The sequence below is a fragment of the Cryptomeria japonica genome, chromosome 10 (genome assembly GCF_030272615.1).
Source record: "Cryptomeria japonica chromosome 10, Sugi_1.0, whole genome shotgun sequence".
NCBI lineage: Eukaryota > Viridiplantae > Streptophyta > Pinopsida > Cupressales > Cupressaceae > Cryptomeria > Cryptomeria japonica.
Window position 1 is genome coordinate 413212689 of NC_081414.1, and position 72089 is coordinate 413284777.

The following is a 72089-nucleotide window of genomic DNA, read 5'->3' on the forward strand; positions in this document are numbered from 1 at the left end:
GAGCAAGTTAAAGATTTGGTGGACCGTGCATATCTCTATATTCTGGTGAATCCATAGGGGAGAACATAATGGACACTAATGCAGAGCTGGCTAGGGAGCTAGAAGAGCAGAAGGAGAAGAATAGACTCCTTGAAGAAGCTATGAGTGAAATAAGGGACAAGTTGCAAGAAGTGGTGGATCAGAGGACACATGGACCTTGGGGTGAGGACACCAAGGATAAAGGCAAGAAAACCATTGACATAGATGACATTATACCTGAACCAGACCCCTTGATCAATGAAGAACCCTTTGTAAAGGCCATTAAGGCTTTGAATACCAAAGATTTTAAAGGATTGCCACATTTCAGTGGAAGCATGGACATTGAAACTGTCATGGAATGGATTGAGGGTATGGAGAACCACTTTGAGTGTGAAGGAGTGACAGAAGCTCAAAATGTTAAGGTTGCCAAATCAAGACTACGAGGAGCAGCCTTGATGATAGGGAGGTAGGGCAAGGGGGTTGCCCAATAGGCTTGAATGATCACTAAGTGATAGGTCCTTGCTACTTTCAAGGTGTAGTCACCAAAATTAGAGTGCAAAAGGTTTATAGACAACCTAGCAACTCTCCTTGATCCACCTCCCTAAGTCAAACACTTCTTGGTTTCTAAAAGGCTTCAAATTCATAGTTTTTGGCTTTGTGGTCTAACTCCTTACTCTCTCAGTTGGAATCCATTTCCTCTATCTTGATCTATTCTCTGACAACACAAGGTCTCCAGTTGTTTATTTACAAGTTTGTGTCAAGTTTTACCCCCAATGGGTGTCTTTGGTCTTTTACGTTTTGGGGTGTAGAAGTCCTTCACAAGTGCTACAAACTAAGTTTTGGAGTCTATCTCACCCAAAGTGTTAAAGGCATGCAAGATTAACTTGTTTCAACTTGATTTTATGGGTTTTAGGCTTTACAACCTCCCTTTGTGTACCCGATTTGACAAAAATCCAAGTTTTAGGCCTAAAATGGGCTACAAAGAATTAGCCCTCCTTTTGGGGTTTTATGCTCACCCTGCTCCAATGATGGACTTCCTGACAAAAAGGACTTCATATTCAGATACCCTTTTGATATTTCTTGAGGATTCTCTAAGTTTTAGGGCTCATTAGGCCTTCTCCATGACTGTCCCAAAAATGGGTGCAAAAGGAAGGGTTTGCAAGGGTTTTGATGGCAAAAATTGACTTACAAGTTAGAGACCTTCAATTTGAACCATAAAAAATTGGTTCTACAATGTCACATGCTAATTATGCCACAATAAAGCAATTTACACCTTCATAGGTTAGAGAACAATGGTTTTACAAAAAGTTGCTCATAAGGAGTGTGCAACATTAACAACTTTTGCATGAGAACCAATTACAATTTAAAGCATGTAAACATGACTATCGTTAGTGAAAAGAAAGGAATCATATTATCCCTACACAAAAGGCATTAGGCAATTACAAAACAATGAAACATTCACTGTCAACTAACTGTCACTGCACTTTTCCCTTTTCACTATTTTTTTCACTTTAGACCTGCACTTTTCACTATCAAAACTCTTTTCCAAAGGTTTGATTTGCTCTCTTTAACAATTATCTATCTTTAGTTGCTTGTTTACCTGCATACCTTCCATTTTGAAGAGGAAGATTACATATTCAACTTCAATAAAAATGCAAAAATCAGTCATAGTTGACTATGACAGCCAGCTGGGCATTACAACTTTGCCTCAAGGATCATTAATTGATCTTGGAAATCTTAAAACCCATAGACAAGGTCAAAGACCACTCCTTGTTCTTGTTTGCAAGCAAATAGAAGGAGGTACAAGGCTTTACAAACCCCAATATATGGTGGAGAGTAAGCAAGAGAATGAAAATCAACTCCAAAACAGTGACTCACTGTTTTTTACATCATTTTCACAAACTAAAAATGCAATCATCCTCATTATGGCTTAGAAAGCCTCTTTACCTTTACATTCAACCTTAAGGATCAAAACAGGTCTGATTATCTTAAGATACACTTGCTATAGAAGAGCAAAGCATCAAACTTCCTCAAAGACCCTAGCTAAATGGCACACTTTCCTAGGGCTCCATGGCCACAAAACTTCTTGCACCTGCATTCTTGAAATCAAAACATGTATTTACATATCTTAAAAGTTGACCAAATGGTTCTTGGGAAGCCATGAACATTTAGGGCTTCAAGAAGCCAAGTTGGTCAAGCATCCTTGCCAATTTCCTAGACAAGGTAGGGAAACTGTCAAAAGTAAATAATTTTGCACAAAACTCAAAACTTAATGAAATTCAATGCCACCAAAGGGAAAAGCTTCAATAAACATAAGAGTACTATTAAATGCAAAAATAGTATGGCCACGTATAACAGGTGTACGGACTGTTGCTCACATGGAGTCAAAACATAGGGAAAACAAGGTAAAAAGTAGTGCAAACTTGCAAAATGCTTGATATCTCTGAATGATCAACCCTTAAAATGGTTCAAACAAGAGAATAAATACCTCTACATGTCAATTATCCTCCTGTATGGATAGGTACATGTCCAAGAGCACTCAAATTTGACACTTTCATGTCTAAAATGACAACTTTTAATGCCTAGATGATGCAAGGTTGACCTCAAAGATTACAAATCATGTAAAAATTCTATTCACACCTAAAAACCAAACACCAAGCATGTATAAGAACTTTTCACAACAAAAACACACTGAAAACTCACTTTTGACAACATTTTGCCAGGCAACTCTAAACTGGCAACTTTGAGCAAAAAGATGAAAACAGGAAACATGATCACACAATGAGTTCAAAACTCATCCAAACAACTTAGAACAACAGAAAAACATCTTAGACAAACTTTCCAACTTAAAACTAATAAAAATCAAACTTGCTCTCAAACCTATAATGAAAATGAGACCTAGGTGCTCCTGCACCATACTCCCCCGGTGACAAAGAAGTCATGTGACTCCTTTGGGCAGAAAAGAGAGAGGAATACCAACCTTGTGGAAGTCACTTTCAGGTATCCAAGTGGCTTTAGAGGTTGGTTGATCTTTCCACTTGATCAAATGTTCAAAGTAGTCATGCTTTCTAGTCTTCTTGATGATTCTAGAATCGAGTACCTGTTCAGGAATGGGAGAAGAAGAAGAGGGGAGAGATAGATCAAAAAGGGAATGTGAAATATCTAAAGCTCTCTGAGTCTCTTCTGGAGGCTGCCCCTTGAAAGGTACCAAATCTGCAACATTAAAGATAGGAGACAAGGAAATATCAGCAGGTAAATCAATCTTATAAGCATTAGGACCATACTTAGCCAAAATCCTGCAAGGCCCTATCCTTCTCATCTGTAACTTGGTGGGAACTCCCTTTTGCAATCTAGACTTGTTAAGATGCACCATCACAGAATCTCCAACTGAGAATTGGACATCCCTTTTTGAAGCATCCACCCTTACCTTGACTCTTGATGTGGTGTCCTGCAAAGACTGCTTAACCTATTCATGGATCTCTTTCAAAGATTGTGCCATATCCTCTGCTGTCCCACTAACATGTTGCAAGTTAGTCACATCATGTAACTCAAAAACACCTTTTGGATGCATACCATAAACAATCTGAAATGGACTCTTACCAGTGGATCTGTTTACACTGTCATTATAGGCAAATTTTGCCTGTGGGATGAGCTAATCCCAACTTTGTCCATACTCCTTAGTGAGACATCTGAGTAGATTACCCAATGTTCTATTCACCACTTCTATTTGGCCATCTATCTATTGATGGTAAGCTGAGCCAAAAGACAAGTTAGTACCCAATTTCTTCCACAAAGTCTTCCAAAAATGACCCAAAAACTTAACATCTCTATCTGACACAATGCTAGATGGCAAACCATGTATTCTGACAACTTCTTTAAAGAAAAGGAAAGCAATATGACTAGCATCATTAGTAGTTTTTCAAGGTATAAAGTGAGCCATTTTGCTAAATCTGTCAACAACCACAAAAATACTGTCATACCCTGCTTTTGTCTTTGGTAAACCTACAACAAAATCCATGCTAATGCACTCCCATGGCCTAGAAGGAATGGGAAGTGGCTGATATAAACCAGCATTAGTGCTATTACCTTTGGCCTTCTGAAATATCATACACTGCTCAACATACCTTCTGACATCTCTTTGCATCTTTGGCCAGCAATAGAAGCGTTGAACCAACTCTAAGGTCTTATTGAGACCAAAATGGCCACTCAAACACCCATTGTGTTTCTCTTGGATAAGGTTTTCTCTCATGGAACCTTTTGGAACACACAACTATCCTCCCCTGAATAACAAACCATTCTGCAATGTATAGTCAGCATACTCACTATGGAAATGATTCTCAAAAGCAAGACAAACTCTATAAGTAGTAGCAAAATCATCATCATTAGGATACAAATCTTGAAAGCAATCAATACCAATACTCTTAACTTGGATCTCCTGAATAGTCAACAATCTCCTACTTAAAGCATCAACTACTTTGCTACATTGGCCTTTCTTGTGCTTAAGAGTAAAGGTATATGCTTGTAGGTATTCTACCCATTTCACATGCCTATGGTTGAGTTTATCTTGAGAATTCAAGAAACTGACTGCTGGGTTGTCTGTATACACAACAAAATCTTTAGGAAGCAAGTAATGCCTCCACTTCTTGAGTGCCTGCACCAATGCATATAACTCTAAACCATAAGATAAATACTTTTTCTTTGCATCATTCAATTTTTCACTAAAGAAAGCAACTGGTCTATTATCCTGACTCAAAAATGCACCTATTGCAAGATGACTGGCATCACATTCTATAGTAAAGAGTTTATCAAAACTAGGAAGGATTAACACTGGCTGTGTAGCAACTCTAGTTTTGAGTAACTCAAACCCCTTATTGGCTGCTTCTATCCATTGAAACTTAACCTTATGACCACCCTTTATTGTATCTAACATGGGTGCACAAATTTCACTGAACCCTCTGATAAACTTTCTATAAAACTAGGCTAGACCATGAAAACTTCTAACTGCATTGGCTGATTGTGGGGTTGGCCAACTTGTCATGGCTGCAACTTTAGATTGATCCATCTTAAGATCTCCACTGGACACAACAAAACCAAGTTAGACTAGCTCTTGTTTCATAAAATCACATTTCCCAAGATTTATGGTTAACTGCTTATCAGATAATCTTTGCAAAACAATAGCTAAGTGTTTCAAATGCTCCTCTTTAGTCTTACTAAAAATGAGAATGTCATCTAAGTAGACTACCACAAACTTACCAAGAAAATCTTGCAATACTTCACTCATTAGCCTCATAAAGGTACTGGGAGAATTAGAGAGTCCAAAAGGCATAACCAACCATTCATAAAGACCCTCATTTGTTTTGAAAGCAGTTTTCCACTCATCACCCTCTTTTATTCTTATCTGATGGTAACCACTCTTTAAGTCTATTTTTGTGAAATACCTTGCACCCCCTAAACAATCAATCAAATATTCTATCCTGGGAATAGCGAATTTGTACCTTATTGTGACTTTGTTGATGTCTCTAGAGTCTATGCATAGTCTCCATGTGCCCCCTTTCTTAGGTGCTAACACAGTGGGTATGGCACAAGGACTTATACTCTTTCTTATTAATCCCTGATCCAACAGCTCTTGAATTTTCCTAGCTACCTCTTTGTTCTGTTCAAGAGTCATCTTATAAGCTGCTTTGTTTGGCAAAGAAGCTCCTGGTATAAAGTCAATCTGATGACTAATGGCTCTAGGAGGAGGTAATGTTGTTGGTTGTCCATCACTAATGATGTCCTTAAGGTTATCAAGAATTTTCTTCACTTCTTGTGGGATCTCAACTTGTTTTTCTTTCTTCTCCTCCTTGGGTTTCACTACAAGTGCATAACCAATCCCATCTCCCTCTTTCATGGTTTGGATGAACTCTTTTTCATTGACTAATAACACTTTAGGTGCCTGTGGTTTGCTATTCTCTGTCTCTTCACTAAGGGACTAAATTTTGTAGACAATGCCATTCTTTTGAAAGGAATATGTGTTTTTTTCACCATCATGGTGTGCCCTTATGTCAAATTGCCAAGGTCTACCCAATATTAGATGGCAAGTATCCATAGGAAGGATGTCACATAGTATCCTGTCCTTGTATTCACCTATGTTGAAGTCTACCCATGCTTGTTCATTAACTAGGACATGTTGCCCCTTGTTCAACTAGGTTACGTTATAGGGTTCACTATGCCTCATTCTAGGTAGGTTCAATTTGCTAACTACCTCCTCTAAGATAATGTTATTTGTGGAACCTGAATCTATAACCACCTTACATACCTTGCCCAAGATTTTGCACTTTATCCTGAACAATGCTCTTCTCTGAGACACTTCACACTTGTGAGGTTCTTGCATCAATAATCTCCTTATCATTAGAATCTCACCATCTTCAGATGCTAGGTGCATTGCTGGAGTTCTTGTACTACTTCCTTTCTCCTGAACATAGTTCACTCTCTTTTCACCTCCATGGGAAGAGCTAGGCTTTTCTGGACACCTATAAGCAGGATGACCCAATTTCTGACAATTATAGCATTTCATTGTGGAGAAGTAAGACCCTCTACCTGGGCCACTAGATCTACCCCTTCTTGGGTTGCCTGATCCCCTACCCCTATAGTTGGGCTTGCTCTGAGAATCCCCGCTTTGCTCAATAAGCTTAGATTCTCCCTAAGACCTTTGATCTAGGTGTGTCTTCCCCCAAAACTGCCTCGATGGCCTCTACCTCTATTATGCTACTCTTACTTCTTCCTACTCCTTTCCTCTACCTTGAGTGCAAGTTGATAGCACTTCTGGACTGCTGTAGGACACAACAAACTTAACTCTTCCTGTATGTTCCATCTCAAACCATTGAGATACCTAGCAACCTTGACATTTTCATCCTCTTGGAACTTTGACCTAAGGCATAGCTTCTGAAACTCCTCAGTGTAACAATTGACATCTAACTCCTTTTGTCTAAGGTTTTGCCTTTTCCTATGAAGCTATATTTCATAGTCCTCTGGAATGTAAGTCTCTCTAATCTTGGACAACATTCCCTTCCAAGTTGCTATGGGCTTTTTGCCCTCTTTCTCACGTTCATCCTGAATGAACTTCCACCATTTTAAGGCAGCTCCTCTCAACCTGGATTTAGCCACCTTCACTTTCTGGGCCTCTGTCATACCATCACACTCAAAATGGTTCTCAAGCCCCTCAATCCACTCCATGACCACTTCTGGGTCCATTTTACCACTGAATAGTGGGACTCCTTCTAGTGTTCTCCCACTCATAGACTTTAAGGCTTTCAAAAAGGGTTCATTCTCTATCACAGGGTCTGGTAGAGGGATTTCATCCTCTATAGCTAATAGCTTACCCCTTTCTTCTGTTCCTTCTATCTTATTGCTAAATTCATCTGCCTTCACTTCTACTTCACCCAACTTTTTCTCTAGGAGGTCTAGCTTCACTCTGAGTAACCTATTTTCTTCTTCCTGGTCTTCTATTTTCTTTGCTAGCTCTGCATTTGTCACCATGGTTGCCAAATTGCTACTTCTTCCCAAGTGTAACTGAGCTCTGATACCACTATGATAGGGAGGTAGAGAAAGGGGGTTGCCCAATAGGCTTGAATGATCACTAAGTGATAGGTCCTTGCTACTTTCAAGGTGTAGTCACCAAAATCAGAGTGCAAAAGGTTTATAGACAACCTAGCAACTCTCCTTGAGCCACCTCCCTAAGTCAAACACTTCTTGGTTTCTCAAAGGCTTCAACTTCATAGTTTTTGGCTTTGTGGTCTAACTCATTACTCTCTCAGTTGGAATTCATTTCCTCTGTCTTGATCTGTTCTCTAACAGCACAAGGTCTCCATTTGTTGATTTACAAGTTTGTGTCAAGTTTTACCCCCAATGGGTGTCTTTGGTCTTCTACGTTTTGGGGTGTAGAAGTCTTTCACAAGTGCTACAAACTAAGTTTTGGAGTCTATCTCACCCAAAGTGTTAAAGGCATGCAAGATTAACTTGTTTCAACTTGATTTGATGGGTTTTAGGCTTTACAACCTCCCTTTGTGTACCCGATTTGACAAAAATCCAAGTTTTAGGCCTAAAACGGGCTACATGGAATTAGCCCTCCTTTTGGGGTTTTATGCTCACCCTACTCCAACAATGGACTTCCAGAAAAAAATGAATTCATATTTGGATACCCTTTTGATAGTTCTTGAGGATTCTCTAAGTTTTAGGGCTCATTAGGCTTTCTCCATGACTGTCCCAAAACTGGGTGCAAAAGGAAGGGTTTGCAAGGGTTTTGATGGCAAAAATTGACTTACAACTTAGAGACCTTCAATGTGAACCATAAAAACCTGGTTCTACCATGTCACATGCTAATTAGGCCACAATAAAGCAATTTACACCTTCATAGGTTAGAGAACAATAGTTTTACAAAAAGTTGCTCATAAGGAGTGTGCAACATTAACAACTTTTCATTCTTGCTTTCTACAAACACAACTTTTGCATGAGAACCAATTACAATTTAAAGCATGTAAACATGACTATCATTAGTGACAATAAAGGAATCATATTATCCCTACACAAAAGGCATTAGGCAATTACAAAACAATGAAACATTCACTGTCAACTAACTGTCACTGCACTTTTCCCTTTTCACTATTTTTTTCACTTTAGACCTGCACTTTTCACTATCAAAACTCTATTCCAAAGGTCTGATTTGTGCTCTTTAACAATGCTCTATCTTTAGTTACTTTTTGACCTTCATACCTGCCATTTTGAAGAGGAAGATTACATATACAACTTCAATAAAAATGCAAAAATCAGTCATAGTTGATTGTGACAGCCAGTTGGGCATTATAACTTTGCCTCAAGGATCATTAATTGATCTTGGAAATCTTAAAACCCATAGACAAGGTCAAAGACCACTCCTTGTTCTTGTTTGCAAGCAAATAGAAGGAGGTACAAGGCTTTACAAACCCCAATATATGGTGGAGAGTAAGCAAGAGAATGAAAATCAACTCCAAAACAGTGACTCACTGTTTTTTACATCATTTTCACAAACTGAAAATGCAATCATCCTCATTATGGCTTAGAAAGATTCTTTACCTTTACATTCAACCTTAAGGATCAAAACAGGTCTGATTATCTGAAGAATGCATTTGCTATAGAAGAGCAAAGCATCAAACTTCCTCAAAGACCCTAGCCAAATGGCACACTTGCCGAGGGATCCATGGCCACAAAACTTCTTGCACCTACATTCTTGAAATCAAAACATGTATTTACATATCTTACAAGTTGACCAACTGGTTCTTGGGAAGCCATGAACATTTAGGGCTTCAAGAAGCCAAGTTGGTCAAGCATCCTTGCCAATTTCCTAGACAAGGCAGTGAAACTGTCAAAACTAAATAATTTTCCCTCAAAACTCAAAACTTAATTAAATTCAATGCCACCAAAGGGAAAAGATTCAAGAAACATAAGAGTACTGGAAAATGCAAAAATAGTATGGCCACGTACAACAGGTGTACGGACTGCTACTCACATGGAGTCAAAACATAGGGAAAACAAGGTAAAAAGTAGTGCAAACTTGCAAAATGCTTGATATATCCGAATGATCAACCCTTACAATGGTTCAAACAAGAGAATAAATACCTCTACATATCAGTTATCCTCTTGTATGGATAGGTACATGTCCAAGAGCACTCAAATTTGACACTTTCATGTCTAAAATGACAACTTTTAATGCCTAGATGATGCAAGGTTGACCTCAAAGATTACAAATCACCTAAAAACACTATTCACACCTAAAAACCAAACACCAAACATGTCTAATAACTTTTTACAACAAATCCACACTGAAAACTCACTTTTGACAACATTTTGCCATGCAACTCCAAACTGGCAACTTTGAGCAAAAAGATGAAAACAGGAAACATGATCACACAATGAGTTCAAAACTCATCCAAACAACTTAGAACAACAAAAAAACATCTTAGACAAACTTTCCAACTTAAAACTAATAAAAATCAAACTTTCTCTCAAACCTGTAATGAAAATTAGGCCTAGGTGCTCTTGCACCACTTGACATGGTGGAAGTACTTGCAAGAAGAGTGAGTTAATATGGGGAAGCTACCTATTGCAAATTGGAAGGCCATGGTGAGTAAGATCAAGGAGAACTATTTACCAGAGGATTATGAAGTCCAACTTCATAAGAAGAGACAAAGATTGAAGCAAAAAGACCTTGATGTGACCTCCTACACAGAGGAGTTTCAAAAGCTTTGTCTTAGATCCAAAGTCCAAGAAGAGGAATCCATCAAGGTGGCTAAGTATCTAAGTGGCCTAAAGTGGAACATTTAAGAGGAAATAAGCCTATGGACTCCTACCACTATCCAAAAATGTCATCGGCTCACTGCTAAGGTGGAAGAGAGGAACAAAAGGAAAGGATACTCTAATAACAGGGGTAGAGGTAGAGGTAGAGATCAAATGAATCACCAAGGTGGTTACCAAAGCAAGGAAAATGAGAAAAGGAACTAAGGAGAATCCAAGTTGACTGAACATAGCAGTGAAACTAATCTCAAAGGTGGCCATTCTAGAGGAAGAGGTGCACAAGGGGGTCCAAGTAGGGGTAGAGGTACCGGTAGGGGTAACTCCTACTTTGCAACCATGAAATGCTACAACTGTGGTCAATTGGGACAACTGACCTATAGATGTCCTGACAAGCCTACCTCATCAAATAGTGGAAAGAGGGTTGCTTATGCTCATGAAGAGACATCAAGCAGCAAGACACTTGAGGTGAACCATATTGAATTAGAGATTGGAGAAAATCTGATGTTCAATAGAGTCTTGATAAGACAGCCGGTTAAGGATGAACCTAAGCATAGGAGAGCATTGTTTAGGGTGAGATGCAAGATCCTTGGTAAAGTTTTCAAGGTGATAGTTGATTCAGGGTCAACTAATAACATAATATCAGATGAGGCAGCCAAGAAGTTGAAACTCACAAGGATACCCCACACTAGCCCTTACAAGGTGACATGGTTGAACCAAGAGCAAAGTGTGCTTGTCAATGAACAAACATGGGTAGAGTTCTCTATTGGAGGATACAAGGATAAGATCCTTTGTGATGTGTTACCCATGGATTCCTATCACCTACTGCTAGGTAGACCCTAGCAATTTGATAGGAAGGTGATCTATGATGGAGAGGAGAACTCCATTTCCTTCAAGAAGGATAGCAAAACTTTTAAGATTCAGTCTCTGACAGAGAATGATGAGGGAACCTCAAGAACACCTAGTGTCTTGTTGGCTACTGGTAAATAGTTCTTACACTTGCTACATGAGGAGGAGATAGTGAGGTGTGCCATCTTTGTGAAGCCAAAGGAGGAGGAAGACAAGTTGCAGGCAGAGGTACCCAAGGAGGTGAAGTAAATGTTGGAAGAGTATAAGGACATAGTGAGTGATGGAGCACTTGCAACACTTCCACCAAGAAGGTCTATAAGCCATCAAATAGACTTTGTTCTTGGTGCATCCCTACCTAATAAAGCTGCATATAAGCTCACACCTGACCAAAACAAGGAGGTGGCAAGGCAAGTGTAGGAGTTGGAACAAGGACTGATCAAGAAGAGCATCAGCCCATGTGCAGTCCCGGTACTGCTAGCATCAAAGAAGGGAGGTAAGTGGAGACTTTGCACTGATTCAAGGGAAATCAATAGGATCATCATAAGGTATAGATTTCCTATTCCTAGAATAGAGGATTTGATGGAATGTTTAGGAGGTGCCATGTATTTTACCAAGTTGGACCTTAAAAGTGGTTATCATCAGATTAGAATTAAGGAGGGGGATGAGGGGAAGACCGCTTTTAAGACCACAGAAGGGTTGTATGAATGGCTTGTGATGCCATTTGGAATTACTAATGCCCCAAGTACCTTCATGAGGTTGATGAATGAGGTGTTAAAGGACTTCACAGGTAGGTTTGTGGTGGTATACTTAGATGACATACTCATCTATAGTAGAACCAAAGAGGAGCACCTAGAACATCTAAGGTTAGTCCTAGAGAGGTTGCATGAAGAGAAGTTGGTAATCGACTTAGAGAAGTGTGACTTTTTGAAGCAAGAGTTTGTCTACTTGGGATTTTTGGTGTCTAAGGGAACCTTGAAGATGGATCCAAGCAAAGTGGAGGCAATCTTGAATTGGCCTACCCCTAGAACAGGGACTGAAGTTAGGAGTTTCCATGGTTTAGCTCAATTCTATAGCAAGTTTGTGAGGAATTTTAGTGGCAAATGTGCACCAGTACTTGGCACCATAAAAGGAGGCCTAAAAACCAAATTCAAGTGGACTAAACAAGCTAATAAAGCATTCCAATTATTGAAGCAAGAAGTAGCCACAAAACCTATCCTACTCTTACCTACTTTTGACAAGCTATTTACATTGGAATGTTATGCAAGTGGCATTGCAGTAGGGGGTGTTTTGAGTCAAGAAGGAAGGCCTGTGGCATTCTTTAGTGAGAAGCTTAATGAGGCCAAGAAGAAGTACTCATCCTATGACCTAGAGTTGTATGCACTAGTTCGGTCTCTCAAAAAGTGGAGGCATTACCTACTCCCAAAGGAATTTGTGGTGTTCACAGATAACCAGGCTTTGAGTTACATTAACACTCAAGAGAATCTTAGCAATAGACATTTGAAATGGATGGAATACCTCCAATCCTCCACCTTCACCATCAAGCATAAAAAGGGGCAGCTCAACAAGGTGGCAGATGCTTTAAGCAGGAAGTTGGTGACTGTTCAAGAGTTACAATTGCAGAGCATAGGAATAGAAGGTTTCAAGGACCTCTATGAAGTAGATGAAGACTTCTCATCAGCCTACAAGGTTTGCAAGGAGTTTGAGAATCATTTTCATGGTGAGTATGCAGATTACACTCTCCAAAATGGTCTCTTGTTTAAAGGTAATCAGTTATGTGTGCCTAGAGGATCCATGAGAGAAAACCTCATCCAAGAAAAACACAATGGTAGTCTTAGTGGACACTTTGGAGTCAATAAAACTTTGGATCTAGTACAGAGGTACTATTATTGGCCCAAGTTGCCAAGAGATGTGAGAAAGTATGTGGAGCAATATGGTGTGTGTCAAAGGGCAAAAGGAGGATCAAGTAATGTAGGCCTGTATCAACCATTACCGGTCCCAAATAGGCCTTGGGAATGTGTGAGCATGGACTTTGTAGTAGGACTCCCAAGACAAAGACAGGTATGGATAGCATCTATGTGGTAGTAGATAGGTTTTCTAAGATGATCCATTTCATTCCATGAAAAACCACTCATGATTTTTAGCTATGTTGCACATCTCTTCTTTAAGGAGATTATAAGGATTCATGGACTCCCATTAAGTATTGTTTCAGATAGGGACAACAAGTTCATGGGCCATTTTTGGAAAACCTTATGGAAAAGATTAGGGACCAATTTATCATTTAGCTCAGCTTACCATCCACAAACTGATGGTCAAACTGAAGTCAATAATAGGGTGTTAGGGAACTTGTTGAGGTGTTTAACCAAGGAGTATGGGCAGACATGGGATCTAGTCATTCCACAAGCTGAGTATGCCTATAATGACAGTGTAAATAGGACCACTGGAAGGAGTCCTTTTGAGGTTGTATATGGTAGACATCTAAGGGGAGTGTGTGAACCTAGGGAACTTGGTTCCATGGAGATGAAGAGTGGCCAAGCAAAGGACTTCACTCAAGCCATCAAGGAAGTCCAAGAATAGGTCAAGAAAGCCATCCTAGAGTCTACTCAAAAACTGAAAGCAAAAGTGGATGAAAGAAGGAGAGAGGTTCAGTTCAAAGTGGGTGACTATGTGATGGTCCATCTGAGCAAAGCTAGGATGCAAAGTGGCAAGCCTACTAAACTGCAAATGAACAGGGTAGGACCTTGAAGAATTCTGTCCAAATATGGTGAGAACGCCTATAAGGTTGATCTTCCTTCAGATTTGGCTATATCACCAGTCTTCAATGTTGCTGACCTAATACCATACAAGGGTGAAATAGCAGGACAAATTGAGAATCAAGCCAAGGTACTACAAGACTTGGATGTGAATTCTTTACCTCAAATGAAGCAGCCCATAGAAGAGGAGATCTTGGAGTCAAGGGTGAAAAAGTCTACTAGACACCAGGTCTATATGGAACACTTGGTGAAGTGGGCAGGTCAACCTGAGTCTGAAGCCACTTGGGTTGAAGAGGGCAAGTTCAAGAAACTTGGTATTGACCTAGCTCTCATTTCTCCCTCAATTCCTTAACTTTTGTGCAGAGGGGGAGTATGGTGCAGGAGCACCCTTCTAAGGTCTTCCTCTTTTTGGTTTTTGTTGGTGTTTTTCTTCTTTAAGAAGCCATTGTAAATGTAATAAGAGCCATGAGCTCATTAGTCTTAAATTAGATCCTAATTTAGGTCCTAGGTTCTCATTTCTTGTGGAGGAGAGGTTATGTGTTCCATTGATGAGTTTGGGGTCCTTTTAGCATGGTGGTTCCCATAGGATAACCCAATGTAGGCCTAGGAGTTAAGAAAAACAACTTTGGAAAAGTTGCTCAAAAGTTGCAAAAAGTTGCATGACAACTTTTCAAAGTTGTCAAGCAACTTTTCCACCTAATAGGTCAAAAACCTTAGCTTAGCATGGACAACCCTAATTTTGGCACACAAACTGAGGAAAGGATACTATATATGGTTTCAAACCCTAAAATGATGGGTTGGATGTCAGATTGTACAGGCAAGAGAAAAGACCTTGACTGTGACTGGGTTTTTATTGCCAGTCGGCACAAAAGAAGCATTAACAAGTTGATAATGGATTGTTTTATGAACTAAATGGTGTTGTGAATCTTTCATTGTATTCTTACTTTAATTTTGAGCACTTAGGGTAGGTTCTTGTGCAGGTTTTTGTGTGTTTGTAATTATTTTTGTGAAGTACTCTGTCACTGTCCAGTTTTGGACTATTTTGTGAAATGGAATGATAACTCCTATCCCCATTGTGGAATCACCATGAAACCATGGGGAATAGGATTACATACCCTATACATTACTTCAAAGCAAGTAGGGCTCTTGAAGATGCAGGGAAGTCTTTCAAAGACCCACTCCTAGGCGAGACTAGACTGTGCCCGGCTAGGAAGGGTTGAAGTTGCAGAGGTCCATGAGAGCAAGGTAGGACAAGGAGGGAGGCACCCTTTGGAGGAGGTGTAGAGGGATGTGTGAAGCCCCATTAGTGAGAAGGAGGAGCTTCCACCAATCTAGATAAGGTGGAAAAGTCAATAAACCATCACTGTGACCCAGACAGGCCTTAAAACCCTTGTAAAAACCCTCAAAAACCCCAAAAATTCACCTAGGGCAGTGTACGGACACTTGGAGGCCCAAAACTAGAAAAATATTTGAGCCCTTGCCAAATGATTAGCAGTCCTTTTGGGAAGTTTCATAATTATGTGCATTGTTTGCAAGAGGGAGCCCTAAAAGTCCGGATTGGAGGCCTAATTGGGCACATTCCTTGTAGCCCTATTTTGTAGGAAAAAAAGAAAAATAGTGAGACCGGTAAGGAGTTGGAAGGTTAAAACCTCTTGGGGGCACATGAAGGGATGGATAACCATGTCAAAGACCTATCCTAACCTTTCTAGGACCTAAGAAGGTGAAGAAGGAGCTAAACCCTTATTAGCCTATGTGAGGGTTTTTGGTGCTTGAGAGTAGATGTGACTTAGGGAGGAAAATCACAGATTGTTGGTGGGTGGATTGGGTGAGGTCAGGGGATTCCACAAGAAAGGGAAGTCCTAGAGACCCTAGGGTGTGGTAGAAACACCTGGTGATTCAAGGAGAGGATCAAGGAGCATAGACTTGGCTAGTCTATCCAATAACCATTCCCATCACAGGCCAACCACGATGATACCTCCATCCTGACACTTACAGCAACTGAACTTAATCCACCTAATGAATCCTTACCACTTGTCTTTCCTGACCTCATAGACTGGGATGAACTTGAAACTCATGGTATACCAATTTTCCCAAATGACGAATCCATTATCCATTACTTGTGTATCGTTAACCCGAAAATAGACTCTATTAGTGAACAAAGTAAGGACATCTGCAATCAGGGGAGTGCCAAGTCTCTCAGTCGCAAAAATGAACAACATAAAAGATCTACTACCGAAAACCAGTCAATGACAACAATATTTGACAAAAAAGTAAAAATAAAGGACACATTTGATGGTGAAAACCTTTTTAATGCACCTAAAGATGGGAGACTTGACACTCTTCCTAAGAATTATCACGAGTGATCACCCATATTGATTGAGCCCACTCAATCAATCAACATTGGTACTACAGAAGCAACCAAAAATATACACCTTGCAAAATCTTTGACAGAGGAAGAAAGATCAAAGTTTATCAAATTTTTTAAAGAAAAGCAAATCAACTTTGCTTGGTCATATACATATATGCCCAGGATTGATCCACAATTAATCATGCATCACTTATCCATTACTCTAGGAGCTAAGCTAGTCAAGCAAAAACTGCAAAAGATGAATCCACATGTGGCACTCATGGTTAAAGCTGAGCTGAAGAAACTATTAGATGTCGGATTCAATTGACCTATCGACTATGTTGAATGGATTTCCAACTTTGTACCAGTATCAAAACCAGATGGCAGTATCAGAATATGCACTGATTTTAGAGATGTCAACAAAGCCTGTCCCAAGGATCACTTTCCTTTACCCAGTATCAACATAATTGTAGACCTCATAGTAGGCCATGCAATGCTATCACTAAAGGACGGTTTTTCAGGCTATAATCAAATCAAGATAGCCCCAGAGGATCAAGATAGAACAACATTTACCTGTCCTTGGGGAACATACTATTGGAATGTCATGCCTTTTGGCTTAAAAAATACAGGAGCAACTTATCAACGAGCAATGACAATGATCTTTCATGACATGATGCATACCTTCATGGAGGACTATGTGGATGATTTACTAGCTAAATCATTCACTAGGGCAGAACATTTAAGCATCTTAGAAAAGATTTTTGACAAATTGGAAAAGTTCCAAGTCAGGCTCAACCCTAAGAAGTGTGTCTTTGGGGTTACATCAGGCAAGTTACTAGGCTACATAGTTTCAACTAAGGGTATTGAAGTGGATCCAACAAAGGTACAAGCCATTATGGAGATGCCACCACCAAAGAATATCAACAAGATCATATCTCTACAAGGATGACTCCAATCAATTAGGTGATTCACTGCTCAACTAGCAGATAAAAGTCTACCATTCAATCATTTGCTACATAAAAAATATAACTAGTTCAGATGGGAAGCCAAATGTGCATAATCATTTATCAAGTCAAGAAGTATCTAATGAATCCACTAGTTCTAGTACCACCAATAGCAGGGAAGCCACTCATTCTCTACATTTCAACAACAGATATATCACTGGGGGCATTATTAGCACAAGAGGATCAATAAGGCAAGGAACGAGCTATATACTACATCAGCAGGACATTGAATGGATATGAACTCAACTATACATTTATTGAGAAGGCTTATCTAACAGTGGTATTTTCCTCTCAAAAGTTTCGACACTACATGCTCACACATACAATCAAGCTCATAGCAAAAATTGATCCTCTCAAATATTTACTTAGCAAAGCAGCTCTTACAGGCAGATTGGCTAAATGGGTCATGATTCTTAGTGAATTTGATATCCACTACACAAAGCAACGAGCTATCAAAGGACAATCAATTGTAGATTAACTAGCTGAAGCACCACTACCTGGAAAAGAACCTAGGGAAATTGAATTTCTAGATAGAGACGTTCTTGCTATTTCCACCAAACAAAGGACCTTATACTTTGATGGATCCTATACTCAACATGGCTCAGGTGCTAGCATTTTGTTCATCACTCCTAAAGGGCACACCATACCAAGATCATATAGGATTATGTTTCCATGCATAAATAATGTTGTTGAATATGAGGCATTGGTTATAGGCATCAAAATGGTCATGGAATGGAGAATCACAAAATTAAAAGTCTACGGAGATTCACAACTAGTCATCAATCAAATCAACAATGACTACCAGATGAAGGATGACAAGCTGCTACCATACAAGTGAATGGTGGATGATTTTAAACAATATTTTGTACACATCACCTTCGAGAAAATACCAAGGTAGGACAACAAAGCAACCGATGCAATGACTACTATCACTTCACTATTGCAAATTCCAGAGCAACAGAATCATTATGAGTTTCTAGTAGAGCAACTGCTCTCCCCAGCCTATGACCATTCTGATTCCCATGTTATCTATGCCTTGACCGGTTCTAACTCTCCATTATATGGACCGATATATGACTATATTAAGAGAAATATCTTACCCATTGACCTATCACGAAACCAAAAATGCAACTTTATCCAGCAAGCCGCTCGTATACTCTCACTGCTGATACTTTGTACCGTCGAGGTCTAGATGGTACTCTTCTTCGTTGCCTTGATCGTTATGAATCTGACTCTGCTTTACAAGAGCTTCATGAAGGTATCTGTGGCACACATTCAAGTGGTGCTACTCTTGCTAAAAAGCTTCTATGAATGGGATATTACTGGCCCATAATGGAAAAAGACTCTTATCATTTTGTGAAGAAGTGTCCTAAATGCCAAATCCATGGCAATCTTATACATGCACCAGCATAGGAACTGCAGCCATTCACAACATCTTGGCCCTTTTGCCAGTGGGGACTAGACTTAGTTGGCAAAATTCATCCTTCATCTTCAAATGGACACAAGTTCATTATAACTACAACAAAATACTTTACCAAGTGGATTGAAGCGGCCCCCATGATCACAGTAACTGGGAAACAAATAGCCTCTTTCATCCTTAATTATTTGATTTGTAGATATGGCATTCCAAGTTCCATCATCACAGATAATGGACAACCTTTCAAGAACCAAGATGTGCAAGAACTATGTGAAAAATTCAAAATCCAACATCATTTCTCTACACCTTACTACCCATAGGGGAATGGTCAGGCAGAAGCATCCAACAAAACAATATTGAAAATCCTAAAGAAAACAGTGAATGATGTAGGCAAAGATTGGCATGTACAACTCAATCCAACACTTTGGGCATATAGAACTAGCATCTGCACACCTATGAGAGCTACACCATATTCATTAGTATATGGATCAGAAGCAATTTTACCAATGGAGGTACAAATTCCATCTCTCAGAGTCTCTTTGAAAGGCCTAATTCTAGATGAAGAGTATCGAGTCAACTGACTGCAGGAGCTAGAACTTCTAGATGAAAGATGCCAATGTGCCTACACTCATCTCAAAGCATATCAGCAACACATGTGCAGAAGCTACAATGACAAGGTCATTCCCAGAATTTTTAAAATTGGTGACCTAGTACTCAAGGAAAATCCTAGAAATCAGCAAAATCAGGAAAAGAAGGGGAAATTTGAACCTAACTGGTTAGGTCCCCATGTCATCATATCAGCCTATGGATCAGGTGCTTATTAGATAACAACTTCAAAAGGAGATGTGCTCGATGAACAAACTAACAACATCCATCTAAAGAAATACTACACTTGAGCAATCTAATGCACGGAAAAGTAAAAAAAAATTAAAAATAACAAAAATCAAGAAAAAGCAAAGAGGTGCAATAAAAGTAACTGGTGAAAACCTAGCAATAGGCGCTATTGTGAGAGGACAACTCCTCTATCTATCTTTTACTACCATATCGTTATATCCACAGTTAAGCACTATCGGCCATTGCCCAACATTTTTATCACAAAAACCATCCAGGACATACTTAGGATAGTCACTATCCTGGTTATCCGCATGTCCTTTCACTGCATCTCACCATGGCTTGGTAATCACTGTACATATCCACATTAAGAGGAACACTCAGCTAGGGGCAGCATTGATCAGAACTTGCAGCAAATTCAAGACATCAAAATTTGTAGCAAACTCAGAACATCATATCCAACAAACAAACTCAACAATCACAAAACCACACATTGATCACTTAACGGGATTCACAAAATATGATGGATGATTTTCTGAAGTATCAAATGTTTGCATCTTGCATAAAGTTTTGACTATTTTTGCACTTGAACTTTTTGAATTATTGAATCCTCTACATTTTCTCAACAATGCTTCAAGCTAGAGAAAGTCGTGGGGACTCCAATATTTTTTAGTTTTCTGTCTGTAAGGTGATCATTTGTACTATGCAAATACTTGTCTCGAGACATGATTCCAAGCATATCAGTGAAGACATGATCCCACATTGCGCATACAAATGGTTAAATCTTGTCTGTTTATACGCAATTTGTACTCAGGTCGTCCTGGTTCAATTATACCTTGACGCTTGTGCTATCTTGTAAAATAAAAAATTATGTAAATTTTTCTCAGGTCATTATGGTTCAATTATACCATTATGCTTGTATAAATTTTCAATAGATCCCAAACAAATCAATGCTCAATGATGATACCTACAAAGAAAGCAAAAACATGTGACTATACAGGGATGACCAATGCAGAATGAGGATGCTCAAAAAAATTAGTTGCATATCATTTTAATCTTGCATTAGTATCAACAACATATCATATCATACATCTCATTTTCAAGATACATCTCATAGCATATCATATCATACATCTAATTTTCAAGATACATCTTACAACATATCATATCATACATCTCATTTTCAAGATACATCTCACAACATATCATATCATACATCTCATTTTGAAGATACATCTCACAGCATATCATATCATACATCTCATTTTCAAGATACATCTCACATCATATCATATCATACATCTCATTTTCAAAATACATCTCACAACATATTGTATCATACATCTCATTTTCAAGATACATCTCACAACATATCATACATCTCATTTTCAAGATACATCTCATAAACATCATGCATTAACACATCATATTCATCACATATCAAATCACATACATCTAAGCATCGTATCATCATCATAAAAGCATCAAAATCATATAGAAAGCATCAACCATCACACATCACATGAGGATCGAGGAAAATGGTGTCATATATATCTAAAAAATGATCAATGTACAAAATATGTCATGTCTGGGCCAATACAACAAAATGATCAAAATACAATGGAGACAATGTCTCTCAGGTATGACTATCTCCTGAAGGGGATGGTCTCACTATAGATGTCCCAACACCTGGATCTCTAGGTGGATCCTATCTGGGAGGCCCTATCACGCCTTTCCTCTCTGTCCTCGACCAAGTCTCTCGAGATCGATTGGATCTCGACGCTGTGAAACTCAACACTCGACGCTCCCTGGGCACCACATCCTCATAATGCCTCCTGTAGTACTCCGCCTCCTTGGCTCTCAAAGCTAGCTCTCTCAAGGTGTCTCTCATTGGGCCACCTATTTTCGCTCTCTGCAAACTCTCTGCAAGCTCCTCTGCTCGACCCCGATGCTCTATCTCTGTATCTCGCTCTATGGTAAGCTGAGTAATCTAACACTAATGCACCAACAACTATGTCTGCAAATGCTGCACTGACAACTGCAAAGATCTAATATGCACATCCTCCCGATGTGTCATAATCCACATCTACAGGGGTACCCCCATCCCTCTACTTGTCCTTGGTGTTGGTGGAGGTAAAACATCTGACCTCCTCCTCTGGGCCGGTCGTCTAAAATCATCATGCCCTCCCACGCCGCTATCACCTCTCCAACCCTCTCCTCGCCCCCAGCTCCAATAGCCAAACCTCCTCTCCCTCTATCCACCACAGCCCGCCGCACTACTCTCTCAACCTGTATCCCTCTGTCACCACCATCTCCACCCCTATCTTGTCTCCTCCCCCAATCTAATCTCCCCCTATCCCCTTGCCGACCTCAACCACCTCCTCCACCATCTCCACCATCGCCTCTTCCACCATCACCAGCTCCCTCATCCACCTCCTCACCAGCCTCTCCCTGTATCCCTAGCCTCTTGGGTTGATCATCCTCATCATCATCAAAAGCAGGAATCATCTCTGCTGGATCTAATATCCTGGCCATTGCATGCGCTGCAAAGAGTGTTGTAAACTCATCAATCATCCCTACATCCACTATCTTAGGGGCATAGTCCCATATATGGCTGGCTAAGTGAAAGAACTCCTCAACTGCTGCTACTCTATCAATAGTGGGTCCCCACTCTGGAACATCCTGTCTGTGTTGAGCATATAAACATGCTCCCTATGGTATCCCCTGCTGTCGACCATACTGCCGCAACACCCGGCTATGCAGAAATCTCTTAATAACAAAGGGCATCCGCCCTATCAGATATCTGGACATGTATACATAGGGCATTTCCATCCCATCCTCTACCCATACCTCACAACCTATATATGGTCTCCAGATGACCATATCAATATCATCCAAAACTCTCCTCTAGTGCACTAGTTTGCCCAGCTTGCGCTGGACAACTATCCCTTGATATCCATATGCATAAGCACACCCAACAAGCCTATCTCTGTCTACCAGTGGCCTGGCTACAGGAATATGCTGCCATGCCCATACCTGTAGCAGTGTCACTCCAGCGGATAGATTGCTATAACCCAAGTACACCACCTGATACAGATCCCTGTATAAGTGGGCCAACATAGCCAACCCCCATGCAAATCGGCGACCCTGTGTCACCATGTCCTCTAGGACCAACTCCCATCCTACTGCCAGTCCCTTCGACCTACGGTCGGGACATAAGAAACCACCTATGAAACCTGCCAGCACTGATGGTAGAGGAGCATAATCCAAATCTATGAACTACTACCAAGGGATCTCATATCCACAAACTGTATCATCCTGAAGAGTCCGACAAAGTGCCTCTGTCACACCCTCCTCTGTCTTCTCATAAGGTAACAATGCACCTACTACAGGAATCCATAGAATCTGGTAGCAATCCTTAGGCGTCAGTATGATCTCACCTGTCACCAAATGAAAGTTGTTCGTATCACTATGCCACCTCTCGGCCAACACTATCAACAAACCCCAGTTAATGATAACATGAGGCATGCCTAACAAAGAGGATAGGCCACACCTCTCAATGATATCCCTGTCAGCCTGTGTCAATTGTGGTATCAATGACCACGGTCTCAGAAATTGCTCTCACGACTAAACCACTCCAATGCGCTCCTGTCACAAAGCAAAACAAGTCCAATATCAGTTTCCTCATCAAAACAATTCATATCAAAATAAAATTCATATCAACTTGAAACTTTGAAAATCTAATCAAGTTCCACATCATATCAATCCATTTTCATATCAAATCATATCAGCTTGTAACACAACTCAAGTTCCACAATCAAATCAACTTGTAACACAACTCAAGTTTCACAATCATATCAGCTTGTAACACAACCCAAGTTTCACAATCAAATCAACTTGTAACGTAGCTCAAGTTTCACAATCAAATCAGCTTGTAAAACAACTCAAGTGCCACAACCATAGCAGCTTGTAAAACAACTCAAGTTCAACATATATATCAACTTGAAACAATTCATATCAAATCAAGTTCATATCCACCATCCATATCAAATCAACATTAGATCAAAATCAACTTGACACATTCCAAATCAAATCAAGTTATATCGGAACTCCTATTGGACAACTTATCAAAACAATGACATCAGACATGCAGACTGACAATTCGCACCCATCCCGGCAAAACTGGCATCAACCTACCAATTTTTCTTCAACCAAAAATCACACTTTTCCCAAACTATTTTTGCCAGGTGCTAAAAAATCCTATCTACGCGCTAGCCTGCACCTATGCGCTACCCTGTCCTATCAAAGCATTACCCAATTTACCCTATGCGCTAGCCTACACCTACGCGCTATCCCTTTTCTCCAACATGCCACCTAATGTAACCTAAGTGTCGAAACCCCCATGCGCTATCCTACTTGGTTCCTGTGCGGTAACCCTACTCCGCTGTGCTAGGTCACACCTATGCGCTACCTATGCCTACCCATGCGACTCCCTAAGAACCTTGTGCACTAGGTCTAACCTATGAGCTACCCATTCTCTCCTATGCGCTACCCTGTGCACCCTCTGCTCTAACTTGCATTGATGCACTACCCTAACCTATGCAGACGCTACCCTAGATCCTAAAGCACTATGCACTGCAAAACTTATCGTATGCGCTATGGGTTTTACCCGAAGCGCTAAATCATTAAATCCACGTGGCAAATTAGAAAACATGCCTAAAAATCATAAAATAAAAATCCAAAAGGGGTCAAAAGGGCTGACTTACCAATGGTCCATACACGATGGGCCTTCTATACCTCCGAACACACTCAAATCAATGCGAAGAATAGGGAACCGTCATGTTGACTTTTCTCCAAGTGTCACTTTCTCCAAGGTCAACAAGCACAAATGAGACAAAAAGAAATCACTTTTTCCCTTTTATAGGGTAAATCAAAATTAGGGTTACGTGGAGGAACGCATAAATTGCTCATGGTGTCTCATACAATCCTACCAAACATCATTATTGGGAGATGAATCAAATAACTGCATTCAACATAGCCAAAAATTTAAAATGCAATCAAATTTTCAAATTTTTGATTCATCTCCCGAGGGGGCATTATCAACATCTTTTATCAAATCTGGGGAACGACACAAATATCTTGACATGACATCACACTGATCATAACCAAATCATGACGACACATCATTTTCTTTGAATCAACATGTGCACACACGTCACTTCAAAGAGGGACAAAATGTAGACGTATAAAAATCACCATATTCCTAAATGAATATTCAATGTTCATTTTTTTCTCATTCCTCTATTTAGTTAAATCTAATTTAATTAAATCACCCACATTCTTCTATTTAATTAAATAAATTATTCAATTTATTTAATTGATTAATTCATTTTATTTAATTAAATCCCCTCTCCCTACTTTTTAATTAAATTTACTTTTAATTAATAGTTTACCCCAATTGAATAAATCTAATTTATTTAATTTCCCAACTTGCAACCAAACATAAAGCAATTTATTTTAATTAATCCTATTATTCCTCATCCACTTGTATTTTCCTACATCTCCTACTTGCATCCTAACCCTCTTCCTAATTTCTTCTAGAATCCACCTAATCCTAATCAATTAACCCAAACCCATTCATTATCCCCTTTCCCTAAATTTGAGGAGGTCACTTCTTAAATTTGGAGTCAAGTCTTCTAAAGGCATTAAAGCCTTTATCCATTCAACAAGCTAACTTGTTGAATACCCCCAAATTTGGAAGGACTCTTACAAATTTGTCTCCAAAGTCTTCAAACCATTAATGGTTAACTAACCCTTAGTGGCATGGTTAGAGACTTTTTGACTAACTTAACCCTCATCTAACCCAGAGGTCTCATCAAGCATTTATTGCTTTGACCATGGTTATCCCTTTAACCTTTGCACAAGAGTTTACCCTTTGGGTAAAAGCTTTATCCATTGGATAACCCTAACCTAACCTTAACCCTTACCTTCTAAGGTAACCATGAGGTCTTCTCAAGCATTTAATGCTTCTTTCATCTCCTCTCAAGCAGTCTTATGTTGACAATTGTCACCATTTCATTGGTGAAAATTGTAAACATGGATTGATAACTTTCAATCCTGACCCTTGATTAACTCCTTAAATCTTGACCATCCATTGCCCTATTTTCACTATAAATAGAGCTCTCATTCCTCAATTTTAAGGATCCATGCAAGCTTTTAGTATCTCATTTATGCTCAAATTTATCAATACATCTAGCTTCTCTTTGCAATAGGAATTAATCTAAATAAGCATTTTAGACTATTTCCTTTATCATTAGCTTAAATCATTAACTAGTATATCATGTTATGATAGTATTGCTACTAACCTTGTCATCTTATAATCTAGTTTACTTCATTTGTAAAATCATGCATAGATAGGATGCATTTCATGCTAAAATAAATCTAAAGCATCCCTCATTCTTGCATTCATCATCCCTAAGTCACTTTGCTCAATGATCTAAGAGCAAAGGCATTGGCTTGAGGGACCTTGTGAGATAAAGAACCATGCAACCTACCTTGGGAAGTTGAGTCATTCTTCATGACTCCATAACTTGCACCAAGAAGTCCCGTGGGTGTGTGGACAAGTCTCTTTGAACATATTTTTCACATTTTAAGTTTCATTGACCCACTTTTCCTACACATAGATATATATCTTCATTCTATCACTCCATATCCGGTAGTTTCCCTTAGTGAATTTGGGACCCTCCTTCTTCATCATCTTCCTCAGATCTTTTCCTCAAGCGGTTAAGCTTCTACACAAAGAGAACCTAAAGCTCTGATACCAATTGTTAATGTGAGGATCCGGTTAACACTGAGAGGAGGGGAGTGAATCAATGTTAAAAATAAATTGAAAATTTTCACCAATCTGCAAAATACTTCACAAAATAGTTCATAACCAGTATCGGTAGTTGATCAAACAATCACTTAATGCAGATTCACCAAAACATTACCGGTAGCAACTAATTTTTCATCATTAAGTAAAGACATCAAATGCATAACTCAACAATCCATCCACAACATGAACACAAGGATTTTTCATGTGGAAACCCAAATGAGAAAAACCACAGTGAGAATTGGTACCCACAAAATATACACTCTTTCAGAATGCTTAGAAGCCTAGCCCATTTAGGAGCTTTACAACAATGCCTGGTTAAGAGAAGACCCAGTTAGGAGTCACCCGGTCAAGGGATTTTACAATTTAGCTTTGTTAGGAGGTTTACCCTATTAGGAGTAACCTCGATGGAGGATTTAAACCCAAATTAATGAGCCACCCGGTGAAGGGATTTACAAGATCAGGCATGTTAGGACCTACCTAGTTAAGGGATTTTAATCCTACTACAACTGTTAGGGAGCAACAGATAAATGATCTGGACTCAACACTTCATAGCTTGCTATTATAGATCCTTGCCAGCTCGAATCTACTTCTCTCATCCAGACATCTCAATCTAGTTCAACACACTAAACCTTCTCAAACTTGACCTAAATACATTTTACAATTAGGTTAGTTACAAAACCCAAACCTACAATGAATCTACATCATAGATCATATCAGATCATTACAAATCATTACAGATCATCATACAGATCATTACAACAAATTACAAGACAATTATAGACGTTGAATGATCATAACTCATCACCACACATCGATCTGATAAGTTGTCAAACCTTTAACACATTTTGCTAAGCAATTCATTGGTTCCCAAAAAATTGATCCTTGTACACGCCAAAACAACATCTTACCTCTTCACACGGATTCTAACACATCATCATCAACTTATGAACATGAAAAGAATCACCGCCAAACCATAAAACATCACTAGTCAAAGATCTTCTTGTAATACCCTAAAAATGGTCACCTAAACTATGGGCCCCTAATCTCGACAACATCACCAAGGTCCTGACCAAAGACAATTAAATGAAGCTTGAGCACCTAATTAATTAATTCTTCAATCATTAATGTTACATGGAAAATAAATCACTATATTAATTAAATATTTATTTAATTAATTAAATCATTCCAAGTAAATCATTTTGATCAATTATCCTATTTATTTAATTAAATTTCCTAGCATATTTAATTAATAAATAAATTTGCCATTTAATCATAAAAAAAGGAATTAATTTATAAAAAGAATTAATCATAAAAAGAGGAATTAATTTACAAAAAGAGATTAATCGCAGTGGGAAAAAGTAATCACCCTGTGAGAACGACCCAAGTGAGTATAGTTGGACCTGAACATTCCAACTCACTATAATAAATAGGCCTCTAGTGATTAAAGTCTTAGAGGATGGGATTATTTGAGTTTTCTCTTTGAGAACTCTCATATCGGGCATTTTGTAGGGCCCCGCAGTCTTAATCACGTTTACGTGACTACAACTTGTTTCAGTACCTTATCGGGCTATAGGCCTCAATCATGCTTGCGTAACTTCAAGGGGTAATTTCGAATGTAATTCCTTACTAAGAACTATAAGATAGAGGCTACCCAATTCACCTCTGAAAGGGGGATAATATTTGTGCAAGAGAGATAGTAACTCTCCCAAGATACTTGTCATTTCGTACCCCCATTAGCATTTGGAGTCAGATAATACAACATTGAGAATCCAATGCATGAGACTCAGTGGCCGTATTCTGATTAGCTATTGGGTGTGTACCTGAGTCTGCAAGCAACTTCCATAGGGTTAGCATGTTGTGCTTTAATTCTTTATACATCTTGCGTGATTACTATGTTTTTATCCTTAAAACTGAAACTAAAATACTGAAACTGGAGAAAACAATCAAAATCATCAAAAACTCAGTGATCAAAACTTTGTCCTTGTCAGAATCTCATCTCTATCAATGATCAAAATTGTTCGTGTCAAAATCTCATCTCTGTCCAGTCCTCTATCATACGATTCTATTGAATTATCATTTGGCTAAATACATGTTGTCATACAAGTCTAAATTGGTCCTGTCAGTTTGTCGTCTAGTCATGTCAGAATTATAGTCTAGTCCTATCAAAATTTTCATCCTGGTCCTCAAAATTGTCATTCTAGTCCTCAGAATTATCGTTCTGGTCCTAGAGAATTGTCGTCTGACCTTTGAAAAAATTGTGGTATGAGTAAACATAATCCTCATTAGATTATCATCTGGAGAACACTAAAGTGTCGTGCGAGTACAAACAACAACTCATACGGGAAACTGCCTATGTCATCTAGGACTTTCTAAATTGTTGTTTGGGTCTGAATACTCTGTCGTACAAATTTATGATTTTTTCAGTCCAAAAACTTATCTATTTGCACACTTTTATAGAACTGTCATACTTGCCTAATCAGTCCACAGTGAGCATAAATCTGATCATCATAATCCTGAGCATAAACAATCTTGATAGTGTACCCCTGTCGGCATGTGGCACAATTTTATTGATCATCTTTCAGCTAGTTCAATCAGCTAATTATCAAACTAAATCAAACTAAGTTACTTAGATCATGTCTTATACAGGATAGATCATTCGGAAAGCAAACTGAGTCTTAGTCACTTCTCTCAAATCACTACGTCAAACGTACAACTAGCTTCAGTTTGATCTTGACATTTGCATCTGTTTTATCTCTCGCTCACATCAATTATAAATGCCTATTCAAACCAGAAGTTTTCGTAAGAAAGATGCCAAAGGTAAAGGATAGTCCTTTTCATTACAAACTAATCCATTCTTTGTAGAAGAACCTGTATCTAACAAACCTTCATCATCAAATATACCAATTTTTTATCAACCCTTATCTCCCACCATGTTTGGAGAAAGACAAAAAAGAGAAGCTGCTAAACATGATACTTATGAGATTATTAGCACCCATGCTAATGACACTGATTCCTCATCTAGTGAGTCTGAAGCTTCCAAACCTACATAAGCCATTATAAATAGTTGTCAAAATGATAAGGATTTCCAAAAAATGATGAAAATCATCATGGCTAGAGAAAAAGAAGAGCATTTTCTAGAGCTAGCGAAACAAGGCGCTAAACCTCCTACTGAATATAACATTGAAATGCTTATCACTAAAGAGGAAGAGACACCATTAGCATTGGTAAACAAACAATTACAAGCATTATAGACTGGAATCAAAGAAATTAAAAACAAGGATACATCATCTACACAATATTCTTTAGACACAATCTGCCCGTTCCCATTTGACAAAAACCTTCATATGTCTCCATTTCCTTCAAGAGTGGAGATTCCTAAGTTTGATAAATATGATGGTAATGCAGATCCTCAAGACCATGCCAAAGAATTTTGTGCTTTACATATGGAATTCCTACACAAACAAACATATCTCATGCACCTTTTCCCGAGGAGTTTAGGAGGACAAGCTATGGAATGGTTTTCAAGCCTACCTATGGGAATTAAATCTTTTGAGGAATTATTCAAATTATTTCTCCAACAATACTCCTATAACATTCATCATCTAGTCACTATGATTGAGCTTTGCAATACCAAATAGAAAACAGGGGAACCTTTTCTCACTTTTCTTCAATGTTGGAGAAAGATGTTCTCTAGATATTCACGACCTATTCCAAATTCTGAGAAGATGGACATTTTTTTCAATTACCTGATCCCTGAATTTAAATACAATATCAAAATGAAAGTGCACCCTTCATTCAACAAAATGGTAGATAGTGTCCTCATAATGGAAGATGTGCTTATAAAGAAAGGAGATATATAACTTTGGAAAGAAACACAACAAGTTTCTAGTTCCAAAGAGAAGAATAAATACTAGAAATACGACAAAGATAACAACATAAATGTTGTTAATGATGGAGTGGTGGACACTGTTAAACCAAAACCAAAATCCACAATATTTAATCTAGCTAGCGGCACACAAGCCCTCAAAGCAGCTGAAACTGGGATGGAAAACCCTCCGAAGAAATAAAAAAAAGTGGTTTAAAGAGAAGCCTTGGCTTTCAAAGCCTAAACGTGATTTTACTCCTTTGGAAGAATCATATGAATCAAGTTAAGACTCTATTGGCAAATGAACTAATCACATTTCCAGACAACACTAGACCATATGATCCAGAAGTTAAACCCAAATGGTGGAGAGAAAATGAGTACTGTGAATATCATCGAAACAAGGGTCATACAACAAATAACTGCATGAAACTCAAACACGAGATTCAAGACCTCATTGATGCTGGCAAAATTATTGTTGGAAACCACATGACTAATGTTGATCACAAAGCTTTTAAAGATCCCTTGTCTGCTTATGAATAAGGTGATTCCTCAAAATCCAAGGGAAGTGCCAAAGTCAATTACACCTACGCCAACAATGACAATGTGGTCAACATGATTGAATCTTCCCAATCTGAGTATTGAAACATGATCATAGTCAAAGATAAACAACATAAAACACAAAATGCAAATGTTGTAACCCACACTCAAAAGAAGGTTGCTCTAAAAGGAGCTAGTTCCTCAACTCCTGATCAAACAACATCAAACCTACCGACTTCTTCAAATGGACAACCAGATATGATCACGACTAAATCTAAGTAGTTGGCTCCATCATCCTCTCATGGTTACAACATTATCAAACAATTAAAACAAACTACCACTCAAATCTCCATTTTTGAACTGCTTAAGATCTCTTTTGCTCATAGAGAGATCCTAGACAAAGCTTTGCTTACTACTGATGTCCCCAAAGATTTAGATGTAGATTGGTTTTAATAAATGGTGGGTCACCTGACTTTGCCTCATTACCTCACCTTCTTTGAAGAAGATGACAATTCACTGGATCACCCACATAACCAACCATTACACATCGAAGCTATGATCCATAAACACTGATTCAAACGTGTTTTGATAGATGGAGGTGCTGGGTTGAATATTTGTACCTACAATTTACTAACACAGTTGGGATTTTGTGAACATGTCATTGATCTGGAAAAGAAACTAACCATTAAAGCTTATGATGAAGAAGAAAGAACCTTTAAAGGTCTGGTACTATTACCGATCAGGGTGGGACCCGTGGAAATAAATGTTATTTTTCATGTGCTTGACCTTCCTCTTTCATACACCATCTTGTTGGGCAGGCCATGGATTCACAAAATGCAAGCAATACCATCTGCCTATCATCAGTGCTTGAAATTTCCTTATAATGGAGTTGAAGTTAGTATTCCTACTGATACAAGTTACACTTGTAGTGCATTGAAACAGTGTCCTGAGACCTTTGTTCCTCATAACAGAGCAACCTTTGTAGCTAAAAGTTCAGAAACTTTGTTGAAAGACTTAGAAAAGAAATTGAAAATCGCAGGTACTGGCATGGATGGATACAAGATAGAATGTGTACTTTCACTAATGTCTCTTCCTCCATCGCCAAGACAGTCTAGAAAACCAGCTGAGGCTATGAAGCCACAAACTTCAACTCCAAATGTCATTTATGATGGTATTTTTCTACAGTTCTCTACTTCCCTTGTAGATGAAATAGAAGAGGAGGTTGTTCTCAAATTGCTTTTCAAAGAAGATAGTGAAAACAAAGAAGTGCAACACTATGAGATTTCCCCTGAACAATATGGTCCAGGCTATAAGATGATTCAATGCATGGGATATTCAGGTACCAATCCTCTGGGAAAGTGTCAAGAAGGAATTATTGAACCTCTTCAACTACAAACTAAGTCTACAAATGATAAAGATGGACTTGGATACCATTTAGAGGAGTCATCATATCATAAACATACTTCTCATCATCAGTCTAAGTGGAGGAAACAGATACTACATCAAACATCACAGGAAGTAAATTCTCAACAAACTCAGGAAGAGTATGAAAAAGAACAAGAAGAACTGGCAATCAAGAGAGAAGAAGCAGCTTGTAATCAAGTTCCAACTATATCAGCAGTGACACTACAAGGAGTAGAAATCCTAGAAGATATGAGAGAAGAGATAGAAGGAATTAAAGAATTGTTTGCACCACTGAACATTTCGGTCACATACACAAGAAGAATGCAAGTAGATGATTCAGAAATAGACTCAAATGAGTATGAATGGGATCCAAAACCTTTATCAAATGCATCTACTGAAGAAACTCCTTAAGAACCTAGTGATATCATAGATGAAGCACAAGAGATAGTGCACTTAAAACTACAAAAGGAAATAGATGAAATCATACTAAAAAGACAAGAAGACTATGAACAACAACTAAAAGAAGAAAGAGAACAAGAAAATTCTTCACCTACTATATCTCTCTCTAATGAGATAGAGAAAATCAGGTATGGGCCTACAAATGAAGAATTGGAGGTTACAAAAGCAGGGTCAGTCATTAGTCCAGAGGAAGCTGAATGGAAAAGATGACAGAGACTAACAGAGTCGTTAAGGTTATGTTCAACTACAAGTGATCATTGAAACAAATCATGAAGGAACTTGCAACATCAAAGATGTAGATATTGGTACTATACGTGCTTCCACTAAGCCACTTGAAGAAGAGTCAGAGGCTTCATATTCTAACTCTGATCATTCTAAAATAAGATCTATTTATGACATTTCCTATTCGACACCAAACTATGACTACTTTGTCATGAATGTCAAAACTTTGTCTATTGAACCTATTACTATCGAACCACGATATGTAGTCCAGTCCAAAGTAGAAGACAATGCGAGTGGTAAGTCTGTTGGGTTAGGTTCCCTAAATACTAACATAACCTTCGATAATCATGTTCTAACTCTTCCTGGTCTCAGGATGCTTATGCAAGGTAGTCTTCTAGAACTCAACTTGTTGGTCTGAGGTTGTGATGACAATACCATGAATTTCCTTGAACTTGTTAAATCTTTATCCATGGTACATCCTGAGCTTATTGACTGTACTCTCCAAGATCAACCTTTGAATATACCTACCTTTGCTAATGACTATACATTAGCATGTTATCTTAATGTAGTTGAACAAATGGACTCTTCCACCAGTAACAAAGTGAGAACATAACAGCAATAGATGTCAAGTATCTTAGTCGCAAAAATTTATAAAAAAAGGAAAAATAAGAGTTCTTATGGCGAAAACCACACTGTGGCGGTGTCAAAATCAAAAATAGTAAAAATAAAGGATGTACCTAAAGGTGAAAAACTCTCTAAGGCACCTAAAGGTGAGATACTTGACATTTTGCTTGATCACTTTCAAGAGCGATCATCAGTGCTAATTGAACCTACACAACCAGTAAACATTAGAACAAAAGAAGCTCAACACACCATACATGTAGCTCAATCCTTGTCAGACGAGGAACTGAAAGAATTTGTTGATTTCTTCATGGAAAAGAAGATCAATTTTGCATGGACATATGTTGATATGTCGGGTCTAGATCCTGAGCTCATAATGCATCATCTCTTTATCACTCCTGCAGTTAAACCTGTTAAGAAAAAACTCCGAAAAATTCATCCTCATGTTGCATTACTTGTTAAGGCCGAGCTAGAAAAATTACTAAAAGATGGATTCATCAGAGCAAATGATTATGCCAAGTGGATATCTAATATTGTACTTGTTTCCAAATCTGACAAATCAATACTTGTTTGCACAGATTTCAGAGATTTAAACAAATCTTGTCCAAAAGATGATTTTCCACTGCCCAACATACACATGATAGTGGACATGACTGCTAGCTATGAAATGTACTCTTTAATGGATGGTTTTTATGGATACAATCATATCAAAATTGCACATGAGGATCAAGGGAAAACAACATTCACCTATGCATGGGGAACTTTCTACTGGAATGTAATTCCCTTCGGCTTAAAGAATGCAGGCACTATTTATCAAAGAGTTGTAACAACATTTTTTCATGATATGATGCACAAAAACATGGAGGACTATGTTGATGATACTCTAGTCAAATCTACAAAAATATCAACACATCTATTAGAACTAGGTCCAATATTAGATAGGATGGAAAAATTCAAACTTGGATTAAATCCCAAGAAATGTGCATTTTGAGTCACATCTGGTAAGCTCCTAGGATACATTGCTTCAGCGAAAGGAATTGAAGTGGACCCAGAAAAAGTTAAAGCTATCATGGAAATGCCACCTCTAAAGAATGTCAGTCAATTGAGAAGTTTACAAGGGCAGCTCCAATCAATAAGACGCTTCATTTCTCAGCTAGCAGATAAGGCTCAACCATTCACAAAGGCATTACAAAAAGGAGTTACATACAATTGGGATGAATATTGTAAACAACATCTAAAGAAAATCAAGGAATATCTTTCTAATCCACCTCTATTGATCCCACCAATTCAAGGCAAGCCCTTGATTCTCTACATATCAACTACTGATACATCACCGGGGGCACTTCTGGCACAACAAGATGAGAACAAAAGAGAAAGAGCTATATACTATATCAGCAGGACCTTGGTGTCCTATGAGATGAACTATACTATCAAAGAGAAAGCTTGTTTGGCATTTGTATTTGCATCACAAAAATTGAGACACTACATGCTAGCATATTCTATCAAACTTGTGGCTAAGATTGATCCGCACAAATATCTTCTAAGCAAAGCAACACTTACAGGAAGATTGGATAAATGGGTCATGGTTCTTAACGAATTTGACATTGAATATATAGAACACAAAGCTATCAAAGAACAAGTCACTGCAGATCAACTTGTTGATGCTCCGCTTAAAGACAATCGACCTTTGCACATGGAATTGATGGATGAATCCATCATGCACCTTACTCAGCTATCCTGGAGAATGCTCTTTGATGGGTCTTTCACTCAACAAGGTTCTGGTGCTGGAATATTTTTTATCACTCCTCAGAGATACTCAATCCCAAAGGTGTACAGGATTCTCTTTCCTTGTACCAACAATATTACAGAATATGAAGCTTTGGTAAATGGAATCAAGCTAGCTATCAAATGGAAGGTTGTTGAGTTATACATCTATGGAGACTCTTAGCTAATTATCAATTAGATCAATGATATATATCAGACTCAGGATGAGAAACTGATACCCTATAAAAGAATGGTTGATGACCTCAAGAAATACTTTACGCTTGTATCATTTCAGCAAATTTCTAGATCAGCAAACAAAGTAGCAGATGCTATGGCTACCTTGGCATCTATACCATAGCTACAAGAATCTGAGTTCCGCTATGAATTCCTCGTGGAAGAGTTACATTATCTTGCTTATGATTCCCCTGAGTCCCAAATGGTCTATTCTATCATTGGACATAATTAATCTCGCTATAGCCACATTTACTCTTACTTGTGTGACCAAATTATCCCTGCTAATCTTACCCATAATGAGAAAATAAACCTAATCTTAAACGCTTCACAGTATGTCATCATCGCTAACAATATATATAGGTGAGGTTTGGATAGTACTTTGCTTAGGTTTCTAGAAGCTGAAGAGTCTCAACACGTGTTATCTGAAGTCCATGAAGGTATTTGTGGATCTCATTCAAACGATCTTACTCTGGCTCAGAAAATGCTAAGGGTTGGCTACTACTGGCCAGATATGGAAAAAGATGCTATAAAATTTGCTAAAACTTGTGATAAGTGTCAGTAACATGGAAATATCATACATGCTCCAACAAGGGATCTAATACCTTTCATCACACATTGGCCTTTTCAATAATGAGCATTTGACCTCATTGGCCAAATCTATCGTGCATCATCTAATGGACACAAGTTTATTATAACTACCACTGAGTACATCACTAAGTGGGTTGAAACGGTTCCGCTAATCAAAGCAACCGATAAACAAGTAGCTCTGTTCATCCTTAACTATATCATCTGCAGGTATGGGATACCTTCTTCAATTGTGACTGACAATGGAGGGTAGTTCAAAAACAAAGACCTAGATGAGCTTTGTGAAAAGTTCAAAATCAAATAGCACTGGTCATCCATATACTACCCTCAAAGTAATGGACAAGCTGAAGCATCTAACAAAAATCTGCTAACTATCTTGCACAGAACGGTAAACAAATCTGGAAAGGATTGGCATCTGTAGCTCAATCCTGCACTATGGGCTACACCTTTTGCTTTGGTGTATGGATCCGAAGCAGTCTTGCCTATTGAGGTGGAAATACCTTCTTTGATAGTTTCTTTGCAAGGTCTTATTGCTGATGAAGACTACGGAATATCAAGATTGCAATAAATCAAGTTGTTGGATGAACATTAACAAGTGGCATTTGATCACCTGAGAGCTTACCAAAAGAGAATATCTAGAGGTTATAACAAAAAATTTCAACAAAGAGAATTTCAAGTTGGTGACCTTGTTTTGAGAGAAAATCCTAAAAATGAACAGTTTCAAGACAAAGGGAAGTTTGAACCCAACTGGCTGGGTCCCTACATTGTTACTACAATCTTTGGCTCTGGTGCTTATCAACTCTCAACATTGGAAGGAGAAAAACTCCGTGAACTGAACAACACCATCCACTTGAAGAAACTCTTCACTTAGTATTCTTTGCTCCAGCAACCTGTACAGCGAAGGAAGAAAAAAATGAAAAAAATCAAATGCCTTGGTGAAAACCTGGTAAAAAGGCACCTTGGTAGTAAAAAAAGAAAAAGAAAGGATCTTTGCCAAGTAGGTGAAAACCTGGTAAACAGGTGCCTCTTGTACTCAAGCACTCCATCTATCAATGCAAATTTGGCATTTCCCGTTTTCATTCCCGCTTTCTTGCATATTTTCTTTAGCTTGTACATATCTTCCAGTCGCTTTTGTGACATCCCGGTTCTTCTGGAACCCTCATGGCTTGAAACCAATCAATGTCCTAGTCTTAGGGTAATCAATTGATCAATCAAAATGTCCTAAGTAGTTTAACCAAGTCATCTTTTGTTGGTAGTACCAGGTCATCCAATCTGAGTCAGACACCCATCTCCTATCCACTACAGAGTTTTATCACTGAGTAAACAAGCAAAACAAGACTAATGAAAACAATCACTAAATTGTTTGAGATATGATTGAATTTTTTTTTGTGTGTTGTCTTTTCAATTGGTTTTCGATTATTATTCCCTCTGAGTAACTCGAGGAAGTCTATGTTGACTAAGAGGAGCTAGGATTGGGTGTGTGCTATGCTCAAATGCATCATTGCCAAATAGGAAACAGTGAAAACTTTAGTGGCTAATATTCGCCAATTGGCTATTTTTTGGAATTTGGGAATCAAATTTGGCTAATAATTTCAACTTTTAAGGTGACCCAAATTGCCACATTTTTACAAATTTTTATTTTAATGTTATTTAATTCGCTAGAGAATTTATTTTATTAAATTTTTTAACTTAAAGATTCACCACAATATTTGATACATGATTGGATCAGACTCGCCAACATTTTATAATTTATTGTAGAAATCCAAATTAATTCACCAATAATATATCATAATTATTAGTTACTTTAAGGTTATATCAATAATCTTTTGTTTCCACCATTGATTTAAAATATAATCTAATGACCTTCATTGTACTCCATGAGGTAAAATGTACCTACAAGTGCTCGTGGGGTTTGAAATTGCTTTTGAATTGTTGATTCAATGAAAAACAATGGTCTAAAAGCAATTTTTGGCCTCATGAGTATTACAAATTGTTTGTAAATTTTATCTCACAAAATAGAAAGAGGGCTATTAGACTATTTTAAGTTAATGGTAGAAACCAAATAAAGTATAGTCTAACCCTTAAACTCATTAATGATTTCAACTTTCTTTCCTTTACTCTTTTATAAAAGATTATTTTTAAATGAAAGGAAATGCAATAGTAATTAATGCATACAATGATTATTTTCCAAGATTAGCCAATTTTGTCTACCAAAAAAAATTGATATAAACAAATTCTCCAATAAAATTATTTTTTTTTTTATAAAAAGGAAAGATTCGCCAAGAAACATTATTATTATTTTTAGAAAAAATTAAATATTCGCCAAGATTTTATACAATTTTTTGAGGGAGGGTTTCTTAAAGTTATCACTGATAGGAAATAAGGAAAATCACTAATCCCTTAACTATCTAAGCAATTCGAACATAAACCAATGAAATAATATGATTAAGAAACGGGAATGTAAAATATATTAACCAAAACTCCCTATTCCATGATCGCATATGACTTCCATTGTTCTTCTCCTCTTTGTGGTATGGTGGCTCTTAGATATTGCACTAGCAACCTGCAAATGACACAAAGATTCAAAGTTCGTGATTGTTGAAAATGGAGATTGAATGCTCAATTTATAGATTTTTGGAGAGAATTGATTGAAAGGTAGAACAGAATGATCAAGAGGTGGAACTCAGGCGAGCTCACATGAAAATTGATAGTTGAATTGCTGATTTGGAGGTGAAACTCAATAGATTGAATAGATTAAATGAGTTAACTGATTGAGAAAAAACTAACTGAAGGAAGAAAAAGAATGATTGGAGGAAATAAAGAGGATGACAAAGCTAACTAGAAGATGGAAATAGAGATTGGAGAGATAAATGATTTAATTAATTGATTGATTGAATTAATTAATTTAGCATGTGCTTGCACCTTGACTTAGATTTTCAATTTAATCTTTGCATGAAATTTATTCAAATAATTGAATTTATTTTAAATTCAATTTAGTATTTGAATATATTTAGAACTTGACTTTGATTTTCAATTTGATTTTTGAAATCATGCACATGTATTTAGATGAAATAGAATTGGAAGAATCAGTTAGTTAATTAAATAATTTAAAGAAACTATTTAATTATTTAGAAATGGACTTTTAATTAAATAATAGATTATTTAAATTGAAGGAATTAAATCACAATTAATTAAATAATAAATATTTAATTAATATTTAGAAGAGGGTTAATGATTAATTGAATAGAAATAGAAATAGAAAATGAATTTATTTAAATAATAAAGATTATTTAAATTAGGGAATTAATCATAATTAATTAAATAATAAATATTTAATTAACATTAGAAAATGGTTAAAATGATTAAATGATGATAGAAAAATTAGTAAGATGATGAGGAATTATTAAATTAGAAGAATAAGATTAATAAACTTAATTAAAGAATTAAAGAATTATTTAATCAATTAGACGAATAATTAGTACATGATCAATGAGACATTTTTAGGTGTCTACATTTGCCCCTCTTCGAGACAAAGTCAGAACGATATTGTTTCGAAGAAAACAAAAAAATTATGTCCTAGTATGCCTTGGTACCACTATATAGTGTAAATATGCCCCCTCAAAAAAGGTGGTTGAAAAATTCAAAAATTGAGACCATATTTTCAATATCAGTATAATGAGCAATCGTGTGAAGTTTCGTGCAATTTCGAGATCATTTGAGTAGCCTACAAGTTGTTTGATGTTGGCAGGGACCACAGGTGGGCATTTTATTATCAACAACTTTACTATGACATTGTACCTGAGGGACAAAGAGCTCCTAGCTTTAGTGCAGTTAGAGGTCATTCAGGTTCCAGTAGGACTTCTACATGGAGGACCAACAGTGGTGGTGTTATGGGTCCACCTCGACATCCTGGGGCAGGATCTAGTGGGCAGGATCCACCTGCTGATAGAGGAAGTGTTGGTTGAGACATTTTGATCATGTTATCTGAGCCTTCAGGCTTGTTTATGATTATTGTATTTGTATACATTATCATTTTTCAGTTATATATATATAAGATATGCAGTTCTTTGGCGGTGATTTATGTTTTGTTTTTCATGTATGTTGAATGATGCTATGAGTTATGCGATGCATGTCTATATGATTTATGAATGATGTTATGAATGCAATGATTTATTGTTTTCTATATGATTCTATATGATTTATGAATGATGTTATGAATGCTATAGTTTAATGTAATTTAAAACTATATGGATGCATTTTGAATTATATGGATGCATTATTTAATTATGTGGATGTACCTTGAAACTATATGGATCCATTTTTATTTTTTTTGTATGATAATGACAAAATTATTTTAACTCAAATATACCTTGAAGTAATGTTAGTAAGATGATAGGAAATAAGAGATTGATGAAAGAATAATGTTAGAAAAGAATATGATTTAGAAAGAAGATGGGAAATTAACAAACTATCAATAAACAGATGAGATGAGAATGAAATTGAATGATTCACGAACTCGTGTCATTTATTTTATTGCACAATACATATTCATCACTGAGCCTTATTATTTAACAATAAATCTTAGCACACCAGGGTATAAGGAACCAAGATGTAAAGATATCTCATTAAAGAGACAAACACGTAGCAGACAAGCAGTGAACCCCTCCATTCTGGGAAATACACTAGGGGTCGAGGTATGTGTGGCATTCAATAGCTGAATGCTCCTATCACAGACACCCACTAGAGAAATTTCCCTAGAACTTCATCAGTTCACACCACAAATAGCAAACAAAGAAAAAGATAATGCCCATCATGGCTCCTCTAGTCACTTGTGGACATCCTTGAGTGGCATAGGAACATGATCTATCGCCAAATGATAAAAGATAAACACTGACCCGAACAAAATTTAGCAGCTATACTGACCTTGTGCCTTCATTTTCAGTTGCTTGATGTGATGGTTGATAATGTTTGATCTCATAAAGTTGCAAACCCCGTTTAAGACTGGCTTGTCTGATTTCAAGTGTATCCTCTTTTGCCTAAGACAAGACAATGATCACTTGATATGGATATGATACGATTGATAAGATAGTTTGATCAGTTGATTGTAGATGTTTGACTGGATAGTCATATCCTTTGTTAACTTCGTGCGAAGCATTTGCCAGATATCTGTTAGGGTATTTGATTCTTGTGAGACATTTTATTGCAAGTTCTTTGATTGACTGATTTTTGATTGTTTAGTTCTTTTCCAAGAGCTTTTTCGATGTTTTTGGATTATGTGGATCGATGTTTGAATGTTTTGGATTGATTTTTTCAGGACATTTTGTAGATATTTTTGGTATTTTCAAAGGACGTTATATGAATGTTTTTGGTATTTTCACTACTCTTTCTGAATGTTTTGGATTTTTTGAAGGATTTTCCAATGTTTTTGGATTTTATGTGTTTCACATATTTGAATGTTTTTTATTGATTTTCTCAAGACATTTTGTAGATGTTTTTGGTATTTTTAAGTTTTCCACTGTTTTTGGATTTTTAAGTTTTTCAATATTTTTTGATTTTATGTTTTTCCAAATGTTTTTGGTTGATTTTTTTTTAGTTTTTCAGGACTTTTAACGATTTTTAGGATTTTTAAGCTATGCCCTCAATGTGCAGACCTGTATGACATAATGTTCGCAAAATTCATGTAGAGACAATGAATTTTTGATATGACCTATGTTAATGCAATATGCTTGATGAAGATGCATTTCCTATTCGAACAAGGATGACTGTGTTTGTTTGGCATTTTGTAATACACCAATTGAAATGGAGGTACAAAACATTTAGTAGATAAGCAGTCAATCAATCCTTAAGGTCCCTTGGAACATCCAAATTAATGCACTTAGTGACTAGGATTTACAAATGGAGACGCGGAAAACTTCCTCATTGGTTCTTGAAACTTTGATCTTCTTTTGCCCATGTGTGTGCAAATGAGTTAATTCATGCTCTTGTGTTCACTAAAGATCCTTAGCATCCTATATGACTAGCTATGTGGATTATCCTAACTTCAAAAGCATCCCGAATAGAGCCTCGCTGCTAGCAAGCTTTTAGAGCTCCGACAAGGTTATAGACTGTAATTTCTCAAATATTGCTCCATTGCCAGCAAGTGTTCATAGCCTTGATGGAGTTACTTGCATGTTCCCATAGTCAAGCTTTTTGTCACACTTGCATGCATGATATTTCAGCTATATATCATTGCTCTTTTGCCTTAGGATGAATATTTGGCATAGCTCTTTTTCTTTTTCTTTTTTTGCCTTCACTTTCTAAGTAATGAAACCTACTTGGGTGTGACAATTATAGCGGCACTGAAGTAGAATTTTAGATTTTTCACTAGTCATATGATCAACTAGGTGTCTAGAATGAATTAAAGATTTTCTTAATATGTTTGAGATATAACAATTGATAGATTTTGGGTAAACAAGTCTCAAATAGTGAAATCGCTACCCAACAATAAGTAAAGTGTCGTCATAGGGTAATGTTGAAAATGAATGACCTTAGGACCTCAAAGACTTCATGTTCGAATATCTAAGAAAGGAGATGATCCTTTTTTATCTTGAATGCAAACGAATGACAAACTTGGACAGTTGCCTTGTTTTATTGATGTTTCTATATGCCAATGCAGAAACTTATGTTATAAAAATTGTGAATATGATGTGCTTGAAAAAGAAACTATATGCGATGCAGTGCTTTGAATAAAATGATATGCAATGTGGAATGTAAAACCTAAACTAACCCAACCCTTAGGTATAATATCATTTAAGGTGCATGTTGTTCATAGGGTCAGAGAGTGGATCTCCCTCCATGGTAGCCAAATTGTATGCTCCATTTCCTATAACCCTTGTTATGATAAAAGGACCTAGCCAGTTAGGTTTAAACTTCCCTAGCTTTTCTCGTTCTTCTAGGTTCCTTTGGTTCTCTTTGAGAACTAGATCTCCCACTTCAAAAGTTATTGGGCGTACTCATTTATTATAACTCCTCAATCTGTTCTCATAACCTTGTAAATGATTGAAAGCAGTTTGTCTTTTTTCATCGTACGTTTCTAGCTCTTGTAACCTTGAAACCCGATAGTCTTCCTCTGATATGATGTTTTTAAAGGAGAGTCTTAAATATGATAGTTCTATTTCAATAGGTAATATTGCTTCTGTACCATAGACCAAGGAATATGGTGTTGCTCCTATAGGGGTACGTAATCCTATTCTGTAAGCCCAAAGAGCAGGATTTAACTGGAGATGCCAGTCTCGTCATGTGTCAGTGACAACTTTCTTAAGGATCTTCAATATTGTCTTGTTTGTTGCTTCTGCTTGTCCATTGCTTTGCGGATAATATGGTGTTGCAAATCTATATTGTATTTGAAATTTGTCACCCAATGCTTTCATTTCTCAATTTTTGAATGGACGTCCATTGTCTATCACTATGCACATTGGAATCTCGTATCGACAGATAATGTAATTAAGCATGAACTTTTCTATTTGCTTTCCAATGGTGTATGTAAGGGGAATTGCCTCGACCCATTTAGTAAAATACTCAGTAGTTGTTAAGATGAATTTGTGCTCGTTGGAAGAAGTAGGATTGATTTTACCAACTAGATCTAACCCCCATTGTGAAAATAGCCATGGTGATGTAATAGGTTGAAGGTCTTGTGTTGGTGCATGAATGAGGTCTCCATGCATTTGACATTATTTATATTTTTATACATATTTATAGGCATCCTTTTCCATAGTTGGCCAATAATATCCAGTTCTTAGCAATTTCTTTGATAATGTGTGACCACTTTGATGCGCCCCACAAATTCCATCATGGACTTCCTTTAGGGCAAGTTGCGCTTCCTTTTCATCAAGACATCAGAGAAGGGTTCCATCAAAGCCCTTTCTATAAAATGTATCATCAATAATAGTGTGTCTCGATGCCTGACGAATAAGAGGTTTCTTTTGATTTCTAGATAAATCCGGAGACATGTACTGAGTATGCAAATATGCGTATATCTCATTGTACCACGAGGATTCTGGACCCACAATTGCACATACATATTCTATTGAGGGAATCTCATATGTCGGTATCATCAATTGTTCTATAATAAACTCAAACTGAGTTTCATTATTAGGCATATTTATAAGAGACCCTATTGTAGCCATGGCATCAGCTGCCTTGTTCTGTATCCTTAGAATTTGTTCAAAAGTGATTTTACTAAAATGCTCTTTGTAATCTTCTACCATTTGTTTATAAGGTAGCAACTTATCATCTTTAGTGTTGTAGTCATCATTGACTTGGTTTACAATCAGCTGCGAGTCACCATAGACTTGTAATTCTTTTATTCTCCAATGCACAGTTGTACGAAGTCCTATAACGAGAGCTTCATATTTGGCTATATTGTTTGTATAAGAAAAATTTATCCTAAATGACTTAGGGATAGAATCACCCTGAGAGGTGATGAAAATAATCCCAACTCCAGATCCATGATTTATATATGACCCATCAAAGTATAATTTCCATATTATAGATGTTGTCAATGTAAATACTGATTCGTTTGGAAATTCTATGAGCAATGGGTGACTGTCTTGTAAAGGAGCCTCTGCTAACTGATCTGCTATAATTTGTCCTTTGATGGCCTTTCTATTCACATACTCTATATCAAACTCACTAAAAATCATGACCCACTTAGCCAATCTCCTAGTCAATGTTGCTCTGTGTAACAGATATTTGACTGGATCAAAGCACGCTACGAGTTGTACCTTGTGACTCAGCATGTAATGTCTAAGTTTTTGAGATGCAAAGATTACTGCTAGACATGCTCATTCTATAGGAGTGTAATTGAGCTCATATCTGATCAAGGTTCTACTTATATAGTAGATAGCTCTTTCTTTTCCTTGTTCATCATGTTGTGCCAACAAATCTCCCAAAGTTGAGTTTATCGTTGATATATATAGTAATAGAGGTTTTCTTAGAGGAGGTGGAACTAACACTGGAGTGTTCAGAAGATAACCTTTTAGAGCTTGGAAAGCTTCTTGGCATTGTTCTATCCATTTAAACGTAACTCCTTTCCTGAGTAAATGCTGGAACGGATGAAATTTATCTGCCAATTGTGCTATGAATCTCCTTGTGGATTGTAGTCTTCCTTGTAACCCTCTTAATTGCTTAAGTGTTGATGGAGGTTGCATATCTATGATTGCTTTGACTTTTGCAAGGTCTACTTCAATTCCTCTGTTAGACATGGTAAACCCTAATAGTTTACCTATTGTTACACCAAACACACACTTTTTGGGGTTTAGCCTGACATTATATTGCTCTAACCGATCAAATATCTTTGCAAGGATTGAAAGGTGACCTTCTCTCATTTGTGATTTAGCTAGTAGATCATCCACATAATCTTCCATTATTTTGTGGATTATGTCATTAAATAGTGTTGTCATGGCCCTTTGGTATGTTGCTCCTGCGTTCTTAAGACCAAACAACATCACATTCTAGTAGTATGTCCCCCATGGACAGGTAAATATCATTTTATGTTGATCTTTCGGTGCAATTCTAATCCGGTTGTATCCCGAGAAACCATCCATTAATGAAAGCATCTCATTACCATTAGTTAATTCAACTATCATATCAATGTTGGGTAATGGGAAATCATCCTTAGGAAAAGCTTTGTTTAGATCTTGGAAGTCAATACATATTCTTATTCCTCATGTGGGCTTAATCACAAGTACCGGGTTGGATATCCATTCCGCATAGTCGATAGGTCAAATAAAACCTACATCCAGCAGCTTTTGGAGTTCTATTTTGACTAGTAATGCAATTTGTGGATGCATTTTTGTTAATTTTTGTTTGTATGGTTTAACTCCTAGTAGCAAAGGTAAATGATGTAACACCAATTCAGGATCTAAGCCTTATATCCACATAGGGCCAAGTGAAGTTGATAGGATGTTGTTTGAAAAAATGCATAAATTTGTCCTTTTCTTCCTGGTTTAATGATTTTGCCAGGTGGATATTATGTACAACTTCTCCTTCTGCTATATTTAACTCTTCAGTTTCTTCCATGAGAAATGCTAAATTTTCTCTTTTGATAGGGAGGTTGCCTAACTCACTCTTGCCATTATGGTTATTCTAATCCATATCTTCTATTATAGAGGTACTTGCCTCTCCAAAGTATGTCGTTCTATCCACGTCTACAACAAATCCTACCTTGTGATCACCTTGTGGAAATCCCTCTCTGACACCAAGGAATTCTGCAATGGCTTCATCATTTTCAAACCAATCTAGCGTTGGTTTTCCTTCTCACCCCCAATCAATCAAGTGTGAGTGTACAAGGGGTAATTCATTACTCCCTTCTGTCATAAAAGATTCTGAAAACATGAAGACTTGATTGTTTGAGTGACTTGGTGTATTTTCATCATTTATAGGCGATCTTTGATACCTTATCATGTCACTTGTTCATGGGCTAGAATCATGGAGTGATATGAATTCATAGTCATGAGAGTCTGTCTCACTTTCAATGTATGTTTCAGCTTCTGAGGTTGTATCACTTATCTCTTCTTGTTCCTGCCTCTGATTTTTTTGTAGATTAGCTAGTCTCCTTTGTATACTAGTTACCCTTCTTAAGCCTAGTATTATTCATCACAGTCTCTCTTCATCTAATTCATTGGGTGGAGCTTGAGTTGTTTCCCATGGCAGAAGTATCGATATTAACCAGGGATTAGGCTCATTTGTTGGTGCTAAACCTATGTCTATTACTACATTTGCTTGGGCGGTTGTTTCAAGAACTGTATTGTTGTGTGACTCAGTGCTAAGTTCTTGCAGTCCACTTGTCTCATATATTCACCATCTGATTCTGCACTAGGCAATGTTGGTACTTGGTTGCTTGTTTGAGATGAAGAGGGAAACACTCACGTAGACAACTGCCTTTGAGATATGTAGTCTGATGGTATCCTTGGTCTATTGAGTATATCTAGTGTGCATTGTCTTGCTTTCGTTGCATGTGGTACATGTTTATATCCTAACCCTTGATTCCTTGGATTGTCATTAGGTACAATGGGTTCTAATCTTCCTTTTTTCTGTAATCCCAAGCCTGTGGTTCCATCATACCCATGTTTTTGTAGCATTTTGAACCCATTGCCATACTTATCTAGAGGTAATTTGGGTATTGTCATGTCATCTTCTTCTCTGTGTATCCAATGATTGACATCTTCATTCAGTGATTCTTCTTTTAAATCACCCCATCTAATGAAAGAGAATGAGTCTGAGTATCTGACAATTTCCTTTCCCTTGCCTTGTTTCATTACTGCATTTTGAGGTTTCACAAAAGACCTAGGAGAGAGAGAGAGAAGTGTTTTCCATTTGAGGTACATGAAATAGAATACTCTCCACAAACAATATCTTTTATCTATAAAGAAGATGTTGTAGGCACATTCTTCTATGTTTCTGTGATTGTCAATGACTCCATTTGTGTAGTGAGAGGTGTTACTTGATTAATTGGTACCTGATTATCCACACTTTCTATTAAGTAATTATAATGTTGGAATGGATTTGGATCACCTTTTATGGTGATTTGAATGCCATTACGGGAATTTGACACTTTGATGAAATGTCGATGGTACAGCTTGCATGGTGTGAATCCATGGGCGGCCCAATAACATGTTGTATCATAGTTCTCTGTCCAACACTTGAAAAGCTACCTCTGTTCTTATAGGTCCTATTTGCACTGTTAGAGTTACTATACCTTTTGAGGGGTGTTCTTCATCATCATATGCTTTAATATTTATTCTCTTTGATGAATCAATATGAAGCTTAGAATATCCCAATGCTTTAACCAACGTTAAAGTACAAATGTTGAGACCGACTCCTCCATCTACGAGTACTCTTCTGATTCTTCTCTTATGTATGTAAGCTTCTAGATGTAGCGGGTCATTATGGAGAAGTCTATCACTAGGAACATCTTGTTCTATGAATGCAATGCGTGTGCCCTGTACCAAATTCCCTACCATGGATTGGAAGGCATTTTCATCTATATCTCTGTCCACTACTGAATCTTGAAGTGCTTTGTCCAGAATGGCTTTATGAGTGGGTGAAATATGGAAGAGTTCAAAAAGTGATATCTGCGTCGGGGTTTTCTTGAGTTGCTCTACAAAATTATAAGTCCCTACTGCTGGTGGTAGGTTTGGTGGTACTCCTTGTAAATTTACCTTTCATCTGCGAGTAACTACTACATAGTCTCTGTCTCTGGGAGTTATTGTGATCGTAGCCACTGTATCATTTCTTGTGCAGGAACTGTCTATACCATATGTTGTGTTGTCAAGGTTTATGTTATATCCCTCCTTATAGTCTTCATGTGTAAGTTTGACATCCATGATATGTGCTATAAGTTCATCTTCAAACCATCCTGAATGAAATGGTTCGTCATGCCCCCAGTCCATGAGACAAAGATTTTTGTCTTCATCATATTTTGGTGCCTCTGACAACATGAAAATTTGGTTATCATCTCTATGAATCTCTGGATATTGCTCATCTTTATCAAGTGTTTCTTGTGAATCATCTTTTACTACATCTCCTGAGCTAATGGCATGAATAGTATAGTCGTATGAGACTTTTGTGTAGTTAGTTGTATTATCTTGTGTTTCTGATGTAGTAGCCTTCCCTTTGTCATGTTTAGCAAATGGATCCTTAAATATTGTGTGATTCATGTTTGCTGAAGTTTTATTGATATCAATCATGATGCCACCTTGATCGATCATATCTTGGACCAAGTTTTTCAACTTATAGCAACTCACCATTTTGTAACCTTTAGTGCGATTATAATCATAGAAATCATTATCATTCCACCATGTATGTTTGAAAGGACCTCTTTCATATACTCTTATTTTCGACAAAGTGATCATGTTTGTCTGTATTAACTTTTTTAGTGCTGACTCAATAGGTTCCCCTAGAGGTGTGTAATTTATTTTTGGAGCATTTACCCTTGGATATTTTGTGTTCATATTTTGCGCAGCGTTCACATTTGTTGAGAAAGTGTTATTCTCTGTATGTGGATTTAATGATTGACTTGGGCCTTGTAAAGACAAAACCGATTGAGTTCTATTTACCGTACGAGCATCTACAACACCATCGTTGGTCACATTTTTGTTTTTCGACCAAAATTTGGATTTATCATTGTTTTTCTTTTTGCCATACTTAATGAGACCTTGTTCCACTAGTCCTTTCTCACACTTGAGGGATTTTTCAGTGATTTGTTTAAATGTGGTCAAACATTGCATTTGTATCGGGCACTTGATCTTAGGGATTAAGTTTTCTATGAACATATCCACTTGCTCTGTTTTTGGAATAATAGTCTTGCACCTCCTATAGAGAGCTCTCCATCGTTGTATAAAGAATGTGAATGTTTCATTCTCATATTGTTTCACGGCACACAAGTCCATCAAAGTGACTGGGGTTTCAATGTTATGTGAAAAATTTGCAATGAAGTGTTCAACTAATTCTCCCCATGATGTGATAGTTGGTGGTAAATGTGAAAACCACTCTAAGGTTGGGCCTCCCAGACTTTTAGGAAACAATCTCATTAGGTAATTGTCTTCAGTTGCAACCTCTATGCATGCCGTAAAAAACTCTTTGATGTGGTCTCTAGGATCACCTTTCCCTCAATATTTTTTGAATTTTGATGTTTCAAAATGTGGTGGGAAAGGCAACATGAATAATGTATGATCAAAAGGATATGGACATAAGTCTTGCATTGTGTAGCTCTTTTTATCATTATTTGTTTGCATAGTCATTACCTGTTGTTGCAAATTATGTAATTGTTGTGACAGAATATCTGTTTGAGTCAAAGGTACACTTTGTGCCTGTATATTTCCCACAAAAGGCTTCGTGGTAGTATAACTAGGAGGTTGTTGGAAGGTACCATGATTATAATTTTGTGTGTTGTACATTCCACTAGGTACTGTGAAATAAGTGATATGTGAGCCCATGTTTGGCTGAGTTGTGCTCATTGTATTGGCAAGACCTAGATTTGCATTTTGATGACTATATGTTGATCCTATAGAATAGGAAACCCGAGGTTGGGTTGCACTTGTTGTATGAGGAACTTGTGTTTGAATAGGTGCTGAGGCACTTGATATTATCGGTATGGTCTATGTTGGTATGCTAACATTTATTGTTGAAGATGATGCACTTGACTGAGAGTTCGCATTTGAAGTGACATTTGTTTGTATAGATGATGTTGGTGCATTCTAAGGAAAACTTAAGGCCATTGTTTGCATTTGTGTCATATGTAGTATTTGACTGCTATCTTGACCTAGAATATTTTCCAATGGTAAGATTTTTGTGACATCAAAATCTTCAGGTAATTTGGACCCATTTTGTAATAACAACGAGAGATACTTGTCCCTATCACTATGTATAAGTGCATCTAAGATCATAAGGACATGTGGGTCTTGTTGAGCTGATTCAATCTCTTCACGTATTAAATGTTGTTGTAGTTCATGTATTGTGGGCATTGCCTGAGAATTTGATTGTTGACTAGTTGATATGTCCATATTCCAAGTTGGGTTTACAAACTGGTCGTTGTTTGGCTTCATTGTACCTTTTTCCTTTTGTGACCTTGTGACGGGCATTTAAGACTTCTATATGAGGGCGGTTTTAGAACTTTATGAAAGATGACAACTAATGCTAGGCTCTAGACCTAAGTATGGGATATGCAAGACTAGACTAGATTCTCTATTGAGGATTTGGATGTGAGACCTGTTGAGTATTTCAAGATTTCTACAACACAAGTTTTTCAAGTTCTTCTCTTAGACGTTCTTGTAAAGCGGAAAATCGCGGTCGAACCCTAGTTGTTCTCCCCTCTTCCGACTCCGAGGAGAGAGAAGGGAGGTTCACTAGGATTCGATGGGTTTTCACTTAGGGGGAAGACTTTACATTCAAAAGAGGGGTTGAAACCCACAAGATCCAATCCCACACAATGTAAGATTGGATGCTAAATGAATTTCAAGGGTTAGGAAAGAAAGGCTACCCTCTTTTGTAAAGAATGTGCATAGAAGAATTAAGCTAAGCATGCATAGAAAGTGACAAAGATTCGCTTATAAACTGAGTTTAGGTTATAGGATGAAGCTGCGGACCTGGAATTAGCAGTAAAATGTCGATACGGCGCTGTCCTGCAAATTTGAGAAAAAGTTGTCGGGACGATGGCGCCCGGGGCCACGGTCCTCCGAAAAATCCGTCAAACGAAGGGGGATCGGTTCGTCTCTGCACAAGGATTCCAGATCTTCAATCTCAGCCGCGTACCTGCAACCTACACATAGAAAAGCAAAGATGATTGGGGGGTTAGGGATTAGGGGTTTGCCTTTAGGTCAAACCCCAGTTTTGGAATTAACCAAGAAATGAGCAAGAGCTGTAAATGTAAATGACTGTAATGTAAACAAGTACTAATACCTTGTTCTAAGGATGTTGGTATCCTTATGTGCGAAGGTTTAGATGTTGTATGTTGTAGTATGTAGTATGTTGTATGTAGCATGTAGTAAGTGATCTCCTCTTCAATGGTTGAATCCTTGTCTTGAATGCAACACTTAGCCTTGAATGGAGACTTGAAATGATTGATTGCTTGAATGCTTGAGTATAGTTTCCACGCTTTGTACACATATCCTCTTCATGCCCAAATGAGAGAGAAAAATGTAGTTTATATACTTGTCAATTAGGGCTGATAGACTGATTTTCCCGACCTTAGGCCGACCAGGGAAGTATATTTCCAAATTGCAATCAAAAAGACCTGATATCACTTAGGAGACCGGGCCCAAAATAGGACCCAGGGACCAGGGCGCTCTGGTCCTGCCTCCGGGACAGCGGGGTGCAAGGAGGTTCAGGCCAAGGTGCTTGAAAAATGCAGTTTTTGGTGTCGTGAGCAAGTTTTGGGGTCTCCATTCAGGTTGCGTGTTGCGTCGCCATCGTGAAGACCAAAATGCAGTCAAAATTGCAAGTGTCGCAATTTTAGGACGCTACATTTAGCCCCCACTTTAGCGGGAGTATGTATGCTCATACTTCCGGTAAAGTACAAGGAAACAACATTGAAAGACTTTCACCACGTCAAGGAGGCAAGATACACCAAGCCCCCAGTGGACTAAGGATCTTACGACTTCGATTGACAAAGTAAAAGGGAAGATCACGAGGGAGAACCATGACTATCAGTAGTAAGGTTCCCTCACTATGAGTCATGTAAGAGAAATATCGAAAATTTTCAAGGCAAAGCTAAGTTCTCCAAGAAATTTTCAAGTATCGTGAAGGGATAGTCAGGGTGTATGCCCCCCTACGTTAAAGCGATCGCACGCGCCTCAACGGGGGTGATTGTTTTAACGTAGTGATACACATAAGAAATGAGAAAAGAAAGGAGCGTGTTATCGCAAGGATTTAGCCCCCAAGTGTGAGATAAACCCAAGGATAATAGACACAAAACACAAAGCACAAGGTGACTTCGCTTTCCTCGGGGTCAGTATGCTGTATGATAAGTCATGTATATATCATATGTATGTATGCATAATTGTTCTTCATTCCCCAATCAAGGAAGGTCACCTAGAAGAAGGGAACACATGTGTCTTTTGAGTTAACATGAGAGAGACCAAAGAGATCTCAATGCTTTGCATCGTCCTCAAGTAGACAACACTAAGGATGACAAATAGAAGAATGAGAATAACATATAGAAGAAGTAACAAAAGAGAGGGGGAGAGAATCTGCTATGCTAATGTAACTAGTCTAGCATGTCATCTACCCCCTGATCTTGCTGATCAATGTTTCGGGAAGGCAGGGAACATGCTAGAGGAGGAACATCCAACACAGCAGATGGAGCTATCACAAGGTCCAAACAAGGGCTATGTTCATGTTCCAAGCCACGTTGTTCTTGTCTAGGAGCTAGGATAAGTGCTTTAGAAAATTCATTAGATAAATGGTTATCAACATCAACAAGTTCATATTCACTATCAGAAGCAAGAGCAGTAACATTTTCATCATGAATAACATTTTCATCTATATCATCATCAAGATTTATAAAAATAGGATCTTTAACTCGCACAGGATCAAGACCATCATGCATCTTATGTTTAGGAGATTTAGGCTCAATATCCGGCTGAGGCGAAAATGGAATAATGCTTGTTGAAGGTGTTTTTGGAGATTGTAAATTTTGAGAAGCGGTTGCTTGAGCCCTAAGACGATGTTTTCGTCGGCGTTCGCGTGCAGAACGATTACGTCTAGTCTTAGTAGGAAGTGTAGAAGATAGAGGAGGAGGAATGTTCTCATCCTTAGCACTTGGGTGTTTAGGTTGTGGTCTCTTAGGCTGGATAATAGGAGAAGAAGAAGGTCTCTTTTCTCTATAAAAGGCAGGAGGAGGAACTGCTCCATATAAAGGAGGAATTTTTGGTTTAGGGAGAAGACCAAGTCCATCATGACGAGGAGGTATAGATCTACTCTTAGAAGATTTATCAAGCATAGACATAGTCACATCCATGGGGACGGGTTGGGAATCTTCTTGAGGAAAGACATTAGTTTTATCTTTCAAAGGAAGAATTTCCTTCTCAAGAATGATAGGAATGTCAAGTTTAGGTGTTCTAGGTTCACTTAAAGATAGGATCATATCTGTTTTCCACTTTTGATAAGATTTGAAAAGATGATCACTTCGCGGGGGAAGAGATTGGAATTGTTTAGGCCAAAAGTAATCAATAGGAACACTAGAGGTTCTTTCAGCTGGTTTAAAGAGACTATGATTGACAGTAACAACTTCACCATTATGGGGAAATTTCAAACACTTATGTATAGGAGAAGCAATAGCCTTCATGGAAGATAGCCAAGGATAGCCAAGCTTCACACGAAATTGTTCGGAAGAAGGAATAATAGCAAAGTTCACATCAAGAGATTTATTATGGACCTCAATAGGCAATGTAATAGAACCAATTGCAGGAGAAGAAAATGCATCAAATAGTTTCACAATCACATCTGTTTTGTCATAGATCACTTGATTCAATTGCAAAGTAAAAAGAAATTCTTCAGTAATAACATTAACCATGCACGAAGGATCAATAAGCACTCCACGGCAAGGTGTATTTTTTACTTTTGCAACTATGTATAAAGGACCATCAGGTGCTCTAATGGTTTCACTAGAATCAAATGTGATGGAAGGTTCTTTAGGGATTTCTTGCTGCTGTACAAAGTTAATCACATTCGGAGTCATAGACACAAGACCATCAGATGAAAGAGAGGAATCATTAGCCTCAATTGCATTAGAGGTATGAGAAGGCAATGGATCAGTGAAAATCTAAAGATTTTGGTTAGGAGGAGCTACAGATGTGTTGCCTTTATCATTCACTCTAGAAACGGAAATAGTATTATTATCAATCAAATCCTGAATTTTACCCTTTAAAGAAAAACATTTTTCAGTATCATGACCAGGCTGACGATGAAAATGACAAAAAGCTTTGTGATCAAAATAAGGTGAAGTAATCTTTGTAGGATCAATTTGTCGTACAGGAGGAAGAGTAAGCACATTTTGTCCCAATAACTTATTCATAATATCATGCAATGATTCATTCAAAGGAGTATACTTTCTTTCTTTCTTGAAAAATTTAGAAATAGGAGGCACACCTGATGCTGCATTCACATTGTTGTTGATGATGTTTTCATTGAATTTGATGGAATCTCTGTTCGGTTTAATCTTCCCAAATGGTTGTTGACTGCTATCACCCTTATCACTTGGAGCCATAGGATGTGATTGTTCCATTTGACTCACAGTCAGTTGATAATTGTGAAGAGTGGCACACAACTGTTGGAAAGAAGTAAACTCAGAAAATAGAAGTTTGTCTCGAATATCTTTTTGTAAATTAGAAACAAAGATTCTTTGAATATCATTATCAGGCACTGGAAAAGAAATTTGAGCATACAAATGCTTATATCTACCAATAAAATCAGTCACTTTTTCTTTAACACCTTGTTTACAATGCATTAAATCAATCAAAGTAACTTTAGGACTTATATTGTTTTGAAATTGTTGAATGAAAGCATTTGCAAGTTGTTCGAAAGAAGTAATAGAATAAGAAGGCAACGAGCAATACCATTGTAGGGCTTTGTCTCTTAATGTTCTAGTGAATAGTTTTGCAAGCAACCTTGAGTCATAAGCAAAATCAGTACAAATTGTTTGAAAAGTCTTAACATGTGTTAGAGGATCTCCTTTACCATTATAAAGCTCCAAATGCGGAATTTCAACATGTTTAGGAGGGATAGCTCGAACAATATCAAGAGAGAGTGGGCTCGCAACATCAAATGTGGGCACACTAAACTTAGATTGATTCATAGAGGCAATTTGTTGATATAAAGAAGAGACAGTTTGTGCAAGATTGTTAATGGTCGCTTCAGTCGAAGAGTTCATATTAAGTGTGTTAGATTGAGATGGAGGTGTGATGTTATTGAAAGAAGGTAAAGAGTAAGGTGGTGGGACCCTATGATAGTCAACCATAGGGGATGATTGGATAGGAGGAACACTACAAGGAGGAATGGAATGGTTAAATGAATTGCCCCCTTGCGTCATGTTCATTTGTGAAGATGTAATAGGAACATTCATTGAAGGAATGTACGAAGAAGTTGGATTGAATGAAGGAAGAGGATTAATTGAAGAAGAGGGAGGATTACCCCCATGACTAGTGATTATAGGAGGAATGTCTTGTATAGAGGTAGCCATGATGTTTTATGTAAAGGTAGGTATACTAGCAATAGAAGTTGTCAAAGGAATAGAATGATTGACTTGTGTAGGAGGTTGTGTATAACCTAAAGATTCAGCACAACTCTTCATAGGCATCATATTCGAATCCACAATATGTGCGATACCACGTAAAACATCAATTCCATTCTTATCACTTTGAAGCATGCGTTTTAGACCCTCAATTAAAGGAAGAGCTTGACTATCGGGATACTCATGAGACATCCATTGGTGAAAATCATCAAATTGGTTATCCAATTTGGAAAGTTGTTCAACGGAAACTTCATGGGGAGCTTCTTCATCATTAGGAGGATTAGAGGAATTACCCATGTCCTCGTTAAAAAGGCTACTCAAATTAGGTTCCATCTCCTCGGTAGTTAAACCTCGGAAGGACTTAATTCTATGGCTTCGTCTAACGGGAATAGTGTAAGTAGGGCTTACTGTTGTAAAACTCATGCACTAGAGAGAGAGAAAAGATTTTGATCTTAGAGGTAGCAATTTTCAGTAAAACCAGCCAATCTTCCAGATTTAAGCTGTTAAATACAATCACAACAGTCTCCCGAAATTTCGGAAAAAATGTCCGGGACCGTGGCGCTCGGAGTGCAACACGGTCCTTGCAACTTTTTTCAAAATTTGCAGGGATGAAAGGTATGATGATTTTAGAGCTAATCTGAAAAAATTGAGGGATTTTACGATCTGTAGATAGGCCAAATTAAAGTTGCAATCTCAAAATTGAACCCTATCAAGATTGTCGAAAAATGCAAAATTTGAATTTTTGAAAAAGAGAGGGAAACTGAAATTTTAAATTTTATGATTTTAGAGGGAATGTCAAAAGCAATGCAAATTTTGAAAATTAAAAATTGACTCAATTTCACGCAAAATTCAATTTTGAAAGCGGAAATCAAAGTTGTTGTAATTAAGCACTTAATTTCAAAAGTCATAAATTGCAAGAATTTGAATAAAGCACTGAAATTTCGAATGAATGTAGACACACTTTTCAGATTTATGATAATAAAAACGCAATTTTGACACAAAATTTTAATTTCGACAATTTTTGAATGATTAGGAGCCTTAGACCAAGCAATCGCAAGACCAACTTTGACTGTAATTTTGAAGGTGTTATAATTGATAAAATCAGCCAAAATTCTGGATTTTAGCAGAAAAACACAGTAAGATGTCGCTCCCGAAATTTTGGAAAAAATGTCGAGGACGATGGCGCTCGGAGTGCAACACGGTCCTCGCAACTTTTTTCCAAATTTTCAGGGATGAAGGATAATGTGATTTTATTGCAGAATCCAAAGTTACAGCTGATTTGGAGATGTTTTGATCAGTGAAATTGTCGGACAAAGGTTGAATCAAGAGGGTTTCAAAAATTAGGGTTTTGACTTTTAACCACTTAATTTTCAAAATTAAAGTACAGACATGAATTGATAATTTGTATTAGAAAAGCAGATCTGAAGCAAGCATTAACAATTAAACATTTCGCAAGTTCAATGTTCAAAAAGAAAATTTAGGGTTTTTATGCAATCACCTCTAAAATTTTGCAAAAGATCAAACATGGAAATGTAATCAACTTTTCAGATCTAAGCATGAAAAATCAGAAAGGATGTTCACGTCGGGTTCACCAAAATGTAAAGCAGAAAATCGCGGTCGAACCCTAGTTGTTCTCCCCTCTTCCGACTCCGAGGAGAGAGAAGGGAGGTTCACTAGGATTCGATGGGTTTTCACTTAGGGGGAAGACTTTACATTCAAAAGAGGGGTTGAAACCCACAAGATCCAATCCCACACAATGTAAGATTGGATGCTAAATGAATTTCAAGGGTTAGGAAAGCAAGGCTACCCTCTTTTGTAAAGAATGTGCATAGAAGAATTAAGCTAAGCATGCATAGAAAGTGACAAAGATTCGCTTATAAACTGAGTCTAGGTTATAGGATGAAGCTGCGGACCTGGAATTAGCTGGGTAAAATGTTGATACGGCGCTGTCCTGCAAATTTGAGCAAAAGTTGTCGGGACGATGGCGCCCGGCGCCACGGTCCTCCGAAAAATCCGTCAAACGAAGGGGGATCGGTTCGTCTCTGCACAAGGATTCCAGATCTTCAATCTCAGCCGCGTACCTGCAACCTACACACAGAAAAGCGAAGACGATTGGGGGGTTAGGGATTAGGGGTTTGCCTTTAGGTCAAACCCCAGTTTTGGAATTAACCAAGAAATGAGCAAGAGTTGTAAATGTAAATGACTGTAATGTAAACAAGTACTAATACCTTGTTCTAAGGATGTTGGTATCCTTATGTGCGAAGGTTTAGATGTTGTATGTTGTAGTATGTAGTATGTTTTATGTAGCATGTAGTAAGTGATCTCCTCTTCAATGGTTGAATCCTTGTCTTGAATGCAACACTTAGCCTTGAATGGAGACTTGAAATGATTGATTGCTTGAATGCTTGAGTATAGTTTCCACGCTTTGTACACATATCCTCTTCATGCCCAAATGAGAGAGAAAAATGTAGTTTATATACTTGTCAATTAGGGCTGATAGACTGATTTTCCCGACCTTAGGCCGACCAGGGAAGTATATTTCCAAATTGCAATCAAAAAGACCCGATATCACTTAGGAGACCGGGCCCAAAATAGGACCCAGGGACCAGGGCGCTGGGCGCCATGGTCCTGGAGGACCAGGGCGCCCTGGTCCTGAGGGACCAGGGCGCTGGGCGCTCTGGTCCCACCTCCGGGATAGCGGGGTGCAAGGAGGTTCAGGCCAAGGTGCTTGAAAAATGCAGTTTTTGGTGTCGTGAGCAAGTTTTGGGGTCTCCATTCAGGTTGCGTGTTGCGTCGCCATCGTGAAGACCAAAATGCAGTTGAAATTGCAAGTGTCACAATTTTAGGACGCTACAGTTCTGCAGAAATTTCTCTATCAATTCTATGGGAAATTTTATACTCGATATTTATCTCTCACTCGACTTCTATATACTAGGGTGCATTTCTCCTTGATTCTCAGGCTAAGTTAGCTAGACTATTAATAATTTCTCGTTGACTGCCATTTGGCACTAGATTAGGTTGCTCGAAGGGGAGCAAACCATCACCTGGGAGACCCATTAAGATGCATGCTAATACCTTTTAGGATGATTATGCAAAATGATGATGTACTAAGATAGACGTATATGAGGTCTAGACAAGGACTTAAATGAGGACGTAAATAGAGATTATGCAACTTCTAAGGGTGATAATAAGGACATAAATGAAGACTATGCAAGGACTATGGATGATAATAAGGATGTGAATGAGGACTATGCAAGGAATATGGATGATAATCAGGACTATGCAAGGACATAGGACGATGTAAATTCTGTGTGTAGGACAAGTTTTGTGGTTTCAAGAATGGACTTTGTTTTCAGTAATTTCGTGTGTAGGACAAGTTTTGTGGTTTTCCAAGTCTGAGAACAATTGTTTGGAGGTAGATATAGCTGAATGAACTGGTTTTCAAACAATCTTAGAAAGTTCAAAGATATGTAGGATAGGGCCTAAAATATCCCAAATAATCGACTCAATACTGGTCTGATACAACGATACATAAAAAGACACAGAAGACAATATTAGGTTGGAAATTGGAAACCATTCAAATGAGGCCCTTACAATAAAATAACGAAACAAAATGAATAGATAGAGAGTCTAGCAACAATGGCTCCACTCCATGACACACACTTCTCGGGCATGCCAGTCTCTCTCTTACCCTAAAGATCCGAAGATCTTATCACTGAGGGATTTTTGTATCATAATGCAAGGTACATGAAGGGTATCTATGGGGTACAATCCGCACTCCCAGAATCACTGAATGTAGGGTTTTGGGGTACTAAGTTGGTTCTTATTGTAAAATTTTGAGGGGTCCCGATCCAATGATGAATTCTCAGAGCAAGCCACTTAAGACATTAGTTGAGATTATTGGTGCAGGGAAGGCCCCCACATACGTCAAATTCACTCAACACTCTAGCCGCCTGACTAGTATGTTTATATAGCGGCTCGAAAAACCTGCTCGAGAGTACGCTGGGAGAGATGATATCCCCAACACATCCCAATTCGAAGTACCTCTATGGGGTGATGAAATCCCCAGTCAAAGATACCCCTCACTACTTGAAATAAAATAAAATTGAGCGTCGTTGTCACCTTCTCCCTTTCTCCCAAGATCCCAAAGGCGGGTGGAAAGGTAGTTAATGCAATAGTAGGTCCCCCCAAACACGATAAAAGATTCTTTCCTTTAAGAAAATAAAATGTGAGTTAATCTATGTGTAGCCTGATTCACGGTCATTTTAAAGCCCAAATTGAGGTGTTGAATACGCATGCGCATGTCAATTTTAAACACCAAACTGAAATGTGAAGGCATGCATTTCAAATTTAACCATTGTTAATTTTAAGCCCAAACTGAAGTGTTACACATGCATGTCCATTTTAAACCATTGTTAATTTTAAGCCCAAACTGAAGTGTTAGACATGCATGTCCATTTTAAACCATTGTTAATTTTAAGCCCAAACTGAAGTGTGAGATTATGAGTGTTTATGATCTAATGCTAATCTGATCCTCTCTGCAAATTTGCCACAGACTAGAAACAGATGATTAGTAACCAAATAAAATCCACAGAAATTAGAGAACTCAATTATGCCATAATCGAATGCATGATGATACCTGCGCGATTGCGTGACCCTGGATAGGTGATTGCGTGATTCTGTTAGAGTGATTGTGTGATTCTGACAGGGCGATTGTGTGATAATAACAAGGCGATTGCATGATCCATAGGCAGACAACACAAAAAATTAAAATTGAAGCTAATTTTTATCAGAAACCTGCAAAACAGATTGTGAGCCTCTAGCAAGGTCTCTCATCATCCATTCAATGTTAATCAAATCATATTTCACCCTATATGAGAGAACTAAGATATTGTATATGTCTATGGCCGGTTGGTCTTCTATATCTTGTATCTTCTTTTTTGCTTTGAGAATTTGTTGATGGCGTTTGGCTTGTCTTCTTTGCTCCTTTGTCCTCCTGGCACTTGAAATTATGAATTGTACCTTATGTGCCATAAACTGTCAATAACAAAAACATGCAATAAAAATAATCTGTTTCCATATTTACCCAATTTCATGCAGAATTACATAGATCAGAGAACAAAAAAGAAATAAGAACAACAATAACATAACAACAATATTCATAATGAATGCGTAGTAATGTTAGAGCAATTGTGTGACCCTGTGTAGGCGATTGCAAGATGGGTTCCGCACGAATGCATAACCCTGTCTGCTCGATTGTGTAGCCCTATCTATGCAATTGCATGATGATGCAAATATGATTGTGTGATGAATAGATCAGCTTTGAAATCCATGCAAAACCTGCAAAAAAGGAAAAAATCCGTACAATCTACAAAAATAACAGAAAACAAAGAAGGTTAATCAGTTGTTGTTGACGTTGGGTTCACCAAAATGTGTTATGCTCAAATTCATCATTGCCAAATAGGAAATAAGGAAAATCATGAATCCCTTAACTATTTAAGCAATTCGAACACAAACCAATGAAATAATACGATTAAGAAACATGAATGTAAAATATGTTAACCAAAACTCCCTATTCCATGATCGCATATGACTTTCATTGTTCTTCTCCTCTTTGTGGTATGGTGGCTCTCAGATATTGCGCTGGCAAACTGCAAATGACACAAAGATTCAAAGTTCGTGATTGTTGAAAATGGAGATTAAGTGCTCAATTTATAGATTTTTGGAGAGAATTGATTGAAAGGTAGAATAGAATGATCAAGAGGTGGAACTCAGGGGAGCTCACATGAAAATTGATAGTTGAACTGTTGATTTGGAGGTGAAACTCAATAGACTGAATAGATTAAATGAGTTAACTTATTGATAAAAAGCTAACTGAAGGAAGAAAAAGAATGATTGGAAGAAAAAAAGAGGATGACAAAGCTAACTAGAAGATGGAAATAGAGATTGGAGAGATAAATGATTTAATTAATTAATTGATTGAATTAATTAATTTAGCATGTCCTTGCACTTTGACTTAGATTTTCAATTTAATATTTGCATGAAATTTATTCAAATAATTGAATTTATTTTAAATTCAATTTAGTATTTGAATATATTTAGAACTTGACTTTGATTTTCAATTTGATTTTTGAAATCATGCACATGTATTTAGAAGAAATAGAAGAATTGGAAGAATCACTTAGTTAATTAAATAATTTAAAGAAACTATTTAATTATTTAGAAATGGACTTTTAATTAAATAATAAAGATTATTTAAATTAAAGGAATTAAATCACAATTAATTAAATAATAAATATTTAATTAATATTTAGAAGAGGGTTAATGATTAATTGAATAGAAATAGAAATAGAAAATGAATTTATTTAAATAATAAAGATTATTTAAACTGGGAAATTAATTAGAATTAATTAAATAATAAATATTTAATTAACATTAGAAAATGGTTAAAATGATTAAATGATGATAGAATAAGAAATAGAAAAATTAGTAGATGACGAGGAAATATGAAATTAGAAGAATAAGATTAATTAACTTAATTAAATAATTAAAGAATTATTTAATCAATTAGATGAATAATTAGTACATGATCAATGAGACATTTTTAGTTGTCTAGAGGGGGCATAATACTTTTCTTTGTTTTTTGCTTGTAAGAGTGATTATGATGATCTAGAAACATCTAATCAGTTGGGTGTCTGTGATTAATGTTTGCACATCAAGGTGAAATCGCCACACATACCTCAACACTTCTTATGTGTATGCTACAGGGAGGTTGGAGTCATTTCTTTGTCTGTTTTGAGGGAATTTCTTTAATGTGCAATTTGGATGCATGTGTAATCTATCCAAGGATATGAACGATAAAAGCGTCATTGCAGACAAGCTAATTAATATTGCATATGAAAAGGAAGGAACTCTATTTTTCTTGTTGTGTTTGTAAAACGCTCAATGATGAAAATTAAGCATACCAAATCTAGTGACTAAGTTTAAGTTGCACTCATTCTAAAATTTTATGCATTTCAAGTGATTTCGGCATGATAACAATGATCTCTTTATCTTTTGAATGAGAGTCTGAAGCAATCGTCATTTCTCAGCTAAGTGGTTCCCTTTTTCATCATCGTTTCTCTAATCGAGTACTTGTGTATTGAGATGGTTAGCTGCATACATGAGCATCTTATATAGATCCATACATTTCATTATATATTTATTTGCATTCATATTATTGCACGAAAAATAAATATTTGCATTACTAGTTACTCATTTTCATCATTTTTTTGCATATGAAAAAGAAATAAAAAAGAACATTCATATTCATCCCCATTAAATATATCCATACTGAAAAGATATGCATACGTATAGAATAAAGCATATAGAAAGACATCTCATAATAAATCAACACAAGTACGATGAAATCAAATCAATAGCTCGTATATCTTGTCATAATCTCGGTGTCTAAGAGTACAAATGATATCAACTGTCATACACAATGTCTCATCAGAGCAAGAATCGTATAAGCTACAAAAATGGGGTATATAAAAAAATCTAGGAGGTATATAAATCTACCTCTCTGCCTCTCCCTCATTGTCAGGTGGAGAAGGTGGTTTCTGTTGACTAACATCCTATCTAGGTGCCCTAGCTCCCTCAGATTGATCCATATACTAAGAATACGACACAACTTGTTGTGCTACTGGGAGCACTATGCTATAAGTTGCAACATAATAAGTTACACGAATCGTCTAATGCAAAACCTCTCACTAAGGGCATCTCACTCTGCTCTGATCTCAACAAGTTGTTGATCTCTCTCTACTAGCTGTGTATGCGCCACTATCAACTATGACTGCAAACCTGTCACCCTCTCCCTCAAAGATCGTACTATGTCTAGCATTGCCTGATCTCTCCCCATCTCCCCCTCTTCTCCTCCCTGCTCATCCCTTCACTGCCTAACCTGCCTAGGAGCCACTCTCTCCTCCTCACCTCCAACCTCTGCTTCCCTAGAACCGTCAGCCTCAACCCCAACAAATCCTAAAGATCCACCCTCCCCTCTCTATTGTTGTCGATCTCCCACTGGTGCCCTGCTGCTACTAGCACTAGGATCACCTCCTGTTCATCTAGGTACATCCGCTCTCCATCCCTGTACCTGCACTCATCCCTGTACCTGACCCGGTACTTGTACCTATGCTAGTACATCCTCCTCAACCTCCTCTATAAGAGATGCATGCTCTCCAAGATCTGTAAACCAAGGAAAGGGATGTCTCTGAAACTAATCTCTATATTGGGGCAATACCCCCGCATCTGCCACATCCTCTAGGTACTCCCATCTCTGTGGTTGTAAACCTGCTAACTCCTGCATGCTCAATGCATATGATAGTATTGATGCCCATCTTCTTCTCTCCTTCCCATATCTAGCATACATTGTAAACTCCTGGGATATACTATGCGGTCTCCCATACTGTCTCAAAACCCTAGATACTACAAATCGCTCAATAATAGAAGCCAATTTTCCAATGAGAGGTCGAGTCATAAACATATCTTTCTGTTGTGTCCTCCAATCATCCCACAACTCTAGACCCCTATATGGTCTCCATACTACGATAATCAAATCATCCAACTGCCTCTTCCAATAATCAGTCTTGCCCAGGTGGGGTTGTGTAACATAACCTGAGTAACAACATACAATAGGTCGATGTGCCTCTCTATAATTGTCTATAATAGGACTGCACATTGGGATATGCTCCCATGCCCATATCTACAAAACTAAGACACCTGTTTCCATGCTCTTCCCCTCACGATAGACAATCTCATGCATCTCATGGTACATATGGGCGAGTAAGCATGAACCCCACCCTAATCTAACTGGATGAGTCAACAATCTCTCTAGCATTTTGCCCCAACCACATAAAAACCCCTGTTGTCCTCTGTCAGGCATAACGAAATAACCAATCATGTCAGCCAAAATGCAAGCCAAAGGGTACTCTGCACCATACCAGCTCATTAAATCGTACCAAGTGATAACGCGATCAATGATACTCTCATCATGGAATATACGTCTAAGAGCCACAATACCCAGTTGTGGAGTAGAATCATAATCTACCTTATCTTCAGCAAATGAAATCCTCAATATCCTATAAATATCCTTCGGTGTGATCGTCATCTCTCCCACTGGCAAATGAAATGTGTTATGCTCAGAATGGAAATGCTCGACTAATGTGGTCAACATACTATGATTCACATGGATATCAGGCATCTGTAATAAATATCCAAATCCACACAACCCTATGTGACCTCTCTATGCGTTTGATAAATCACGCACCAATCTCATCATCGATGGAAATGTACACCGAAATTGAATATCAAGCAACTGAATCTACAAAATCGAACACACAAATCGTTAGTACGTGATCAACTTTGCGCAAATAATGTGTTAAACATGCTAAAGAATCCAAATTTACAACATTCAAAATCAAAAATTTCTCTTTAGACCTTCAAACATACTCGATGTTTTCCATACGAGTTACCACAAACAAGCAGCAACTCGTATGAGCAAACACTACGAGTTGAACAATTAAATAGTCTCATACGACAATTGGTATCATGTCACATGATTAAATGGTCTCTTAAACACATTTTCATATGAAACAAGGGTAAACATCAGACGATAAACCTTACATGCCCATACGATAAAACAAAAAATTCTAGAAACTCGTACGATAAAACGTATAACACCGCATGACAAAATGACTCAACGCAACTTCAAATGAATTTCACAATGAAAAATTCAACAAATATTCAAAAAATTAGAAATTCAAAAGGCTTAAGATCGATCACTTACTGCTAGGGCATAGTTTCGTGGTCAATTATGTCGTCTCTGGTTCTTGAATCAGAATTGCCATTTTTCTTTGCAGGAGGTTTTTCATATTTTTAAACTTTGAGAGGTAATAATGAATTGACAATGACACATTGAACCCCTTATATAGCCCAAACCCTAATTTTTAAACTTGCTCCAATGGACATAAAATTTGTACCCTTGCCTAAATCGACTATCCTGAGTCCCTTTTCAGGATCGAAATCAAAATTTGACGCAATTTTCTACTCCAAATTTCACAACATTGACCACTTGGTATTTTTCGTCTTCCGATCGCTTTTTTGAATCATTTTGCGCTCAATTCAACTCTGATTTTACTTCTTACATCAATCTACGTGCTCAAATAATTATCATCGCTAAATCTTTTTATCTTTTCAAAATTGTCTAAAAATCCTTGTATCCTTGCTATCTTTCGATTTCGCTTCGGAGGGGGCATACTCATTACATCTTTTCAGTAATTATCATTATTCAAAATTAGAGAAATTTTTCAAATCTTCATCTAAAAGTCGAGCATAAATATTTTCAGTCAAATAAAATCAACTAAACCTTGTTACTAGGGGCATCTTAACTAAATCACATCATATTAAGTTGAGATCATTCGATGTCAAATAAAGCAATCTCTAGGGGCATAACAATTTTTGTCCTTATCTGTGAATCAATATTCAAATTGGTGTTCAATTCATCACATCAAATCAAGCTGGACATTTTTGCTTTGCTCAATTGATTCTTGTTCAATCAAGTTCGGAATAGGTTTTATCTCTCGCTCAGTCAATTCTTGTTCAATCAAGTTTGGAATTGGTTTTATCTCTCACTCAATCAATTCTTGTTCAATCAAGTTCAGAATCGGTTTTATCTCTCGCTCAGTTGGTTCTTGTTCAATCAAGTTCTAAATTGGTTTCTCTCACTTCGCTCAATCTAGTTCAATCAAGTTCAAGAACGGTATCTCGCTCTTTGTCGATTCTTGTTCAATCAAATTCAAGATCAGTATCCCTTTAATTCAATTTGTTCAGTTTCACCGCTTCAAATCAAGTTTAACATCTCGCTCTTCATCGGTTTGCGATCCATCAAGTTCAGAACTGATATCTATTTGACATCAACTATTCTTTGAACCAACGTGTTGCTCACACATTAATTCAAAGAGGGGAAAATATAATACCCTAAAAATAATCACCTAAACCATGGGCCCCTAATCTCGACAACATCACCAAGGTCCTAACCAAAGGCAATTAAATCAACCTTGAGCACCTAATTAATTAATTCTTCAATCATTAATGTTACATGGCAAATAAATCACTCTATATTAATTAAATATTTATTTAATTAATTAAATCATTCCAAGTAAATCATTTTGATCAATTATCATATTTAATTAATTAAATATCCTAGCATATTTAATTAATAAATAAATTTACCATTTAATCATAAAAAAAGGAATTAATTTATAAAAAGAGGAATTAATTTACAAAAAGAGATTAATCACAAAAAGAGGAATTCATCTGCAAAAGAAAGAGTTAAATTGAAAACAAAAGAAAAAAATTAAATTGACAAAAGAAATCAAACTTAAGATATTTCTTTTTCTAAAATTGAGATAACTTGAGAAATCAGAAAAGCAATTAAATTGAATTAATCATTTTATCTAAAAATAAAACTCAAATCTTTTCTTAAGGAAAGAGGTTCAGTTATATTGAAAAGGCTTTTTCTAAATAAAAATCTTGAGCTAATTTTATCTCATGTGCATGGAATCAACTAAATTTTATCTCAAGTGCATGGAATCAACTAATTTTATCTCCAATGCAAACTCAAACTTATAATTTGAATGCATTCAATCAAGCTATAATTGGAATCTATCTCAAGATTAACTTAATCTAATCTCTCAATTATTTCAATTAACTTGGATTGTGCTTTTTCTTGAGGAATCTCAATCACTCATTGCTAATCAATCTTGACCGTTGGTCTCTCTTTTGATTCTCTATAAATTCAGCCTTCATCTCTCATTCAAGACACCCTAGATATTTATTGTTATTGTGCAGTTTTTGCTCTCGAGTCATTGAAGATATTGTGCTTTGATATTATTGCATCTTAGTTTAGATTTTTGCATACTTAGTTTAATCATGATTGCTTGAATTCATCTATCTTAATATTCATTCATCTAGCTTAATATTCATTCATCTATCTTAATATTCATTCATCTAGCTTAATCATGCATCCATTTAGCTTATTCTTGTGCTCATATAGATTAAATCCTTCATCTTGGTGCAGTCTAGTCACTGGTATTGCTTAGACAAATATGAGAGCAAGTCTATACTCGCATCTTTTAGAAGGCAATAGATCGATTTGTTATGGTTTTTATATTAATGATTATATATGTCTAACCATGCATGCAATGACTTAATTGAAGTGTTGTGTCTTACAGCTTGCAGACCTTATCCACTTTTCACACACACACTTCTTATAGGTTCTCAAACCCTAGCTGATTATACAACAATCAATTACATACATGATTTCCGGTTCTCCAAACATGATGCGGTTCATGTCATAGACTCATTATGATGTCATAAGCATGTACATTCCAAACCGCAACACCTGACTCAACACAGATCACTACCACAACCATCTTCTTCTATGTTCCTGCTTACCGGTTCACTGTCACTTGGCAGTTTTTCTTTCCAACTCAATTCATTTCAATCCATTACCATTTAGACTTAGCCAGTAGACTTAGATGACATAACAAGAATAAACAAAATTAGACAAATATGGTTGACATCAATGACAACACAAAAAATTGATCATCAAGCATCATATTATAATTATATCATCACCAACACTCCTTTACCGATACACCATCATATCCATCAGTTATGCCAACATGCCAATAGGTGTTGCTTGGGTGTGGAAGACAGAGATAAAGATAGGTCGACACAAGGAGTTATAAGGATGTTAATGTTGATCATACCTGAGGATGAGGCCCCTCAAAAATGTGGTCTCACTGCTTCGTAGGTCTATTCAAAAGTGATTCAACTTTGGCCCATTATCGAGCAAAAAAAAAATATTGCAGAATATGAGGCCCTCATTATCGACCTCAAATTAGTCATCTCATGGGAAATCAAATACTTGCATGTCTATGGTGACTCTCAATTGATCATCAAATGAGAAATTAATTAATCTAAGACCAAGGATGAGAAACTCATTCAAGAGTATGGTGGATGACTTCAAGAAGTATTTCAATTACATCATCTTTGTGAAAATACCCAAGGTGTAGAATAAAGTAGCAGATGTTATCATGACAAGAGGTTCTCTTCTTGACATGCTCGACAATGTGTCGTGCGAATTCTTGGTGTAATAGCTTATGACCCCCACTTTTGATGCTCCTCCATCTAAACTTGTGTGTGAAATAGTTGGTCCCAACTCCCCCTATAACCATGATATCTATGAATAGTTGCATGACCAAATTTTTCCTCCTATCCTATCAAACAACCAATGCCAAAAATTCATACACCAAGCCTCCCAATATGTTATCATTAAAGAAACCCTATACTAACATAGTATAGACAATACACTCCGTAGATGTCTTGATGTTAACGAAGGAGAAATAATTTTATGTGAGTTACATGATGGTATATGTGGACCTCATTCTAGTGGACCAACTGTCACCAAAGAAACTCTTAAGGACTAGATATTATTGACCAACCATAGAACATGATGCATATAAAATTGTGAGGAAGTGTCATCAATGCTAGATTCATGGGGATTTAATTCATGTACCAGCCTAGGAATCCCAACCCCTCTCATCACCTTGGCCCTTTTTACAATGGGAACTCAACCTTATAGGAAAGATCTAACCAACTTATACCAATGGCCATAAGTTCATCCTACTTGCCACATAGTATTTCACAAAGTGGATTGATGTTATCCCTCTTACATACATTACCAGTAAATAAATCACAAAATTTATTCTAAATTATATCATAGGTATGGTATTCCCCTCACCATTATAATAGATAACAGTCGACCCTTCAAGAATCAAGATGTTTGATAAATCTATAATGTCCCATTTTTATTGAATGCCCTAGTTCTACCCATACCATTGTTATAATACTAAATGCTTGAATATAGTTGTCTTATCTTAGATCTTCTCATGTATGATTGGTGATTTAAATATCTATTATGCCTTTCTCATATTAATTAATTTGATCGCTGATTTTGTGCCTAATGGAAATTTTCTCTTAGAAATAATAATATTATGTAATGTTTGGTTGGTTGAATGATCCCCAAACACCTCCTATTTATACCCTTCAAATATAACTCTTCGTCAAAGGTTGCAACCTTTCTAAATAGGTCGGCTAAGTTGGTCTAATTATTTCATTTATTATTATTTTCAAAGGTGATGCTCCACATAGGAAGGTCTCCCCATTAATTAGATTACCTTTGTCATTTAATCTCTTAAGTCAGTGTTTCTACCTAACAATTATTTTATTTAACCTAGGTTGGCCCTTTAGCAATTATTTAATCTTGGTTGCCCCTTTACTAATTACCTTTCTTGGGATTATAAATAAGGTTCATGATTTGAATTTGTAAGGGAAATGTTTATATTTAAGGTTGCATGATTCTTTCCAAATTGGTAGGGGCATGACAAATTGTATGATAAATTTCATTTACAACACTGATTTTCCACACCCTACCACCCTCAATCCAATAGTCAAGTTGAGGCGTCAAACAAAACTATCATGAGAATCATATGCACACCCACTGATGCTACACCCTATTCCCTAGTCTATGAATTTGAAGGCATCTTACCTAGAGGTTGAGTTACCATCTCTAAGGGTGTCACTTTGACGCTTCACAAATGAGGAATAATATTGTGTATCTAGGCCACATGAGCTAGAATTCTTAGATGAGAAACACCAAGCTGCAATTAACCATTTACAAGCCTATTAGAATCATCTTCACCATAGCTATAATAAAATGGTTAGAGTTTGAAACTTTGAGATTAGTGACTTGGTCATGTATATGCTAAAAATGGAATAACAAAAATATTATAAAACCAAACAAATATCCAACCACATAAAAACCCTAGTTCTACAATTAAGAATCCACCATACACTAATGATGAACCTATAATATGTAAAACATCAAAAACGTCAAAGATTATACCATTCACATGCTTAGTAGGGTTTGATCTCCATTGTTTCTTATCGCCATTGATCTTGTTTGATATGGTTGCTCCTGGTTTTTATGTGTGCACAAGAGCTCAACAAAAAATGGATTATGATTGTGTAGATGCTTGATTGCTTGATTGCATGAAGGTTGATAAGGATGAAGGAGTCCTCTTATATAGAAAGTACCCTAGAATGGAGGGATAGGATTAAGAGGTGAAAGGATAAATGGTCAGCTAGGATTAAAGGGTAGGTATAGAAAATAATAAAATATGAAGGGAGGGTGGTTAAAGGCAAATTAAGAGATGGATGACAAGTGTCATGGAGGGAAAAAGATACTGAATTAATTAAATAAAAAAATATCTATTTAATTAATAGAAGAAGTGGGACCAATTAAATCAATAAAATATTTATTTAATTTAGAGAAAGGATAATTTAAATAATTAAAAAATATTTATTTAAATAGGAAAAGGCTAGAAGAGGATTAATGAATTAATTAAATAAATAAAAATCCATTTAAATAATAGAAGGCTTAGGATTAAATAATTAAATAAATAAAACATTAATTTAATTAGGCTAGGATAATTTTATGTGTCTACATTTTGCCCCTCTTTGAGACAATGCATCTTGTTGTATTGGCTCAAAGAAGTTAAGATTAATTGATACAACATTTGCCCCAATATGAGAGTAATATGCCCCCTTGAGAGATTGGGTGAATTTTTTTCAAAAAACTGAAAACAGTCTCTCGATAAGAAAGAAAGGCTAGAAGGGATAAGAATAAGGCAATAGGCTCAGATGGGTAAAAATTAGACTCAAAATGGATGAACGGGAAGGAAAAAAGCAACAGGAGGCAAGAACGACCAATTTGGGTTCCACAACCTATATATAGTGGCCATAGGGAGAAACATCCTCATTTGCATCCATAGCATTTGAGAGAACAAAGCACAAAGCATCCAGAAAGCTTAGGAGAGCGGCCAATAGTTGAGGAGCGATGGCAATTAAATTACACCACTTTGATCGGGTCTAGCGCTTCGAGCAGCCTGCAAACATGAGCAAGCCAGTATGTACCCCAAACTTGCTTGTTGATTTTGCATTTATTAGGATACAATGTCAGAGAGAATGCAAACACGGATGTATATTTTTTAGGTTAGGCACGCATATGCTAGGTTAGGGAGTGTGTGTGACGCAACATCGTCTATAGGATAGGTATGTTTATGTATAGG